The sequence below is a fragment of the Castanea sativa genome, chromosome 5 (genome assembly GCF_040712315.1).
Source record: "Castanea sativa cultivar Marrone di Chiusa Pesio chromosome 5, ASM4071231v1".
In the NCBI taxonomy this organism is placed as follows: domain Eukaryota; kingdom Viridiplantae; phylum Streptophyta; class Magnoliopsida; order Fagales; family Fagaceae; genus Castanea; species Castanea sativa.
The window spans coordinates 50,058,213-50,130,301 of NC_134017.1; the positions used below are offsets into that span (position 1 = coordinate 50,058,213).

At 35.8% G+C, this 72,089-nt stretch overlaps 2 protein-coding genes and 1 pseudogene across 2 annotated transcripts in view; 2 read left to right on the forward strand and 1 right to left on the reverse strand.

Annotated features, from left to right (window-relative positions):
- Positions 1–8,509: 8,509 nt before the first annotated feature.
- Positions 8,510–41,626, forward strand: LOC142633893 (putative leucine-rich repeat receptor-like serine/threonine-protein kinase At3g14840; annotated as a pseudogene).
- A 571-nt stretch (positions 41,627–42,197) lies between these two features.
- Positions 42,198–43,744, reverse strand: LOC142635355 (uncharacterized). Its single transcript, XM_075809529.1, has 3 exons — positions 43,643–43,744; positions 42,738–42,830; positions 42,198–42,548 (listed from the first exon to the last, which is right to left on the reverse strand). Exons 1-3 carry the CDS (start codon positions 43,742–43,744, stop codon positions 42,198–42,200), a joined length of 546 nt encoding a protein of 181 aa, XP_075665644.1.
- A 16,245-nt stretch (positions 43,745–59,989) lies between these two features.
- Positions 59,990–72,089, forward strand: part of LOC142633894 (putative leucine-rich repeat receptor-like serine/threonine-protein kinase At3g14840) — a 20,275-nt gene continuing 8,175 nt past the window's right edge. The window contains exons 1-15 of the mRNA XM_075808153.1: positions 59,990–60,115; positions 67,957–68,134; positions 68,599–68,670; positions 68,761–68,829; positions 69,081–69,152; positions 69,456–69,527; positions 69,655–69,726; positions 69,846–69,917; positions 70,009–70,080; positions 70,193–70,264; positions 70,357–70,428; positions 70,770–70,838; positions 71,183–71,248; positions 71,818–71,880; positions 71,971–72,009. Coding sequence (XP_075664268.1) covers positions 60,022–60,115; positions 67,957–68,134; positions 68,599–68,670; positions 68,761–68,829; positions 69,081–69,152; positions 69,456–69,527; positions 69,655–69,726; positions 69,846–69,917; positions 70,009–70,080; positions 70,193–70,264; positions 70,357–70,428; positions 70,770–70,838; positions 71,183–71,248; positions 71,818–71,880; positions 71,971–72,009 — 1,154 coding nt within the window. The 5' untranslated portion in view covers positions 59,990–60,021. The remainder of the gene's footprint in view (positions 60,116–67,956; positions 68,135–68,598; positions 68,671–68,760; positions 68,830–69,080; positions 69,153–69,455; positions 69,528–69,654; positions 69,727–69,845; positions 69,918–70,008; positions 70,081–70,192; positions 70,265–70,356; positions 70,429–70,769; positions 70,839–71,182; positions 71,249–71,817; positions 71,881–71,970; positions 72,010–72,089) is intronic.

Sequence of the window (72,089 nt, forward strand, 5' to 3'; positions counted from 1 at the left end):
TTGTGCTGCTACTATTGCTAACACTGAGAGTGTCCAACCAATGGCTCCCGTCTCTGCACAGTCTAAGTCTTCAAGTCGCACTTTCACCATGTTCACAGATGACCTTAAAAACATCATCGCCAATGTCATTCGTATGGTTGGTAATGCATCTTATTCCTCTTCTCTCTCAGCTTTATCTGGTATGTCTCATTCCTCTTGGCTTAAGGATTCTGCTTGTTGCAATCACATGACACCTCACTCGTCCTTATTTTCTGAACTTAAACCTACACCACACCCTCTTAATATTCACACAGCAAATGGTTCCATAATGTCTGGTCATAATATAGGTTCCGCTTCGACCTCCAACCTCTCAATTCCTAGGGTCTTTAATGTTCCTGAACTTTCTTACAATTTGTTTGCTGTGGGACAATTAGCTGAATTGAGTTATTGCATTATATTTGATTATTCTAGGTGTATTGTGTAGGATCCAAGGATGGGATAGGATCTTGGGACCGGTCCCAAAGTTGGGCATATGTTTCCCGTTGACAACCTTCGTCTTCCACTTGTTGCTGTTGTTTCTGTTGCTGCAGCTGCTGTAGTTTATTCTATTCCTTCCCTTGCACTTTGGCATGCTCGACTTGGTCATGCATCTTCTTCTCAGGTACAACAATTGGCTTCTAGAGGTTTGTTAGGTTCAGTGTCTACATAAAATTTTGATTGTGTTTCATGTCAGTTAGGAAAACAACCAGCTTTGCCTTTCAATACTAGTGAATCAATATCTACTGATATCTTTGACCTTATTCATTCTAATGTTTGGGGACTTTCCTCTGTCTCTAGTATTGGTGAATCTCGATATTTTGTTGTCTTTGTTGATAATTACTCTCGCTATAGCTGGATTTTTAATATGAAACATCATTCTAATTTTTGCAAGTATATTCTAATTTTGCAAAAATGGTTGAAACCCAATTTTTCAAATGTATCAAAATTTTTCAATCTGATAAGGCTCTTAAGTACACTCAATATGCTTTCCAAGCTGTTTTGCATTCTTATGGCACTGTTCATCAACTAACTTGTCCAGGTACCTCTCAGCAAAATGGTAGAGCCGAACAAAAACTTTGTCATATTCTTGACACTGTTCATGGTCTCCTTTTTTCTGCCAAAGTTCCTGCTCCTTTTTGGGGCGAAGCTGCTCTTTATGTTGTTCATGCTATTAATCACATTTCCAATCCTATCATCCAAAATCAAACTCCATATGAACACCTTTTTGGGTCGCCTCTAGACTATCACCACCTTCGCTCATTCAGTTCTGCTTGTTTCGTTCTTCTTCAGCCACATGAGCATAACAAACTTGAGCCTAGGTCAAGGCTTTGTTGTTTTCTTGGCTATGGCAAAACTCAAAAGAGGTATCGGTGTTATGATCCTGTTTCTCATCATCTTCGTATTTCCCGTAATGTTGTCTTTTGGGAACATCATCTCTTTGTCGAGCTCTCTCACTTCCATGCTTCTCTATCTTCCTCCTCTGTCTTAAATCTATTTCTCGATGAGGCACATATTCCTTCTGTAGCTGCTCCTGACCCTCCTGTCGCTGCTCCTGATTCTCCTATAGACTTCTCTGTCCAACCACCAGATATCTTTGATCCCTTTCCTAGTTCCCCCTTTAATGAACAGGTGGAAGATGAACCGGTTGAAGACGAGCTACCCAACCCTGAGCTTGGGTCCCCTGCTCTTGTTCCGCCTGAAGATCTTACACAAGACATTCCACCTCGTCACTCAACTCGGGTAAAATCCATTTCTGCACATTTACTTGACTATCATTGTTACACTGCCCTTGCTACACTGCACGAGCCTCACACCTATCGTGAGGCTTCCACTGACCCTTTATGGCAAATTGCAATAAAAGAGAAACTTGATGCATTATCTAAAAACCATACTTGGGACTTGGTCACTCTCCCCCCTGGGAAATTTGTGGTTGGTTGTAAGTGAATCTACAAGATTAAGACTCGCTCTGATGAGTCCATTGAGCGCTACAAAGCTCGTCTTGTTGCAAAAAGTTTTACACAGGAGTATGAGATTGATTATGAAGAGACCTTTGCTCCGGTTGCTCGTATCTCATCTATCCGTGCCCTCTTAGCTGTTGCTGCTGCCAGTAAATGGGACATTTTCCAGATGGATGTCAAAAATACATTCCTTAATGGGAATTTAGGTGAAGAAGTTTATATGCAATCTCCTCCTACTCTCTCTGTTGAATCAAACAAGGTTTTTCACATTCGGTGTGCACTTTATGGCCTTAAACAAGCTCCACGAGCTTGGTTTGCTAAATTTAGCTCTACCATCTCTCGCTTGAGTTACATGGCAAGTCATTATGATTCTGCCTTATTTCTTCGTCGCATTGAAAAATGCATTATTTTACTTCTCCTGATGATATGATCATAACTGGTGATGACCTCAGTGGCATTCAAAAACTTAAGGATTTTCTCAGTCAGCAATTTGAGATGAAAGATCTTGGACATCTTAGCTACTTCTTGGGTCTTGAAATCACTCATTTTACAGATGGACTTTACATTACTCAAGCCAAGTATACCTCTGAACTCTTGTCTCGAGCGAGACTTACTGATAGCAATACTGTTGACACTTCAGTTGAGCTTAATGCACATCTGACTCCTTCAAGAGGGAAACCATTGTCTAATCCATCTCTTTACAGACGCTTAGTTGGCAGCCTAGTTTATCTCACCGTTACTCATCCAGACATTTCCTATGTTGTTCACTAGGTGAACCAGTATCTGTCTGTTCCACGATCGACTCACTATGCTGCTATTCTACGTATTCTTCGATACCTAAAGGGCACTCTCTTCCATGGTCTTTTCTACTCTGCTCAGTCTCCTCTTATTCTCCGTACATTTTCTAATGCTGATTGGGCAGAAGATCCTTCTGATCGCAGGTCCACCACTGGTTATTGCTTTCTTCTTGGTTCTTCTTTGATTTCTTGGCGAAACAAGAAACAAACTCATGTGGCCCGCTCTTGTACTGAAACAGAATATCGTGCCCTTACTGATATCACATATGAGTTTCTTTGGCTACAATGACTTCTCAAAGACTTAGGTGTGTCTACATTCTCTGCTACTCCTTTTTATTGTGACAACAAGAGTGTCATTCATATTGCTCACAATGATGTCTTCCATGAACAGATTAAACACATCGAGATCGATTGTCATTTTATCCGTTATCATCTTGTCCATGGTGCTCTCAAGCTAATCTCAGTCTCCTCTACAAATCAACTTGCAGATATCTTCACCAAGTCACATCCTAAGGGACGCCTTCATACTTTAGTTGACAACCTGAAGTTGGTCTCACATCCATCTTGAGTTTGAGGGGGGCTGTTAACGTGTATAGTGTTATGGGCTTTAGTCCCAACTAGATTACTTGTATAGCACACATTCTTGTACTACACATTTCTTGTACTGCACTCCTATGCCTCCTATATAAAGGCACACATGTATATTCCTCAGTTGAGAAATACAATACTATTGAATTCAGTATTTCTAACAAGTTGTTTGTATTGAATTTGTTTGTTTTCTTTTTTCTTTTTTTTATAGAAAAATTAGACATACTGCCTTTGTAATTTATATGATCATTTGTAAGCTTTAGATTTTTATTATTATTTTTATCTTTGTTTATAATAGAAAATCTCTATGTCGCGCTACTTAAATTAAAAGAAAAATGAGACGAGCAAAATTTATCAGAAGGTTTGAAAGTTGACACCAACAAGGTTGTAATACACAAAACACACATATAAACTCCACAAAACACAAATATAAATTCACAAAATAAAAGAGATATACTAATTGGTTAATTTAGTAAACTTACCTTAAGATGAAACCTGTTAGTTAAGGCTAAATTGGGAACTACACCTCTAAAGTTTGAGAATGTTTGGATTTCACATTGAAGTTTCAGAATTTGGATATCACCCTTTGAAATTTGGGGGTATTTGAATTTTACACCATTAGGTTTCAGAATTTGAATTTTATCTCCTAAAGTTTGGAGGTATTTGGATTTTACACCATTAGGTTTCAGAATTTAAATTTTACCTCCTAAAGTTTGAAGGTGTTTGGATTCTACTTCTTGAAGTTTCATAATTAAAATTTTACCCCTGAAGTTCTATTCTATTCTATTTGGATAAACTAAATACACTTGGCAAGTTTATGTGGTATTTAACGGAAAATATGGACGGAGGAAATGATGCTACATCATTTTTATTATGTCATGTCATGCCATTTTAATTTAATTATTTAATTATTTTAGGCTACAAAAATGATATGATATTATTTTATTGGATAAACTAAACATGTGTGGCAAGTTTATGTGACACTTAATGGAAAAGATGGACGGAGCGGTTGCTAATGCAAAAAAAAAAAAAAAAAAAAGAACTCTAGGGGGTGAAATCTAAATTTTAAAATTTCAAGGTATAAAATCCAAATACTTTCAAACTTTAGGGGATAAAATCTAAATACTTTCAAACTTTAATGTGTAAAATCCAAGCGCTCCCAATTTTAGAGGTGTAATTTACAATTTAGTTGTCAATTGATAAAATTACGACAGTGGTACATTAGTAATGGCCTCTAAAGAGAGGGCTCCTCAAATTTGCAAAAATTATTGACTCTAAGTGTGTTAATAATTTAATTTTTTGAGGGGATTAGTAAGTAATTAACCCTAAAACCTAATCTTAACATTAGAAAGTTCGTAAATTAATTGCATATTTGGACTTTACTTGAAAAAGTCAAGTGAAAACATGAAATAGTTTGTAAAATGAGTCGTTGAAAAAAATGAAAAGAAGTGTTGGAAAAATGAGAAAATTTAGGAAAATCATGATTCCTTATGAAGCCTATTTGCAGGCCACATGGTAGTGGGAGAGTGTCACTAACCCCTTGGCTCAATTAGGTCATGTGAAGGTCCATTATATGACACACTCACCCAAATAACCACAAGCAAACTATAACATCTTGTTTAGAGCTGTCCACGGGTCGGTCCGGGTCGGGTTTGTGCCCAACCCGGAACCGACCCGCCGGAATCGAGTGGCAAAAAAATGCACCCGTCGCCGACCGCCGGAATGAACGGATCGGGCGGATCAGACCATCAGATGACGGCGGATGGGTCGGTCGGGGTCGAAAATCCAGAAAACGGCGAGAACGGCATGAAAACGGTGAAAAAAGGCGTGAAAACGGTGAAAATCCGGCATGAAAATGGCGAAAATCCGGCGAAAATTTTTGAAGTTTCTCCAGATCCGGCCTAATTTAGGCCATTTTCGGCAAGATCTTGGCCAAATCCGGTGAAATCTTGCCGAGATCTTGACGAAAATGGTTTAAATCTCACCAGATCTACCAAATATCGCCGGTAATCTCACAGATCGGTCGGATCGGTTTTGATCGGATTCTGGAGAAGGAAAACCGACGTCCGACCCGCCAAACTCGGGTTTTGAAGGAACAAACCCGTTTCCGACCGCCGGAGAAGTCAGTTCGGTCGGCGGCGGGTCGGGTTCGGTCGGCGGCGGCGGATGAGTCGGGTTGGCCGAGTCTCTGGACATCCCTAATCTTGTTCCTAAAACTAAAGTGTTGAACTTTTAAGAAGCAGCTTTTGTGTATCATTCTCGAAAGTATTAGATGAAACTTTTAAGGTATTCTTACTATGGTTCCAAAAATAACATTATTGTTATACTTGGTTGTTTGTTTTGAGCGGAAAATTTTAAATTAGATAGACTATGCATAAATTAGGTTAATTTCTAAAGTTTGTGGGATAATAATTTTGAAATTTTGGTTGGAAACATTTTCTCTTATTAGTCAGGGATATTTTGTTTGAAACATAATTAATGTTTTATTAAATGAAGTTGTCATTATGATTGTTCAGTCTATGCGATCTAAAGAATTTCTAACATGGATTTTGTTTTGATTTTTGATTTTTCATCATTAGATGTTTGTGAAAATGTCCAAATGAATTTTTTTTTTATTTAAATCTATTCATCTAGATCTTCCAAAATTTTGCTAGTAAAATAAATAATATATATATATATATATATTTAAAAAATTACATAATATCAATCACAATTTTGATTTTAAAAATAGCAAAAAACAGTAGACGAACTTCATTATTGAACCCTAACATTGTACCTATACATTCGTACTGTGTCTTAGTCTGATATACTAGTCAACGAATTCAAAATTGAAAATGTTAGCAAAGGAAAGGATAAGGGAAGAACTTAAAAGGGGATTTCGGTCATGTTGTAAAATGTGCGATTTTTTATGCTTTAATGACACTTTATTTTAATTTAAATGTATATATGTTAAGCTCCTTAGCCAAAAAGGCAAAATACGCCATTGTCACAAAATTTTTAGCAAAATATCTCATGTCTGAAACTATTTAGGGATATGCTCTTATTTTGAAACTTGATTTTTAAAAAATCGAGTTATAACAAAATTAAACTTTAAAAAAAAATTGTGGAACTCAAGTTCAGTTCCATTCAAGAAAGAACTTAAGTTTCTAGTGTGAAACTTGAGTTCCATGAACTCGAATTTCTTGAAAATATTCAAGTGGAACTTGAGTTCCACAATTTTTTTTTTAAGTTTAATTTTGCTATAACTCGATTTTTACATTAAAACTTGATTTTCTAAAAATCGAATTTCAAAACAGGGACACATCTCTAAATAGTTTCAAACAAAAGACATTTTGCTGAAAAATTTGTGAGAAAAGAGTAAAACCCCATTTTGGCCTAAGCCCCTTCCTGAAACTTGAAACTAGACATGGCAAAACGGGCGGGTCGGGTCAATCGGGTTGCGGGTCAAACGGGTCACGGGTCATCTTAAGCGGGTTAAAAACGGGTTCAGGTCAATTGTGTTGCGGGTCGGGTCAGGTTAGGTCGGGTTGATCCGTATTTTTCACATGAATTTTTTTTTTTAATAAATAAAACAACATGTATTTATCATTTGGAAAGTTATGCAACAAATTATTTGATGTAAAACGCATTATTTTGACTTCACCACTTATATCAAGAATGAATTCAGTTAAACTTATTAAAACTTAGAGTCCGTTTGGATAGAACTTATTGCTGAAAACTGAAAACTGAAAACACTGTAGCAAAATAATTTTTAAATGGGTAAAAAACACTGTTCATTCCAGAAGTTACTGTTCATTGGCCTAAAATCACTGTTCATGGCCAATGAACAGTAACAAACACGCGTTGAAAAAAAAAAAAAAAAAAAACGTGGACGCAGCTGGAAAACGCTGAATCCAAACGTATTCTTATTTAATAATTTTAAAATTATACAAATCCTAACATTGCTATCTAAAACAAAATAACACAAACATAAGTAAAACAAATACACATGTTTTATTTCTACACAATATCAACATTCCAAAATATAAAACAAAATTACAAATGACTTATTGGATAACTCATTTGATAAAGAATAAAAACATATAAGAAATTTACAATCTTGAAAATTAATTTTATAATCTATTATCAATTGTGGTTGGTACTCTATTTCAATTTGAGATATACATTAAAATTTGATTTCTTACTTATTTATACATGGTCTTTTTTATGAATATCATATCATTGTTAAGCAACACACACTCTAGGAAATATCATAATTTATTTTGAAAAGCCGTTTATTTTGGACATAAATTGTTAAAAAATAAGTCTAAGCATTTATAATTTATGCTAATTTGATACTTTGGCTTCATTATTTTTACACTTGTAAATATTTCTCACACATGTCTACAATTATAAATCTATATTTTTAACTCTACTGTAACCATATTATCTTGACATGTACTTTGTTATTTGATATCTAAAAATCTTTACTCATTACAGAATGCTCAACTTTTTATTTTTCAATTAATTTGCATATGTAAATGTATCAATTGTTTTCTTAAAGCTCACAATAAACAATTAAACTATTATTATCTTAATTTTACTCTTTTTTTTTATCAAAAAAAAAAGTTTTAAAAAGTGATTCGGGGTTCGGGTTGATCCGCAAAAAACTCGAGTCGGGTCATGAGTCAACCCGTTTTGTTTCGGGTCAAAAAAATCAAATTCGAGTCGAGTATTTTTCGAGTCGGGTCAAAAAATTTTGACGCGTTTTACCATGTTTACCTGAAACACGACCTTTATTTCACTCCCCCACAGATACTATTTGTGTGGAGTAGTCACTGTACTAAAATTGCGCCTGATTCTACCGTGTACGCCAGAAAAGCAACAATACTTTATTAATAAAAAATTATAATAAAAAAAAAAATCAATTTTAACGGGTGCTGAACCAAACCGGATAACAAAAGCCAAAAAAAAAAAAAAAAACAAAAAAGGAACTTCATTATTGAACTTTATCGATGTACCTATACATTCGTCTGATAATGTACTTGTTAGTCAACGAAGTCAAGCTAAGCAAGGCCCACTTCATAAAATTAAATTCATCTGGGACCCTTGAACGTATTTTTTGTGATGTGACGTTATGTTTTTTGTTGAAGCATTATGTGATGATAGTATCATACTTTCTGTGATTCAAAAGCAAGCAGAGATCGTGACTCAGCGGAGGAGCAGACACGATGAAAGGGGTTCTTCCTTACACTAGCTTTACTGTTGCTGTGCTCTTGTTAGTTTTGTGCATGGCAGCACAAGCAGCAACTCCTGATAATGAAGGTAAGGAAGTATTCCCACTTCTTTCTATTTGTATAATTCTGTATATTTCATCATATCACTTCAATTCATTCTATTTCAAACTGGTGGAAAAATGGACATCTATGCATTTAGCAGAATTTTAATATGGGCGACATCAGGAGCAGGCGAAAACAATATTTAAGATGATATCCAAGATATTTATTTAATTATTTTACCATATTTTCTTTCCACTTCTTTCTATTTGTAATTCTCTATATTTCTTCTTCACTTCAATTTTCATTTCAAACTGGTGAAAATTGACATCTATACATTCTGCAGCATTTAGAATTTAATAAATATTCCTCTCTCTCGTCATTAGCTCATTTTATAAAAGCAAAATTCCAGTTTGATTAGTAAGTTTGATTTATTATGCAGTGAAAGCCCTCCGTGAAATAGCTGAACAATTGAAAAAGAAAGACTGGAATTTTGATGTGGACCCGTGCACTAACGAGACTAGTTGGTTTACGCCAAAATTGGATTCGAGGCCTCTGTACAACAATTCTCTCATCTGCAATTGTTCCAACTCTGATGGTGTATGCCACGTAGTTGAATTGTAAGTAAAGCTTTTATTTTACTAATACCATCCTTGCTTATATATATATATATTTTTTGGATGAATCGAAATCTGTTAATCAACCAAAAGAGAACTGTGGGAAGTAAAAGTACCCAAGTGGGCCTATGGACCTTTGGGCTGTAACATGGAAGGCCGACCTGTTCCAGGATTAAACTCTATGAGTTGGCCCATACGCCGAGGGTCCGAGGATACAGCCGAGGGAAAGTTTCACCTCGGACAGATCCAAGAGAACTCAAGATTTTATTATAAAGGTCAAGACACAACTCTGGAAAGACTAATGGATAAAAAGGGACATTCTGAATCTTCTAGATGCACCAATATTAAAGAAAATATCAAGAGTAAAGGCTGCCACCTTCGCATTAAAGGCTCTGCACCTACCTCCCTGACCGCATTAATGGGGATGTGACCCCTGAACAGTGAGGTGGAAACTTCTAGTCACTGTTCAAAAAGTATCAGGGAAGGAAGTATAAAAGGGGGGTAAAGGCCAAAGAAAGAGGGACGGTAGCTAAGAAAGAAATTGAGAAATTGTAATCTTTAAGGAAGAAAGAGAAATACTAAAGAAGTAGTCCTCGGCTCGAGTCCGAGGAGACCCATTGCAATTATTGTTCGTTATTTACCTGTATTTGTTTATAAAAGCCTGTTATCGAGCTCCCAGTACTTTTAACCTAGGTTTCAAGCCCACACTCTATAAATTTTATTATTTAAGGCTCATTGGGCCTGAGCCCGAGATTGTCTTTGAGTCCAGGTGCAATTGTGCACTTACAAGAACTCTATTGTTGTGCGTACACGAGATTCAAAAATCAAACGTAATTAATCAATTGATATATTGCAAGTCTCTTTGATGTCAAGGCATATCATTGTATTTCATTCCAACAGAAAACCATATCATTTTATCTGTTTGTGAAGGCTTTGAGTGTTGTTGACAAGAGTCTATAACTTAGGTTTATGAGAATTAGCATTCTGTTTGTAATCCACATCGCTAATTATAGATATTGGTTGGCATTTTCCATGGAAGTAGGTATTGAATTACATTAACCACATTAAATATTACTGTATGCTTCCACCGCTCACAAATCGAGACTCAAGCCTGTGTGCTAGACCCTTTAAGTAGTCTAATCTATGCTATGTGACCCTCGCATCAAGTACATATTTTCAAAAGTTGGACATTTGGTTGGTTGGATCATGGCTTGCTTTTGATCAAGTAAAATTTTGATCTCTTGTCATCTCTTAATGGAATTAGGTTTGCAAAATTATGTTTCAAGTCTGAATATTCAGATTGCACTTAATTTTTCAATTGTAAATATCCTTGTCATACAGATTTCTTGGAGGGCAGGATCTTGCTGGTGTGCTTCCACCAGCTCTGGTGAAGTTACCCTACCTGAAGACAATGTAAGAGGTGCAACCATTTTTTGTTTCACTAATTAGCACTTAGAAAATTGATTTAGGCATTTAATTGCACAGTTTCCACTTGAATGTAGTGATCTCACTCGTAACTACCTCAGTGGTAATATACCCAGCGAATGGGGTTCTATGCAATTGGAGTATCTGTAAGTGACTTGTCAGCTCATGTCCAGGATTTGCTAATAAATGCTAGATCTTATTGAATTAAATGAATTTGTTGCAGGTCCATCTGTGTAAACAACTTATCAGGACCAATTCCAAGCTTCCTGGGAAGCATTACCACACTTGGATATTTGTATGCTCTTATTGTATCTTTTTTTCTCGCCTATCATATAGACAGTAAAATTATGTTATGCTTTCATCTGGTCTAGCCGGCTTTAATATACAAGAACATTTTGTGTTCAGGAGCATCGACAACAATATGTTCTCTGGAACTATTCCCCATGAGCTTGGAAAGTTGGTTAACTTGAAGAATCTGTGAGCATTTTTTTTTTATTAATGTTTAAATCACAATTGATTAGTCATTTATAAATTCTCATTCATTTGCTTAATCCCTTAACACACGAACTGGTATGAACTTTCCTTTTGGTGACTGCAGCAGTCTTAGTGCTAACAATCTCACAGGAGAGTTGCCGGTTGCTCTTACTAAACTGATCAAATTAACAGAATTGTAAGTGGTTGTAACCTTTTTTGTAGTTGATATTATTTTTAGATTTTATTTCTTGAAAAATAATCTAATTGTTTGTATTTCATTCAATGTTGTTTCTGTTTTGGGACATATACAGTAGAATTAGCAGTAACAACTTCGCTGGAAGAATGACCAACTTGTTTCAAAGTTGGAATCAACTTCGAATATTGTATGTGCTTTTTTCTTACACTTTTATCTAAATCTATTTAAGATAAAGGTTTCAGATGTGATCTTAATCCATTTAAATTGTGTTGTTAACAGAGAGATCCAAGCTAGTGGTTTTGAGGGACCCATTCCTTCTAGCATTTCTACCTTGAGTACTTTAACTGAGCTGTGAGTTCTGTCTTCTAAGTTAGAGTTCTTGTGTTGTATAATTACTGGGATATAGTCATTTAATTTTTAACTTTAAGATAAATTTTTTTTTTGTTTTTTTTTGGTTTTTTTTTTTGGTTTTTTTGTTTTTTTGTTTTTTCCTGAAGAACTTATATTTGTTGATGATGTAACTCCATGTAGAAGGATCAGTGACTTAGTTGGAGAGGGTTCAAATTTTCCAAACTTAAGTAGCATGACAGGCATGACAAAATTGTAAGCCTTTCTTTCATTGTAAAGTGCAATGAATTGGAATGATACAAAATTTATAGCAGGTTCACCTTACCTGATGTTTGTTTACGTTGCAGGATGTTGAGGAGCTGTAATATCTCTGGACAAATTCCTACATATATATCAAACATGAGACAACTCCAAATTTTGTAGTTCTTCTATACTCTCTCTTTTTTCCCTCCTTTACTGGAAAATAAGTGAACTACAGCCCCATACGATTGGACAAAACACGCTCAACTATCGCATTACTTATTATACATGCATATGAAAGTTCAAATCGAAATTAGAAATTAAGAAGTTTACAGACTTCAACTTTCAATAATTCTTTATTTTCTAGAACTTAAGAGGACATAATTCTTTCAATAAAAGTTGTGGCAAAAATCAATATTAGAAAAGAAAAAATAAAAATTTTGGCAATACTTTATAAAGTTAATAAAGAAACGAGGCTAAATTGGATACTATTTGACAGAGATGTCGTATCCAAGCTAAAATTTATCTCCTCTGATTAAATGAAAATTTTTGGTGTTTCTCTATCATTTTGTTTTCACCAAATATTATGTTTTCAACTTTGACTTACATGCTTTTAGTAGTGGGCATTTTTGTTTTATAAGTTTTTCTATATTCAGCTGTACAGTTATATAAACCATCATCTTTTCTGTTATTATCACATCTGTATTGTTATATTCTTGCAGAGATCTCAGCTTCAATAGATTGGAGGGACGTATTCCAGATTTGAGTGATCTAACAACGTTGAAGTTCATGTAAGCTTCACTACCAAATCCTTAATCAGATTCAATTGTAGAGTAAATTCAAACAAACAATTAAGCAGCTAGAGCACACAATGATATGTGACCTAAAAGGACCTTATATAACTGGGTTTGGATTTTGAGTTGTGGTCAACATCCATGGGTCAATCTGCGAGGAACTTCACTCCACATACACCTAAAACTAGAATCATCTCCATCTGCTGTCTTTCAGACTAATCTAAACGGACCTAATTGGGCCTTTTAAGAAAATTTGGTATTCAAATACTACCAAAATTACAAAAGAAAATAGAGTAAGACCCCTAAATATAGTCACGCTATTAAATGTTTATTGATGATATTGTGTTCTCTTACTAAATAGGTATCTGACAAGCAACTTTCTCAATGGAACTATTCCAGACTGGATCAAGAGCAGAGACAATCGCTTGTATGGTTTTATCCTAAATTCTACATCAATTTCGCAATTATGTGTGAATCTAAACAAACAATAAGTTTAGAGTCACAAAAAAAAATTCACAACTCTCAGGGTGGCAAGTTATTGGTAGGTAAAAAAGTGACGTCAATGATGGGCCTAATGAGAACCAATGAAACTTGCCGTTTCAATTGTTGTGAAAATTGCTAGGATGCATGGACACTTCATTTGGGGTGCCATAGCCCTGTTGTGTCCGTGTCGTACCCGTGTCGTAACGGTGTCCAATTTGTTATGATTTTTCAAAAATTGCTCATGTCGCTGTATCGTACCTGTACCCATACTTGTATTGTGTCCATATCCGTGCATCCTAGGAAAATTGTTGTGTTTGTAGAATTACTCTTGCACAAACATAGTTTTAATGTTACTAACTTGATGATATTAGAACAGTGTTATATGTAAGATTTATTACTCTACAAGTTATCATACTATATTACTCTACAACTTATTATACTGGTACCTTAGGGACTTTATACATTACCCAAAATCTTTCTTTTTGTTAAGATGACAGATCAATAGGATCAAGTTGAATCCTATTGATGCTAGTTTTGAGAAAGATAAAGATAAGCACCAAGTTCAAATATCAATAGGATCAAGTTAATCCTATTGATGCTAGTTTTGAGAAAGATAAAGATAAGCACCAAGTTCAAATCTCATCATCTCAAGATCAAGATAAGACCAAATATCTAGAGCTGCTGCAGAATATTGAGATAGAAATGGATACAACTGAAATTTAATCTTCTTGTATTTGAATTGTTGCTATATCTTTTTAGGTGTAACAGATTTACATGTATAGCTATATAAATATTAATGTAAATACACTGGTTTTGGTCATTGAAGCCAAAACCAATTCCCCAACTTTATTTTCATGGTATCAGAGCCTTCTTAGGCTAACGCCAATAATCTTTTGATCCTGTGACAATGTTTGCCACTGCTTCCAACCTTAACTTATCTACTAATATCTCATCACCTTCCTTTCTTCTTCCCAATTTTCCTTAAGGGATCCCTGCCAAGTTAGATGGCAGCAACTACCTTAATTGGCTCTCAAGATTTCTTCCTACCTTATGCAACAATGGACCGATGATCATTGATGGTTCTGATCCGTGCCCACCAGAATTTTTAGTTGATGCTGAAGGGAAAAAGACTCTTAATTCCGAATTCACTCTTTGGACTAAGAATGATCAATATCTTCATAGTTGGATCAATTTTACTCTCTTGGAGGACGTACTGTCTACTGTTTATGGACTAGACACTTTGATACAAGTGTGGACTGCACTGGCCAATCACTTTGCCTCACAGTCTCGCTCTCGAATTGCTCATTTGAAGAGACAATTGCAAAATTTAACTCAAGGCTCTAAGACCTGTTCAGAGCACTTGCAGACAGCCAAATCTTTGGCTGACCAACTAGCTGCAGTTGGTAAACCTCTCCCTGAAAATGATCTCATCTCATATGCACTCAATGGTCTCAATCCTTCATTGAACAACTTCATCACATCTTTCTCTCTTGCTACTCGAGACAACCCATTGAGTTTCGTTGACTTCAGAGATGAACTCTTGAATCATGAAATGTTACTCAACCAACAAAATGCTGTTGTATTTGATGCAACAAACTTCGCTTTGTTCACCAACAAGCCTAGATCTCATCAGATTACTCCCAACAATAAGATGTAGTACACACCCAAATTTCAACCAAGAAACTTCACTCCCAAACATGCTCATGGAACATTTGATTCTCGTCCTAAACCTTCTCAAGTCAATAGTGGTGCCCCTTTCAACAATGGTGCACGTGTTCCATGCCAAATTTGTGGCAAGACCAATCATCAAGCCCTTGACTATTATCATCGCATGGATTACTCCTACCAAGGAAGACATCCTCCAACGCAACTTGTAGCTATGGTGGCCCATACAAATGCTGCCTTTGAAGATCAAAAATGGTTTGTTGATAGTGGTGCAAATGCTCATATCACCAATGAACTTGAAAATTTGACAATTCAACAACCTTTCCAAGGCATTGACACAGTAGAAGTGGGAAATGGAGCAGGACTTGCTATAGAAAACTCTGGTTCAATAACTCAAACCTTTTTTTCCTCAACCTTGCATCTTAAAAATGTCTTACATTGCCCAAATGCTTCTGCCAACTTACTTTCTATTCAAAGATTCTGTTTAGATAATGCATGTTTCTTCGTACTCACCTCATCTCATTATTTTGTGAAGGACTTTCGAACACATGCAATATCCACTACGGCTTCAAAGAAACTCTCTTCATGGCAACCGAGCTTTTACTGCTTTGTTAGGAATAAGAACATTTTCGTTGGTGTGGCATTTTAGATTAGGTCATTTGTCTTTTGATGTTGTTTCTCGTGTTGTTAACACAATCATTTACCCCTTTCTTGTAATGACTTTAATAAAAATGTTGTTTGTACTTCATGCCAATTGGGAAAAAGTAAACGACAACCATTTCATTCATCTACTCGTCTCTCTACTACTCCTCTCCAACTTGTTCATACTGATATTTGGACTTCACCTGTCCAATCTGTGAGTGGATGCAAATATTATGTGGTTTTCATTGATGACTTTTCACGCTATACTTGGCTTTATCCTTTTTATAATAAATCTGAAGTGTTAACATGCTTTGTCAAATTTGAATTGATGGCAGAAAATCAATTCTCTACAACTATGAAACAATTGCAATCTGATGGAGGCGGTGAGTACACCTCACTTATCTTCCAATCATTTCTCACCAAGCATGGCATTGTCCATCAGAAGTCTTGCCCATACACTTCACAACAAAATGGTCTTGCTAAAAGAAAGTTGTGGCATATTCTTGAAACTGGATTAACACTATTGGCTCGTTCTCATCTTTCAAATCGTTATTGGGTTAATGCTTTTCTTACGGCTGTTTATATTATTAATCGTTTGCCTACCCTATTCTTGATCATATGTCACCCTTTTCTCAAGTTATACAATAAAGAGCCAAATTATAACAATTTGAGAGTCTTTGGTTGTTCGTGTTATCCACTTTTGCGTCCTCAAGGCCTTCATAAGCTGGAATATAGATCTAAGCCTTGTATTTTTATTGGATATGGCTATGCAGGTTACAGGTGTCTTGATTCTATTACTAACAAAGTGTACTTAGCTCGGCATGTGATTTTTTATGGGAGTTCCTTACCAGCCAAGGATAAAGCTACTTTACATTTGCCTTCTAAGATTCATGCATCAGGTGATGTTCCTTTCCCCTTTCCCTTTCCTCCTTACAATACTTTCTCAAATCTTCCTTCTTCAATTCCTTCTACAACACTTCCAAACTCTCCATCTACAACACCTACACCTGATTTCGCACTAGCAAGGAACCACTTGTACATGGCCCACCTACATCTCCTACCCCTCTACCACCCTTACCTTCCATATCATTATCGCCACAATTACCACTTTCATCTTCAAGTCTATCAACCTCTACAAGGTCTGATGCACCACTTACTGAACCCATTGTTCCTCATCCAATGCTCACTCGTTCTAAAACAGGTTCTCTTAAGCTCAAAACCTTTCCTGACTATAAATTATTCCAAACTACCAAATACCCCTTCCAAGGCCTCCACACTATTGTCCAAGATTTTGAACCATCATGCTATAGCAAGGCTACTGCAGACTCACGATGGAAAGCAGCCATGAAGCTAGAATTTGATGCCTTAATGTCCAATGGCACTTGGACCTTGTGTCCTTGCCCTCCAAATCATAATATCATTCGCAACAAATGGGTGTATACAATTAAACGCAAATCTGATGGCTCGATAGAAAGGTTCAAGGCTTGATTAGTTACTAAGGGGTTTGATCAACGAAGTGGAGTGGACTACACTGAAACTTTTAGCCCTGTAATCAAACATTCTACCATTCGGATTATATTGGCTTTAGCAGTCCATTTTGATTGGGAAATTTGGCAATTGGATGTATCTAATGCTTTTCTTCATGGGAACTTAAGAGAAGAAGTGTTCATGGAACAACCTCAAGGGTTCATTGATAATGCTCATCCTGATTTTGTTTGTAAGTTGCATAAAGCTCTCTATGGCTTAAAACAAGCACCAAGAGCTTGGTTTACATGACTCTCCACCTTCTTATTAGAGCTTAGATTTAAAGCTTCATTAGTTGATTCATCATTATTTATCTATGCTTGTAGAGCTGTCCAGGTTTACATGCTAATTGATGTTGATGACATAATCATCACCGAGACTCATGTTCCCATAATAAGCTCTCTCATTTGCAGCATGCAGCAGGAGTTTCCTTTAAAAGATTTGGGTTCTTTAAGCTTCTTCCTTGGCATTCAGGTTTCTTGCACTCTAAAGGGCCTGCATATCTGTCAAACAAGGAATATTTCCGATTTACTTACTTGCACTCACATAGCTGATGCAAAACCTTCCAAGTCACCATGTTCTTCTACCTCTAAACTCTCTAAATATGATGGTGACTTACTAAAGGATCCTACTGTCTATCGGCATATTGTTGGCTCCTTACAATATTGTACTCTCACTTGTCCAGAAATTGCTTTCTCAATTAATCAACTCTGTCAGCACCTACATGCTCCAACATCAACTCACATGTCAACTGCAAAGCATGTATTACGCTATCATAAGGGTACACCTAATCATGGGTTGTTCTACTCTAAAGGTTCTCTCCAACTTAATGCCTTTTGTGATTCAGATTGGGTTGGTAGCCTTGATGATAGACGCTCTACTTCCGGATTTTCAGTTTTCCTTGGAGAGTGTCTTATATCTTGGAGTGCTAAGAAACAAGTTGTTGTTTCCCGGTCTAGTACTGAAGCTGAGTATCGTTCCTTAGCCATCACCATAGCTGAACTTTACTGGTTGCGAATGTTGTTTCAAGAAACTCATATTCCTCTTAAGGCAGCTCCTGTGCTATGGTGTGACAATGTCAGTGCACTTGCCTTGGCCTCTAATCTGGTGTTTCATGCCCATACTAAACATATTGAAGTTGACTACCACTTTGTTCGCGAGAAGGTAGTCAATCGCAACATCATAGTCAAGTTCATCTCTACCCTTGATCAGGTTGCTGATATTTTTACCAAAAGATTGTCTTCGTCACGTTTTGTTTATCTCAAATCCAAGCTGATGGTTGTTCAACCCCCATCACCTTGCGAGGGGCTATTAAGATAACAGATCAATAGGATCAAGTTAATCCTATTGATGCTAGTTTTGAGAAAGATAAAGATAAGCACCAAGTTCAAATCTCATCATCTCAAGATTAAGATAAGACCAAATATCTAGATCTGTTGCAGAATATTGAGATAGAAATGGATACAACTGAAATTTAATTTCTTGTATTTGAATTGTTGCTATATCTTTTCAAGTGTAACAGATTTACATGTATAGCTATATGAATATTAGTGCAAATACACTGGTTTTGGTCATTGAAGTCGTATGGTTGAGGGACCCAGATATAGATATTGGGCCATGGGTTGCGCCTGAGGACATCAAATAGCCCGAGGATAGATAAGGACTAGCAAAGGCAGATAGATTATTGGGACAGGGAAGAGGTCTGGTCACAATGAGCAGGAGATGTTGTCCAAGAAGCAATCCCTCCTTGGCTGACTGAGTGGAGGCCTAATGTCCAACCACCCATCAAGAACTGGGCGGCAGACAACTGTGCTGGGAAGGATAAGCTTTAGAGGGGGATGAGTCAAGAGAGAATTAATAAATATCTGGGTAGAAAGCTGATACTTGAACGGTAAGCCTTACAACTACCTACAAAGACTCAGGATGGTGCTGATGGGACAAGTATCAAGACTACCAATCTAATCTACACGTGGAGGGCTGAGATGACAGAGAGAAGGGAAATACAAAGGGGATGAACTCCCTTACAGTAGGGATCATTAGAAAAACTAGAGAAAAATCACTGTGTAACCAGGAACTGTAATTTTTGTATAAGTTTAAGAGAAATATATAAGAACACACCTTCCTCGGACTTAACCGAGGAGAACTTTTCTTGTTCAAACTGTTTATCTTGTTCATTCCAGTGTTAACTAGCCTATTATGATTAGTATCATTCTAAGTCATTGAACGTTCAATATCATGCCCACTCTCTAACAAATTTATTGTTTTGGACTCATTGGGCCATTGTCCATCCATTTGGGCTGTAGAGCAAAATACGTCTGTGGGAAGTTTGAACATTCTTGAGCTTGTTCAATCATGGTGGGTTCAAAACCAAACTGTGAAGAATTTGTAGAATCCCAACGCCAAGATCATTTTCTTAATCTTAAATGAAGGAGAGACCATGAAGTTATTGTGCACACCACTCATACCAGTAGAAGTCATTCCAGAAGTGGAAGTCGTGTCTCATGGTGAAGATACAAGAAACATGCAGCTGGAGATAGATCACTTACGGAGGAAGCTACGCCGTAGGCAAAGGAGAGGGACTCCTTCAAGCTCGTAGTCTTAGTTTGATGGTGATATCAGTTATAGGCCCTGATTAAGGACTCCTCCTAGTGAATCTTTCTCTTATGATGAGGAGCACCATTATAGGCGAAGGAGCAGAAGTCCGACCTATGGGGGTTTGGGGAACGATGCTATGAGTAGGGCCTTGCGCCAAATTTCTAAGTCACCATTTACACGGAGGATAGAAAGAGGAAAACTTCCTCAACGGTTCACCCAGTCAACATATACCATGTATAATGGAAGGACGGACCCGGTGGAGCTTGTCAGCCATTTTAACCAGAGAATGGTTGTTCACTCGATAAATGATGCCTTGATGTGCAAGGTATTCCCATCTAGTTTGGGGCTAGTGGCGATGAGATGGTTTGATAGGCTGGAGGAAGGATCAATTAGCTCTTTTCAAGAGCCTACTAAGGCCTTTGGGGTCCGATTTGTCACTTGCAGTAGGGTTCTTCGTCCCCTGGATTCCTTGCTGTCCATGGCTATGCAAGAGGGGGAGACTTTGAAGAGATACTCAGATAGGTACTGAGAGATATTTATGAGATAGATAGAAATTTTGATGATGTAGCAATAAGGACATTTAAGGTCAGTTTGCCCACTAAGCATGATTTGAGGAAGTTCTTGACTAGGAAGCTTGCCAGAAGTATGTGTCCGCTAATGGACTGGATTGATGAATATAAGCAGGTTGAGGAGGATCAGCAACAAGGAAAGGGAAAGGGGAAGGCGAAGGTGATTCCCCAAGACCGAAGGGATTTTAGGTCAAAGAGGTATAACAACAATCAACCTAGGAGAGCTTTTGCTGGACACATTGGGCTTGTTACTACCCAGGTAGTCAACACGGTGTTCAGGGAGCCTGTACACCAAATTCTGGATAAGATAAAGAATGAGCCATATTTTAAGTGGCCGAATAAGATGGGAGGAGACCCCATGAAGCGTAATCAAAGTCTTCACTGCCAATACCATCAGGACTGAGGGCACACTACAGAAGATTGCAGGACTTTACATGATTACCAAGAGCAATTAATTAAAATTGGGAAGTTGAAGCAATTCCTACATCAGCTCACTGGGCAAGGGAGTCAAGAATGCTAGATCTACTTATCAGAGGATGATGACTAGAATGTTTGAACCTCAGCTTGGCAAGAATATTGAAGTCTACATAGATGACATGGTGGTGAAAGTAAGGCAAAGTCCGAGCATGTGAGTGACCTCGGAAGTGTTTTTGAGGTGTTGAGAGAGCATAAGTTACGCCTTAATGCTTCTAAATGTTCCTTTGGCGTTAGTTCGGGCAAATTTTTGGGTTACATGGTCACCCATCGTGGAATTGAAGTTAACCCTGATCAGATTAAGACAATCAATAATTTACAAGCTCCTCGGAATCCCAGAAGTCCAAAAGTTTACGGAAATGACTGCAGCCTTGAACCGATTTATCTCTCGGTCCGCAGACAGATATAGGCCTTTCTTCCAACTTTTGCACAAGTGGAAAAGGTTTGAGTGGAATGAAGAATATGTCCTACCCTTTCAGCAATTGAAGGATTACCTTTCTCAACCACCCATTATGTCCAGACCCGAGGAGGAAGTTCTTTTCGCCTATATTGTTGTGGCTTCCCATGCATTTAGTTTGGTATTGGTAAGGGTAGAGAATGGAGTATAGCGGCCAATCTATTATGTGAGTAATAGACTGGACGCTATACTACACGGAAACTCCCCCATTATTTTCAAGCTCATACAGTTGTGGTATTAACTCAAATCTCTATACAGGGAGAATTGCTAAGTGGGGGAAAATTTTAGGGGCATTTGACATCAAGTATATGCCTCGAACCTCCATTAAAAGGCAAGTTCTTGCAAATTTGGTGGCAGAGTTTATTGAGTCTCCAGCAGAGGCAGAGGACGAGGAGCATAACTCAAAAGGAAAGCAAGTTAAGACAATTTCTCTACAAGGGCCTTCATCTTGGAAGTTATATGTTGATGGTGTAGCAAATCAAAGGGGATTTAGAGTGGGGCTAGTTGTAGTGTCCCCGAACAAGATCACCATTGAGAAATATTTAAGGTTAGGCTTCTCGGCCACGAACAATGAAGCCGAGTATGAGCCTTTGCTAATAGGAAATGCTATGGTTCAGAAGATGGGAGAAAAGGTTGTGGAAATGTTCTCGGACTCAAGGCTGGTTGTAGGCCAAGTAAAGGGAGAGTTAGAAGCTAGGGATTTGAGAATGCAAGGGTATTTGAATCAAGCTCGGCGTTTGCAGTCAGGCTTTGAATTTTTCACTATACAACAAATCCCAAGAAACAGGAATATACATGCTGATTCCCTGGAAACTCTAGCAACCTCTTCTAGATAAGACCTACCTCGAGTTATAATGGTTGAGGACCTGCATAAGCCCGTTGAGGAGAAGAAGGATAAAGTCCAAGTTCACCAGATCATGGTTAGACCTAGCTGGATGGACTTTTTGGTCCTATTTCTCAAGGAAGGTGTTTTGCCTATTGAGAAGGGAGAGGCAGAAAAGAAACGGAGGAAAGCTCCTCGGTTTTGGTTGTCCGAGGAGCAAAAGCTGTACAAGCGATCCTTCTCGGGACCATATTTGCTTTGTGTTCATCCTGAGACAGTGGAGCCACTTTTAGAAGAGTTTTATGAGAGGATATATGGAAGTCATACAGGGGGCAGGTCATTATCACATAGAGCCCTTATTCAAGGGTATTGGTGGCTAAGTATGCAGAAAGAGGCACAAGAATATGTAAAAAAGTGTGATCAATGTCAAAGATTTGCTCCGAACATTCATCAGCCTGGGGGTGTGCTTAATCCTCTGTCTAGTCCATAGTCATTTGCTCAGTGGGGCCTGGATATTGTAGAACCATTTCCTAAAGTTGTGGGAAACCGAAGATGGTTTCTGGTCAGAACTTATTTCTTCACAAAGTGGGTGGAAGCTGAGCCATTATCTAATATTAGGGACCTGGATGCAAAATAAAAATTGTGGAAAAACATTATTACTCGGTTTGGGATTCCTCACACCCTCATTTCGGATAATGGGCTCTAGTTTGACAATAAAGCCTTTAGGAGGTACTGCTGTGAATTGGGCATTAGGAACAGATATTCAACTCCAGCTTATCCGCAAGGAAATGATCAAGCTGAAGCAGTCAACAAAGTTATAGTGAATGGGTTTAAGATGAGGTTGGACGAGGCAAAGGGTAGATGGGTGAAAGAGCTACCACATGTTCTTTGGATGCATCGTACTAGTCCTTGTCGGTCAACTAGAGAAACACCATTTTCCATGACTTATGGGTCTGAGGCTATGATCCCTTTAGAAACTGAGTTTCCAACATTGAGGACAAGCTTGTTCATCCCAGACAACAATGATAAATTATTGGAGAGAAGCCTAGATTTGGTTGATGAATGAAGAGAAGCTGTCATGGTTTAATTGACATATTATCAACAAAAACTTAAGCAGGGGTATGATACAGGTGTGAGAGCGAGCCCATTAGCACTAGGTGACTTGGTTTTGAGAAAGGTTATGGGTACTACAAAGAACCCATCATGGGGAAAATTGGGTCCCAACTGGGAGGGGCCATGCCGTATCAACTCAGTGGTTGGTATAGGTGCTTACTTTTTGGAAGATTTAGATGAAAATGTTATGTTGCGCCCGTGAAATGTAAATAACCTACGAAGATATTACTATTAATGAAAGGCAATCCCTCCATTTTTTGTTTCTACTATTATATGTTGTGCATCCTGTTCATTCAAGTGTTAAATAGAACCTCGGTCATGCTTGGTTCTTCGAAGCACATACCTTGGTAAATTCATACTTCTTGTTCATTTAAGTGTTAAACAGAACTTCAGCCATGCCTGGTTCTTCGAACCACATACTTTAGGTAAATTAATGCTTTCAGCTATTTATCTAAGTATTAAACAGAACCTTGATCATGTCTGGTTTCTCAAACCACATACATTGGGTAAATTAATATTTCTTGTTCATTTACGTGTTAAATAGAACCTCGGTCATGCTTAGTTTCTCGGACCACATACCTTAGGTAAATTAATACTTTCAACTGTATATCTAAGTGTTAAACAGAATATTGGTTATGTTTGAGTTCCTCGGACCTCATACTTCGGGTAAATTAACACCTCATCTTCCTTTGAGTGTTAAGTGAAACCCTAGTCATATTTGGTTCCTTGGACTGCACGCCTTGGATAAATTGATACTTCGCATTTATTTGAAGTTATGAATGGAGCCTTAAGTCACACATAATCTTTTGAGCTAAACGTCTCAGGTACACAAATTCTATTTCTAAGTTAAGTTGTAAATTATCAGTGACTTGGGAGTTAACTTATTAGATTACCAATCACATGGGAGCTGAACTATCAGATTAATAGTTGCATAGGTATTTGTCAAGGTTAAGGGCAATGCTACACTTTAATTGGAAGAGGTTATAGATTGAGCTTACGTCAATTAAACTAGGTTCAATAATGAGATAACATTTTGTTTAATATAAACACGCTGAAAATATAAAGAAACTCGGTACTATTCATTAAATAAAGCCTTGAAAAGGCAAAGAAAGTACATGTTTAAAAATAAAAATATAAAAAATATAAAAAAAAAGAGCAGGGTACAAGTAGAGTCCTGGATGGTCTTGAAAGGAGGAGGGTTGGCCTTCGCTGCAGTATAGGCAGGCACCTCGTGCACTGTTGCTTGAGCTACACCCTTGCCCTTAGGGTCCTCCTTGGTGGTGAAGGGGAGTGTGGCAAGTTCCAGTACCTGGCCCTGGGATGCCCCCTTCTCCTTGGTGGAGTCCTTGGGTGTAGGTGGAGGCTTGGCTGGCTCAGAAGCTGTCTCCTTAGCTGGCTCCTTATCCTTCTCCACAGCACCTACTCGGTCAACCTCTTTGGAAGGGACAGTTGGAGCTGGAAGAGCACTAGCAGAAGCAGTCTTGCTGGGCTTAGGAGCTTTGGGGGCAGTGTCAGCTCGGGAGCTGGAGGGGCCTACTACACAAAGGGCTGGGGGAGCATCCACCCCAGCTTGATTTAATGTTTCACTCCACACTTGGAGGCAGTAGCCTTTGCAGACTCTAGTGACCTGGGCCCTGAGGTTCTCCTCAGTCTCCTTCACCCCAGTATCGTAGCCCTCCTATACAGTCAGGGCTATAGTTTCCTCTGTCTTCTCAAATTTCTTCTTTAGAGCACACTTATCTGCTCTTTGGCAATAGTCAGCTGATCCTCAACTTTGCGCAACTGTTTGCGTTGATCCTCTACCTCCCTCTCAATCCCATCCAGAGCTGCTTTAGCACTCTTCCTGTCCCTGTCAGTCTCGGTCAGCTTGACGTTGAGGTCTTTAATCCTTTGCTTGACCAAAGTGAACGCCTTGACGGCAGTGATACGCCGCCCCTCCTCCTCCTTCATTTGCTTGTGGGCATTATCTACCCACTCGTCGGCGATATGTGTTGTTTGGATCGCCTTCAAAAAAATGAAAAATAAAGAAGTTAAAATAAAATAACATGAACACTTAGTAAAAGAAATTAATTTAAAAAAAAAAAAAAACTTACCATAGCCAAATCCCTTTTCAAGGTTAGAAACACTTCATGTTTCTTTACCGTTCTCAAGTCAGTCATGTCTTAAAGAAATAGTAGTGGCTACTCCAAGGCATTAGCCACATAGCCTGCCTTCCCCTTCTAGAAGTCTCTGATGGAGGAGTTTAGGGAAAGAGGAGCTCCATCCAATACCAAGAGGGGGTCCCAATTTTGGACCCTAGGGCGACAATTAGGCCCCCTTTCTATGATTGCCCCCTCGCTCGAGGACTTCTTTTATGCCCATTTAGTTATTTTAGCCCCTTTTTGGGGCTCGAGCTTTTTGGAGGGGACTACTCCTCCCTCCTCAACCACGTCTTTTCCCTTCCTGTCCCGTTTTCTTTTCTTGTTTGCAGGCTCAGATGGGGAAGTATGGGTAGGTAGAGGAGTCAGAGGTCGGGTCTAGATAGCCACCTCAGGCACAGACCCTCCTGTGTAGGACTCGAGGAGTTCAAGCAGGCTCGTCTTTGGCTTCCTTTGTAGCACCATTGCATCGGGGATGTCAAAAGGTTCTTGGACGCTGTTGACTTGAGCAGAGGGAAGGTGGCTGAAAGTAGCACCTAGAGATTCTAGGGATTGAGGCTGGTTAAAGGCTTCGAAGTCCTCCTCGGAATCCGAAACCTCCACTACCTTGACTGCTTCTTCAAGAACCAAGTGGGAGGAGGTTTCCTCTTCCTCAACACTGTGCTGAAAAGGTAGCTCTACTGGTTGAGTGCCTGCAAGAGGAGGACTGGTGAGGAAGCCGATTACTGCAACGTTAATTTGTTGCAACCGAGGGTCCTTCGGCTTTATCACGTACTCGGGGGCTTGGAAACTGGTGGAGATGGGCTTGTATCCAACGATGAGATGAGCTGCTCAAAGTTGCCCGTCGGTGTGGACGAAGATCTTGGATTGGAATATTCTCGTCAGGTCAGGCTTGTTGACAAGATTGAGGTTGGGAACGTTAAAGTGCTTATCTGCAAAAATTTCAGAAATGAAAGTATTGTTAGAGTGGGAAATCGTTGAATAAAGAAAAGTAAACTCACAAACTACAAAGAGGGGAATAGGAGAGTGTTAGTGACAAATGGGCAGCGTTAGAATAATAAGCCTAAACCTAAGTACCCCACATGGTTTCCCATCTCGTGTCAAGCAATGAAGTCCATCGTGCCAATCCCCTGAGACAATCAGGAAGTCTTGGTGTATACCCTTGTTGGTATCGAGGAGACACGATATGAGCCTAACTTCAAGGACCCTAGTTTTGAGGTAATACCCCTGGCTCTTGAGGTGCTGACAATTATATACCCAGTTAACATCATGATGGGTGAGGTTCAAACCCATCTTCTCGTTAAGGGCGTCTATGCTACCTAGTATCCTAAACATATTTGGGGCACACTGGGTCGGATAGAGTCCATGGGCAATTAAAAACTCCCTAGTTAGTCTACCCATGGGATTCCTCATCCCCCCCCCCCCCCTCCTCTATGAAAGCAATCATGGGGATTATTACCTCCCCTTCTGATCTCATAGCATGCCATTCTTCTTGAAGGAAATGCTGGATCGAAACCCCAGCAAATATGTGGTAACGGACTTTAAAGTTCTTTATGCCCTCTGGGGTGTCTACTAAGTTAGCGAATCTACCCATTTGAGACACGGGTAAAGGGTGTTAGGAGAATAGGGTGTTAGGAGAATAGGGTGTAAATTAGAGGGCCGAGGAAGAAAGGGTACTAAAAATAAGAAGGAAGGCTAAGGGTAACTTACAAAAATTTAAGAGGGCACCTTGGACTGATTCTTGAGAGTTGAAGATTCAAAAAGTGGAACATCCAGAGTCTTCGAGCAATTTATATAGGGGTGGGAAAAGTAAGTGGGGGAGTTCCCGCTCAAATCCCCACAAAATTTCTCCACCATAGGATCTTCATCACACTGTAGAACGAAGGGAACACGGCGCCGTATGGAGTAAATGCCGAGGTGTCCCAGATGCCAAAGTGTCCGGAGCATGCTCCTTTGCAGTTCAAAAGACACCTACACGAGAGAAAGTAACATAAGCGTGGGAAGTATGGTTACCAAGAATCGAAATCCCACTTTTCCCCAGGAAAGAAAGAGTAGAATTTCGAGGGGCTATTGTAGGGATGAGGGGCCCAGATATAGATATTGGGTCGTGGGTCACGCTTGAGGACGTCAAATAGCCCGAAGACAGATAAGTACTAGCAAAGGCAGATAAATTATTAGGCCAAGGAAGAGGTCTGGTCACGATGAGCAGGAGATGTCCGAGGAGCAATCCCTCCTCAGCTGACAGAGTGGAGGCTTAATGTCCGACCACCCATCAAGAACTGGGCAGCATGCAACTATGTTGGGAAGGATAAGCTTTAAAGGGGGATGAATCAACAGAGAATTGATAAATATCTTGGTAGAAAGCTACTACCACCACCGCATTGAATGCTCTGCATCTAACCTCCTAGCTGCATTAATGTTAAAGTGATACCTAAATAGTAACTTTCAGCCTTTTAGCTACTCACAAAGACTTCAGGAAGGTGCTGATGAGACAAGTATCGAGACTAGCAATCTAATCTACACGTGGAGGGTTGAGATGACAGAGAGAAGGGAAATATAAAGGGGATGAAATCCCTTACAGTGGAGATCATCAAAAAAACCAGAGAAGAATCATTGTGTAACCAGGAATTGTAATTTTTGTATAAGTCTAAGAGAAATATATAACACACCTTCCTCGAACTTGACCGAGGAGAACTTTTCTTGTTCAAACTGTTTATCTTGTTCATTCCAGTGGTAACTAGCTTATTGTGATTAGTACCATCCTAAGTTATTGAACGTTCAATATCAGACCCACTCTCTAACAAATTCATTGTTTTGGGCTCATTGGGCCATTATCCATCCATTTGGGCTATGGAGCAAAATACGTCCTTACAGAAGCCGAAACCAATTCCCCAACTTTATTTTCACTTTTCGTAGATAATTTCAAGAAGAAAGCATACAATGATAGCATTGACTGATAATTAATTCAAACTTCAAAAGGACATATTTTCTGTGATGTTGTTTTTGAATTATTGAAATGGTTTCTTTTTACCAATTTTATTTCCATTTTGAATCATTTAAGGTATTAATAATTTTAGCAAAATACTCTTATAAAGTACCCTTTTCTTTTGTTGCAAGTTGTAGTGACTAATGTTAAGTACATGTTTTTGTTGGCTTAATTCCTTGATAAATTTGCTTATAATTAATTCTCTCATTTTTATGCATTTTTTTCTGGGCATTATTGTTTTTGGGTAGAATGTACTTGAGCCAGGTCAAATCTTGGTCAAAGCTACGTTCTGCAACCCGCATGCGACCTGCTTAGCCTACAAGTTGACTTGTGGAAGCTAAAGATGGAGTCTTTTATTTATACATGTCGCAACCAGCGGTCGTGAGTTGCATGCATACAGAATGTCTTGCACAGGCCTGATCTGATTTTTCCGACTTTGACATATAATCCAAGAAACACACTGCACGTTGGATGTGTGAAAAGAGTGTGAGCTAAGCTCATAAACCAAGAGAGAGCATTGTTAATCCCAACCTTTGTATGAGAGAGAGAACCTATGACGTTAGAGTGAAATTCTTTCATTCTTTCTTCTCCTTTCCCTCTCACCATTGATATATCTTAGAGAGGATATTTTAACCATCACATTCTTCACCATATTTTAGTGTTAGAGAATTGATTAGTTTGGAAACCATTGGATTTTTTTCAAATCCAAATCAAGTTTGGTAGATTTCCATTGGCGGCTCAGTGGTGGTGACTCCAAGAAGCTAGATGAAGAAAGTTCTCAGTGAATTTTTTGCTAGCTGAAGCTTGAAAGGCTCAGGTACTTGGCGGGATATAGATTTGGAGGGTTTGTAATCATCCTTGTACTACAACTATTCGTACTAGTTGAGTTATTCGACAGAGGTGTTGGTGGAGGGGTTTTTTTTCCACCCAGGTGCTTGGGTTTTCCTCTTTGTAAGCACGTCTTCATGTTTACATGTGGTTTGATTTATTTTCCACTTTGTCATATTGTTATTTATATGCTATAGTTCATTCTTGAATATGCTTGCAAAATGAAATTTTGGCTAAACACATTTATTGGACTAATTGGTTGATTTTATCTAATTTTGTATAAGCTATAAAATTTAATCAAGGGGTCTAAATATTATGCTAAGGTGATAGTAGCATTTCTCAAGTTCTAATATAATAATTGCACATTTGTGCAGCCAAATAGATCTTTCTTACAATAATTTGTCAGAGCACTCTGCACCATCCTGTCGAGAAAATTTGTAAGTTTCTGCCTACTGGAGCTTTACACACTTTTCTCTCTTCATAACCTCTCCAGTTTTCTGAAACTAACTGATTTTTCCATTGCACCAGAAATTTGTTCAAAAGCTTTTCTGGAAGGGACAACTCGTAAGCTTCAAACTTGTACTGTTAAGAAGAACCAAAGCTTTTTTTCTTCCTTCATCTCTTTTTTGTTGAATAACTGACACTCTTTATCTACTACACTGATTAAGAATACTTAGTGAATGCCTGAAGTACTTTCCATGTTCAAAAGGTAATCATACATTCATTCAAATCGAGTTATGAGGTATATGCTTCAGCTATTTAGTCATTCCCTCCTCTTTTGTAATTTCCTTCCAAAATGAATAAAAATTTTTGGTTAAATATTTAATCTTGTACATAATAAGTACATAAATTAATTAACAATACAATGGATACTTCGTTGTTGTTCTATCATGTCCGTTTGTATTTGATCAATGATAGGGTGCATCATCTATGTAGATCGGTATTTTTTGCATATAAATTGTGGTGGGAAAGCAACCACTGTTGGAAACATAATTTATGAAGAGGATGAGGAGACAGCTGGTGCTGCGGTATTTGTTCCTGTGAGGGAGAGGGAGAATTGGGGATTCAGTAGCACTGGAAATTTTCGGGATGTCACTACCCGAAATGACTATGTAGCAAAGAATGTATCTGCACTTACAATGAAAGAGTCTGAACTGTATACAAGTGCACGCCTATCTCCTCTTTCAATCACATATTATGCTCGCTGCTTAGCAAACGGACGTTATAAAGTGAAACTTCACTTTGCGGAGATAGTATTCAGAGACAACAGATCTTTTTACAGTCTTGGAAGGCGGATATTTGATGTTTATATCCAGGTATTCCATCAAATTTATTTTTATCTATATGTTATAGTGGAGGAGTTGAATGAATTGATTTGCTGCAGGAGGAACGGGTGATGAAAGATTTTGATATTGAAAACACTGCACGAGGGGTTGATAAAGCAGTTGTTAAAAATTTTAATGCAGTTGTTAATAATAGCGTTTTGATGATTCGCTTTTATTGGGCTGGGAAAGGGACAACAGCTGCCTCAGAGACAGGAGCATATGGTCCTCTCATTTCAGCTATCTCTGTGGAATCTGGTAACTGTATTGGAGATTAAGAATCTTGTCATTGTCCAACTTCTTCCACATTCAGATTAAATTGATGAAAAATAGCAATTTATTGGAAGTAGAACTCCTTAATTATCTGCATTTAAAAAAAAGACTCAGAACCAGGTTAACGTGCATTTAGATGGAAGACAACCAAAACTTTATAATAACTATGCCCTGCCAAGTTTTCTTTGAACTAATCAATCTTGCTTTGGATTTTCTCTTTGGTGTGATGTATATTTCTGAATGCAATCTCATAATCACTGTTTTTCGCTATTTTTCTTTCTATAGGTTTCATTCACCTTAATGATAAGATGCAGATGACCATTGTGGTTGGAGCTGTAGTTTTGGTGCTACTTCTCATTTTTATGATTTTGGGCATTCTTCGGTGGAAAGGCTATTTGGGAGGGAGGATATCAAGGGAAAAAGGTAACCTGGGAAAATATTGATGTAAAGATTAGAAATGACAGTATTCATTTTCTCCATCTATGGCAGAAAGTTAGAACAATGTATAGAAAAAGTATACAATGCCTCGTATGTTATTACAGTTCAATATTTTATTTTTCCATATCTTTCCACAGACGATCAGCTTTCCAAAATACACTTTGAAAAGAAACTGCATGATTGCGGGATCACAGAGTGTTAAGCATATGAACTTATCCTGAGATTTGCATGATGATTGGAGTGATTTAATTCTACCTATGATTATAAATGGAATTATGCAAAATCCTAGTATCATTGCTTTTTTGTAAAATCTGCATCAAGTAATTTTTAAAATGAATATTGCATGGATGGTGTAGGCTCGCTGTAGTTGAGCAATTGTCTGATGAAGTGCGTAAATTAAGTTTCTGGGAGGAAAGGTTATCAATTTTGAAAAGAATTCAGTTTTGACATGTCCTCAAAGTCGCATGAAATTTGGTTTGTTTGTTTAATATTCTTGTTTTAGTTGCGAAATGATCTAGTGTTAAGGGTTATGCACATCTCATTCTATAATAAACTAATGGAATATGACCTCTTTCATTTAGTTTTTTGAACTTCTTGTTATTGCTGTACAGAAGCAAGAAAGAGGCAAAAGGAAAAATCTATCAAATTTGGGTTTTCAGCACCTGTTCATATATCTTCTTTTGCTTCTTACGGCTTCTGTTTGATCAACTACAATAGAGTGCCTTCTAAAAGCAATTATTTTTTTTCTCATTCTTTAAGAAGTCTGTAACAAGTCGAGAGGCACACAAATATTTGGTCAAAAATTGGATATGTTTTACTGTAAGATGTAGTGTGAAATCTTAGCCTAATGCCTTTTACAGAGTTAAGAAGATTAGATCTCCAAACTGGCTTTTTTACATATAGACAAATAAAAGCTGCCACTGATAACTTCAATGTTGCAAACAAGATTGGAGAAGGTGGTTTTGGATCAGTTTACAAGGTATTTGAGAACTTTTTCTCTATTCTAGAATGAATTTATTTTCCATCATTTTCCTTGTTCTACTTATTGATCATTGACATTTGGAGAAATACATACAAGAAAATGTTTATTTTTCAATTCTTGACGCAGGGTATACTATTAGATGGTACTGTAATTGCGGTTAAACAACTTTCATCAAAATCAAAGCAAGGAAGTCGTGAATTTGTGAATGAAATAGGCATTATGTCTGGTTTACAACATCCAAATCTGGTTAGATTGTATGGATGTTGTATTGCAGGAAAACAGTTATTGTTGGTATATGAGTACATGGAAAACAATAGCCTTGCACATACTTTGTTTGGTAAGACAATGTTTGCACCTTACCATTGATTTTATGATGATAACAGAATAATGAGGACAAAACACTAATGATGAAATTCGTTGATTGGGTTTGAACATAAATTTCAGGTTCTGCAGATGGTCAGTTAAAATTGGATTGGCCTGCAAGGCAGAAAATATGTGTTGGCATAGCAAGAGGTCTAGCTTTCTTGCATGAGGAATCAACACTGAAAATTGTTCATAGAGACATCAAATCTACTAATGTGTTGCTTGACAGGGACCTTAACCCTAAGATTTCTGACTTTGGTTTGGCCAAGCTCAATGAAGATGAGAACACACGCATTAAAACCAAAATTGCAGGAACAATGTGAGCTACCTCCTTTTCTTTTGGCCCCTCTTAACATCCTTTGGAGTCTATTTTCCCCCGATTCATTTCTATTTTATCACCTCTGCTAATGCAATCAATTAGCCATAAGAAGTAGAACACGTCAAACTCAAGAAATGCACCTAAGTACCAAGGGAAAACCTTAAACTCACAAGGCAAAGGTAAAAGAAGAAAACTATCTCTGAAATTATATTACTAAATAACTTGATGCTTAGTGGGCTATAGCCACTAACTTATATAGGAAAACATTGGGGCAACCATAGGTGGTTGGGAAACCCCAAATAACCCTTAATTTGTGTCAGGCACGAAATTAGGCTAAAAAAATGGAAATATTCTTAAGAACTGCAAAATTGAGAATATTAGAAAGGATGACATTAAAAATTTTAGGCAATGTCCCAGAATTAACAAGAAAGCTAGAGCTCTTACAAATTTTAGGAAAGTAGTAAGTTTTACTCCCCACCTCACTTCCTTTCAAGTCACCAAATTTTACGTGATTCTACTACCAGTTCCATGAATTTCTAGGAAAATTCTTAGGTACTCCCGGAGTATAGTGAAATGGTGTTCCCTCCTCTCACATTCATAGTGGACCCCACCATGAATTTAATGAGCGGACCCCACCATGAATGTGAGAGGAGGGAACACCATTTTCCGTGCTCCGAGAGTATCTAAGAATTACTCGAATTTCTATTAAGTGTATTTTCACTTGGTGAGCTTTTTGTGTTGCAACTTATGATGATCCCTCTACTAGAGGAAAGGTAAGGTTGTCTATTCTATCATCTTCTATAGATATGTATTATGAGTTATTAAACTGAATCAAACACAAAATATTGAATCAAATATAAACTAAAGGGCCAAAAATGGAAATTTTAAATCAAACATGAAGGGGCAAAATGAAAATTTTAAAATATAAAGGGTCAATATGAAAATGAAACAAACACAGGGTCAAAATGAAAATTTTGAAACGTAAAGAGCCAAAATGCAAACAACTCTAAAACAATCAATATTCGCAATGCAAGAATTTTTGTATGTGAAGAAACCAATCACCCTGGCGAAGGTGGCACTTAAACCTCCTAATGTGGTTTTCAAATCAAAAAAACATGTTTCATTTTTCTTGAAAATTTAAGGCTAAAGGTGTACTTTTGTCAAATATGTTCCTATTTTGAGTCAAGAATTGAGTTTCTTCCTTTGATTCATCGATTGCCCATAAGCTTCTAAAACAGCTTCCACCAAGTGATTTCTATTTATGGACTTCACATAGAAATCCAACCCTTATCCAAGCTTTTAGAATATTCACATGTGAGTGATGAGATTAATTAAGAAGTGATGTCTCATATTGGATATAACCAACAATTGTTGGTTAATATAACAGAATTGAGTTCAAATTCATATTTTTAATAAATATTTTGAGTTAAGTGGTGTCATTATATATTATATTAACTTCTTAATTTGAAGTCTCCCTAAGGTCTCTATGGTGGTGTGTAGTAAGGTGGTAAGGTTATCACAGTCCCTTTTGCAATTGGAGCTAGGACAGAGTGCGTGTACTTGGAGCCCACACAAGTGTGCATCATACTAAGCAAGCCCATAAAGCCCCCACAAATGATCTTGGAAAGAGGCCCAACAAAATATTATCGCCAATGATGCTAGATCAAAGTAGGACGACGCAACAAGAGGTTCCTAGGGAAGTGGGCATGTGGGGTGCTCATGAATGAGTGTATGGGGATAACATGTGGCTCTTATGGATGGCATATGAGAGGAACATGGATGACGCATAAGAGAAGAAGAGCTCATAGGAAAGAAGCAAGTAAGACTTGTTCGTGGCCTACAAAGAGGTCTTGAAACCTACAAAGAGGCAATGGCTCACCCGTGAGGGATAGACCCATTTATGAAACTTCTTATCTAGACGGCAATCAAGAAAATTCGAAGTTAGAAATATTTAAAGAAATAAAAGATAAAGAAATATTCTTGTTTGAAAAACTTATCTTATAAATTTTAAAAATAAAATTAAAATTAATAAAAAGATTAATATATAAGATAAATACAATAAAAGATAAGAAGAAATTCGGCCACCTCCTATATATTTGATACCCTCTCCTACAAAAAAACTTGTAATACCAACCCCATTTGTAATTCCATCAATTATTCGTCTATCAAAAAAATGAGTAAATTCGGCCAATGCTCTCATAGCATCAGTTAAGGATATTACATAAAGAACATCCATGTAGCCACGATTATCTGACCAATCATATATGACATTTTTTATTTTTTCAAAAACAATTTTATTTTTATTAGGAACACTTTTAACAAATGAAGTAAATGTGTTTGAATGTCCCACATGGAGAAAATTTAAATGAGTAAGGAAATTAATATAACAGAACTAGGTCCAAACCCTTAGGCTTAAGCTTTTGGGTTAAATGGTGTTTTTATATGTTATATTAACTTATCAATTAGAGTTTCCACAAAGTTCTATCTCCCCAAAAAGTGATGAGCGTTCATTAGTGAGTCCCACCAAGTAGAATGAGGAAAACTCTCATGTCCATTATGTAAAAGGTTCAACTTAGTGGTGAGTCTAAGGCAATTGTGCTTGTTAGTGACTCACATTGTTGTGCAAGGAAGACTCCTATGTTTGCTCTACTCATGGTTGAGTAAAGGGCACTCTATCGGTGATGGTAATGCATGACACCATGAATTGTTAAGAAAAAGACTATTATTTAAGAGGGAGACTAACTGAAGTGTAGTCAAAAGTGACTTAGTAGAAGGCTCACATGTGAAGGGGAGATTTGTTACAATATTCACAAGTGAGTGATGTGGTTAATTAAGAGGTGAAGTCCTACATAGGATAATAACCACAAGAGTGAGTGGTTAATACAACATAATTGGGTTCAAACCCATTGGCTTAAACTTTTGGGTTAAATAGTATCCCTATATGTTATATTAACTTCTCAATTGAAATCTCCCAAGATGTTACCTCCTAACACAAGCCTATCATACAAACCACCAAGGGATAAAGTTGAGCATGAATAGTGATAATAACAATAAGAAGAATTTTTTTTATTGATGTTAAAAAATGAGTCACCCAAAGTATACGGGGAGTATACAATTGGGGGCATGCAATCAATCACTTAAATTACATAGTATCAAATCACTAACTGAAAGTATAGTACAACTACACAAAACTATCATCCATTCCAACAAATTCTAAAGAAAAATAGTTTAAGGTCAAGCAAACTTCTCTTTGAATCCTCAAAACATTGATTATTCCTCTCCCTCCAAACACACCACATCAAATAGTGAGGAGTAGCCAACCAAATCCAACCATTTCAATGATGACCAAAACACCATTGCCAGCAAGCTTGTAACTCAACAACCATTCTCGACATCTCCCAACAAACTCTAAACAAGCCATACACCATAGACCATATATTAGTAGCAATAGTTCGATGGAGTAATAGGTGTTCGACTATTCCCTGTTTCATTTACACATATAGCACTAACCCAAAATCCAAACACTGTTTCTGTAAATTGTTAGTTATCAAAATTTTCCCAAGGCAATAGTCCATCCAAAAAAAGCAAATCTAAATGGGAACTTTGACTACCATATGCTTCTTCAAGGGAGTGACTAATCATTAGCATTAAGCAAGGCTTGATTGTACCCATTAATCCCAAAACCCTTTTTCTTAGCTAGAATCCAACAAATCTTGTCCTCCCTACTTCCCTTCACTGAAGTGCCATAGATGGAGTCCATAAAATTTGATAGGCACTCTAATTCCCAATCTTGAATAGCTCTTATAAAATTCACATCCTAATGAAGGACCCCAATGGTGAATTTCATAAGATCAGCCGCCCTAGCCTCCTTATTGCGGGTAATCCAGAATACTCAAAGAAAGCACATCATTGGAGAGCTCCCCACACACCACAAATCCTACCAAATCTTCACTCTATATCCATCCCTTACTTCATACTGGATAAAATTGGGTCAACCTCATCTTATTGTCTTCCACAAACTACCTCCATAAGGAGCAAAAACTTAATTGGAACACCAATTGCCCCCCTCACAACCATACTTTTCCTCAATTAACCCTCCTCCAAAGCACATTCCTCTTAATCCCAAATCTCCACAACCACTTCCCTTATAAACCTTCATTGAAATGCCTCAAACTCCTAATGGCCAACCCTCTTGCTGGAAAGGATTACAAACCTTAGTCCAATTCACCGGATGAAATTTGGACTCATTCTCAAAACCACTCCATAAAAAGTTTGCTGAAATTGTTCAAGTCAATTAGCCACATCAACTGGAATAAGAAATAAAGAGAAGAAATATAGGAAAATTAGACAGAGTACTTTTAATTAAAGTGACTCTATGTCCCTTAAATAAGTACAACCATTTTCACCTTGTGAACCGCCCTTCCACCTCTAAAATAGCATTCCAAATCATCTTCTCCTTAAATTTATCACCCAAAGGAAGGCCTATATATTTCATTGGAAGCAAGCCCCACTTACAACCTAAAGACATCCACCAACTCCTCAATGTTAGGAACCACCCCCACATGAACCAATTTAGACTTACCCAAGTTTATTTTTAGACCCAACACAGCCTTTGAACCAAATAAACACCAAACAAAATATCAGAAGCTGATCCATATCAGTACCACTAAAAATCAAATTATTATTTGCAAAGAGATTGAGACACCATCAAAGTGTTTTCTACTAAATTACCCACACCGAAACCTAACAAGTGACCTTCATTCATAACCTTAACCAACTTTCTGATAATTGCATCTATAACTATGACAGACAGCAAAGGAGAAAAGGGGTCTCATTGTCTTAACCCCTATAATTCTCAAAAAATCCACAAGGAGACCAGTTAATATGGATAGAGAACCGAACCATGTATAGGCATAAGTGGAATAAAATAAAATGGGTAGGGCCTAGGATTTGTTTGGAATTAGCACCAAGTAGTGAAAATAGAAAAAAATACATCCAACAAGTCATAACCAAGCATGGGAGAATGATAAGAACCCAAGAATCAGTACATAGACTTTCTTGGAATTAGCACCAAAGTACAAGAAGAATTCAACCCAAATTACATTAAGGAAATACTGTTTCACACTAGTTCACACGCATATTCACAATTGATGTGAGAATGTCCACATTTTAAAAATGTAAGACATTTTAACACAAAAGTGGATGTATGAGAATAAAAAATAAAAAATCCTTACATTAATCCATGACCAACTGGCTACAATAAGGAATCCATGTGCTTCACAATAGGCTCTCCAAATTGGGAGTGGCTCACCTCCAGTTTTTATTTCTCCTGTTTCCTCCTGTTTTCAGATAGATGAATGACACCTAGAAACAAATTGATCCAATGATTAAAAAGAAAGAGGCCAACTAGGAAAAATACAGTAGTGACCTAATTGCCTCTTCCTTTTCGCTCTGGCTCTCCTGTCACTCTGCAATTGTGCAGCATCACCACGCCAATCACTTTGCAACTATGCAGCACCACAACGCCAAACCGAAAATATAGAGCACAAACGAAAAGCCCAAAATTGACCATATTAGTCAAACTGAAATCCCAAACCATCTGTGAAAAGTTAAATCTCACCATTGACGACCCTATCGCGTGCTTGCAAGAAAATCAATTGTTTTCCATTTTCGATTTTCAAATCAAGTTCAAAACCAGTGAGCTTTTTCGTCGTTGAGGTTTCAAATCTCAGATGCTTTTCATTAAAAGCTTACCCACAATTTTTCACATTTCGCATCTCCCTCTCTGTTGAAATCTATCACCATTGAAGTTTTTCGGATTTGCATGCGTTTTTTCTTTTCTTTTCTTGCTTTTCAGATAGTGAAAATCGAATGGTTTTTACTCTTCTTGTTGTGTTTATTTTTCTAATTTTAAAATGATGTTCAACTTGAGGAATTGAGAGATTTGTGAATTTTGAAAACCCCTTCAATCTTTAAATCTTCAACCCTGTAGGAGCATAAATAAAAATCTGAATAAAGATTTTTATGAGAGAGAGAGAGAGAGAGAGAGAGGGGCGAAACAAGAGAAAGAGAAAGGGAAAATGAGAGAAGGGAGATTGAGGTGGGCGATGGCCCAGAAAGCTCCATAGAAGGATGGGTAGCTGTAGAAAGAGATAGAAAAAGAAAAGAGAAAGCAACGCACAAATTGAGAGAGAGATGTGGGCTTTTTTTTTACCTTTGAATGGTTGGTGTGCCAGATGTCATTCATCTATCTAAAAACGGGAGAAAACAGGAGAAATAAAAACTGGAGGTGAGCCGCTCCCCTCCAAATTTTACATCTAAGATAGAAAGAAAATAAAATCATAGTAAGATTACAAAAGATATGAAGGTAAAAATCAAATCCCTCTAATAGCATCAATTAGAGTTAATCAACATACCACCGGCAAAGGTGATGCAGCAATAGGAAGCCCTCAAAAGGATCCATCATTTTGAACCACTTGCCAAGAGGTCGTGACTTCAAGTACTAGTACTGACCCATACTTTCTAATATGCAGAAATTGTAATAATGGAGTCAAGTGGTAGTACGCTCTACTATAGTGGTTCCCATTGGCTTACCAAAATACCTAAGTGACAATGTACCATGGGATGTGAAGCAATGATTACACACGCGAGTCCCTTTTTTTCTTCTACAAAAAAGAGTTGAATCAACATCAATCAGGTTCAACAAAATGAATCAGTACTAAATTTCTAATAGGCCTAATTTAGGATTCGCACCTTAATATCTACCACTCCACACACCCACCACACCTCCCCCCCCAAAAGAAGGAGAAAAAAAAAACAATTGTCTTTAACGGAAATTACTCAAGCACTTTTATCCATTTTGCCACTTTCATAAAACGTAATCTCTCCAATTTAATATACATATTGGTTGTTACTCATGCTTTATTTTTCTTTTTCTTTTTTATGTTACGATTATTACAAATTTTCTTCTAAAAACAAACTTTTACTAATTTTATTACGTAGACCTTACAAACCGATGAGTCAACTTTTAAAACATAAACCAAGAAAGTAATTAAGAAATTTAATTATAATGTTGCTAATTTGGCACCAATTACATTTATTTATATTTTTGTAAGTTTTTTGTAATAAAATTTGTAGTAGGTCTAATATTTTCCTTTATTTTTTTGTTATCACTTCTAGTTCATTGAAGCTAAACTCTCTCATATGGTGGCTGTCTTAATTACATTATTGCATTCTTAATACAAGTTGAGAGTTAACAGCTGTTGGTCCTGTTGGATTTAGAAATTTATACTATCATACTAGTGAACCAAATATCATAGCTGAATGTGTATGTTGCAGGGGCTATATGGCACCAGAATATGTATTATGGGGTATTTTAACTTACAAGGCAGATGTTTATAGTTTTGGAGTCGTTTTATTGGAAATTGTTGCTGGGAAGAACAACAGGAAACATGGACCAAACGAGAACCCTGCATGTCTTCTAGATTGGGTAAGATACATCCTTCCAATGTTCTTTTGAAACTTCGCAGCTAAAAGCCCCATATGAAGCATGAACCCAAGCTGCTTCGTTTGGAGCTACTCCATTTGACTAGGTCAACCTGCTTTATGCTTCGCTGGGCTCAAGGTGGAAAATCATCATACATAATTTAGTTGAAATTGTCTGACCCCCAGTTATATGAGGAGAGAATTTAGCCAATTGAACAATATTTTTTGTTTGCATCTTCAAGGCTCAAGTTGCATGATTAATTTTTCATTGAAAATCTAAGTGATGTGCTGATGATGTCTTAACGTTTTGTTAAAATTCTTCAAAACACTGGAAAATTTAATTATATTTTGCAAAAAAAAATGAAAAGGATGAATTTCCCAACTAAAAAGAAGTTGTTATTAATTGCTTTATATTTAAATTTAAAAAAAAAAAACTATTCTTTTATTAATTTACTCACTTATTTTTTTCATCATTTGAATAGGAAGCCTATAGCTTTGCTCATTAATAGAAAATTGCAACATTAAATCAGTTTTTTTTTTTTTCATTGGTTTCCTTCTCACTCCCAAACTCTCTTCTTTGTCACTTCAGGCCATCATTTTACATCAGAAGGGGAATATGATGGAGCTTGTAGATCCAGAATTGGGGACTGAGTTCAGTAAGGAAGAGGCACTAAGAATGATTAAGGTAGCTTTATTATGCATTAATCCATCACCAGCACTTAGGCCCACCATGAGTGCCGTAGTGAGCATGCTTGAAGGACAAACAGTCATTGATGAATTGAATATGGATCTAAGAGTTTATAGTAATGAATGGACGTTTGATTCCTTGAGTGACCAATTTGGTCAGAGCCAACGTGAAAGCTCAATGAAAAGTGAGAGCCCCACTCAGTCCTTAAAGGCTAGATGGATTGGGTCTTCTTCTACATCTGCCCCAGGATCTCTATCCCACTAATCTTGACTCTCGGTAACATATATAATCAACTAATATGTGCTTGTTTAATGATAAGAAACTATATACTATTTGTTTCACTAGCTCCAAAAGATAAATGGATTAGCTATGTGATTTAAGTCTCAAGATCTTGAGTTTGACTCCCTCTATTAGTATACAGCCAACTCCTTGGCTCCTTGCAGACTTGCAGTTACCTAAGAAATTTACCCATGAATGTGCCACAGGAGGATTGCCTATGCCTATTGCTCCAAACAGCCTAGGGATTAGTTAGGTTTCAAAAAGATTTGGATATCTCGTAAAAATAGAAAAAGATCAGCTATGTGGTTTCAACTTTCAATTCCAACATTTGTAAGAGGAAACTCAATATATTTTTTACAAACTGAAGAATTGTTCCTTCTCAATATGACTACATGTGACCCTAGATATCTATAGTGTTGAGCATGTAGTTATTATTAATTATAGAGATGTATATACTCTTATTGTACATCTGCCCAGGATCTTTATCCTATAAATCTTATTTCTTGGTAATGTAAGCATGCTACTGCCCTCTAAGCTTATAAGACAGGTAAATGTTTGTTTGATGATAAGAAACTATATTCACTTCACTTACTCCAGGAGTGAAAAGCTCAGTCCTACGGTTTTAATTCCAACATGATACTTTGGATGGGATTTTTTTGGGAGTGAGGCACATCTATGTCAAGGGCGCACTCATTTATTTAGCCCTTTGGCCATTGTCGGCTTGTGGACAAAAATATGCTCTAGGCCAATTGCCAAGGGTAATTGGGCTTCGTTTGGGGGTTAACACTTGACTTGATTCCTTCCGGTAGAAAGTTGCAATCCAATAAATTGGATGAGTTTAAGTTATACTTGGTGTATCTTCACAAGAGTTACACTATTTTTGAACCATTGGATTTTATTAGATCTAATGTTAGAAAAAGAACTAATGTCATGACATTAATGATCTTTATTTTGCGAAATTCTAGGCTCTCTCTCATAACCTGAAATTTGTCACTTACTCTCTCTTTTTTTTTTTAGAGGGAAACACGTCAACGTATTTTATTAAGAAAAACCCGCTAAATCGGTTTGGAATACAGAATAAAGTTGTGATGGAACATCATCCATCCAAACTAGAAAATCTGGAATGCCTATTGCATATCTAGCCAGACTATGCGCTAAATTGTTGCCTTCCCTCTTTGTATGAGAGTAAAGCAGCTCATCGAAATGTTCAGATAAAAACTTCGCATCCTCCAATAGTAAACCGTATGGCACCAATACCTTCTCATCCTCCCTTAAGCCTATAATGACTGCCATTGAGTCTCCTTCTAACACAGCCCTCCTCACACCCACATCTGATGCGAAATTTAGAGCCCACACCGCAGCCATAGCTTCAATATCAGAACAACCTAGCATCTAGTGCACCACCTTCGAACATGATGCAATTACTAGACCTCTATCATCTCTAATGACTACACCTATACCAAATTTCTTCTGCTGTGGGAAAATTGCCCCATCGAAGTTAATTTTGAAACAACCTGATGGGGGTAGCTTCCACTTACATCTCGTTGGTTGGGTGTGAATCGGTATTGAGACTTGGCTGACCTGTGTTGCTTGGAATTCAACTAACCAAGTTTTGGAGAGGTGAGCAATCTGATGGATGGCATCTGCGAGTTGATTAAGCGGAGCCCGGTTTTGCTAGTTCCATATGGACCACACCATAACAGCAAATAATTCCAGCTGCTGAGTGTGGTTGATTATCCATGATAAAAGTTCTTTAAAACTTACAAACTGAACTTCTCCACGAAAACTCCACAGCTCCGGTTCTGCCCACACCAAGTCAAGCTCAGAGCATGACCACAATGCATGTAGGGAGTCTTCTGTTGCAGCTCGGCATCTCAAGCATAAGTCCTCCTCTGTTATTTTGCGCCGAAACCGAGATTTTTTTTGTTGGCATGGCTTCTCGGCAAGCCCTCCACAGCAGTGTCTTCACCTTTTGTGGTACACATGGACCAAATTTTCTTCCAGATCTGTGTATCTTCCATTGTGACCGATTCCTGAGTTCTGTCCAACATCTCTTCCTCCATTTTTAAGAATTTATAGCCTGACTTGCAACTGTACTGTCCGTTACTTGAATTGGGCCAATACAAAGTGTCTTCCGTAGCAGCTCAGCTTAGAGGGGTTTGCTTGATTAACTCTGCCTCTTCCTCATTAAATAACCCCTCTACCATCTCTACATTCCACTGTCTAGTTTGTGGATCAATAAGAATATCCACAGTAGAATCTTCATAATCCACTATTGGACATACGGATAGAAGTGGGGGATGTTTCTTTGGCAGCCAGTGGTCTTGCCAAATTCTAATTTTTTTTCCCATTGCCACCCCTCCACCTCGCTCCCCTTTGAATGACATGCCTCCCAATGAGTATACTCCTCCATGCATAAGAACCCAGCCTTGAATCCTTAGCTTCCATGATTGTTGTGTTTGGAAAAAAAAACGTGCCTTGAATACCTTGTAGAAGAGAGTATTACGATCATGCAAGAGCCGCCAAGCTTGTTTTGCTAAAAGTGAGTCATTGAACAAAGCAAGATCTCTAAAACCCATACCACCCATTGCTTTAGATTTTGTCAAATCTTTCCATTTCACCCAATGGATTTTCCTCCGATCACCTCATTGTTCCCACCAAAACTTCTTTATCATTGCTTCAATCTCATTGCATAGGGTCAAAGGAATTTTGAAACATCCCATTGTGTAAGTTGGAATGGCTTGGATGACTGATTTTATCAACACTTCCCTACCCGCTTGTGAAAGTAGCTTCCCTTCCCAACCTTGGATTTTCCTCCACACCCTCTCCTTGATATAGTTGAAGCTTGTTTTCTTCCCTTTTCCAACAAATGAAGGCCCAAATATTTCTCGTATCGCATAATTTCAGGAACTCCCCAAGCTTCTTTGATATTATGGGTCTCCTTGCCTAATATCCCTTGTTGGATGAATTAAACCACTAGGTTCTACATTTACCAAAACTGAGTAGGTAACTGTTCTCACACACACCATAATAAGATTAATCCACCCTTCATTAAAACCCATCCTCCTCATAATTCCTTCAAGAAAAGACCATTCTATCCAGTCATACGCCTTGCTCATATCTAGTTTTATGGCCATATAGCCATGGCTGCTAGACCACTTACTCTCTCTTAAGTCTCTATAACAACTCATTTGGAGGAGGGAAATGAATGAAATGAAAATAATAATTTTAAAATATTTTTCAGATAAAGTTTAGCTACAAAATTGGTTGTGACCTAAGATTACAATCTTACTCAATAAAATAAACATTACTGCATATTTTGAAAATCTAACCGTTGAATTGCATGTTCATTACGCTCTTAATACACATCAAATTTTCTATCAATCGTATGTTATTTACTATATGATCAATAAATTTATATTTTATGCATAATTTTAAACTATCAAAACTTGTAATTTAAAAATTTTATTGATAACATAGCTATTGGTCTTTAATTTTCTAAAAATTTTGCAAGTATAGATGATATAAGAAGAAGATATAATCCAATAGTGCAATTGTCAAAATTCACCTCCATTAAAAAGATATTGAATATTGAATAAGGTTGTAGGCTACAACCAATTTCGTAACTAAACTTTGTCTATATTCTACCCTTTCCTTATTTGGAATTTTTAATTGAGAAAATGAAAAGTTCATTCCATTGTTTGGAAGTTTAAGTATAAGAGAATGAAATGGATAGGAAGGAACATACATTCCTCTTTATTCCCTCAAATTTTGATTCTGCCCCACCCCAAAAAAATTGCAAGGAATTAAAGGGAATAAAATTATATTTAATGAAATTTTTACTAAAATTTTCAAAATACCCTTATATATCCATCTATGTATTTTAAAATATGGATCTAATAATAATATTGTCATAAAATGATTCTATTCATTTTTTTCTATTTTAAAACATCCAAATAATATTACTTAATTTTGTTCTATTCATTTCTTTTTCATTTATTTCTCTTACTTAAATACATTTCATTATATTCTTTTCCATTTCTTTATAATTATTTTATTCCTTTATGAACTTCCAAACGAAGGCTTATGTACCATCCATACAGATCCTTTCTCCTATATGCATCTTCTTACTATTTTTGTCCCACCAGTTTCAAATATTTCAAATAAGTTAAATCCCATCATAATTTCTTCCCTGTCTTCTTAATGTTTACTCATTTAACTTTGATTTATCTCATCATAATTTCTCAAATAAGTTAAATCCATCAACCACTCTAATTTGGTTTCACTTCTTTTCCAAATTCTCTCTCTCTCTCTCTCTCTCTCTCTCTCTCCATTTTTGTTAGAGCAACTCTTCCTCAACATTGTCAATCATCTCCCCCATCATTTCCTATCCCTTGTTTTTGTTTTCTTTTTGGTTTTTTTTTTTTTGATTTTTTTTTTTTAGCTTTGGTTGATTTGAAATCTACCAACAAGGCACCCATGGTGGCCAACTACACATGAAAAATGAACATGAAGAGTTTATTTGGAATATCAAATTGAAATTGAACAAGTATTTTGAAAGAGAATGTAAAAAAAATAAAAAATAAAAATTGAGAAGAGTAGGGAGTCATTTAGGGAGAGAGAAGATTAAAATGAGGAGAAATATGAAGTGCAGATAAAAAAAGTTGTTCCATTATTAGGATTTTTTTGGCATTTAGCATGATAGTCATAACATTTTTGTTATGTAGCATTAGAACTAAACATATTAGTTAAGTAGCATTTCGAGTGTCTAAAACACTTCATTGAACTCATATCTTAAAGGCTCGAGTAAGGCAGGCTAAAACTCGAGTCTCTAAGACTCTCGAGTTCCTTCAAGCTTTGATCAGGTTTGTTTCTCTCTTCTCTTCTCCAAATCTGTTTCTTTCTTCTCTTCTTTGTGCTTTGCTTTGGTTCGTTTCTCTCTTCTCTTCTCCAGATTTGTTTCTCTCTTCTCTTCTCTTATCCACTTTCTTCTTTGTTTCTCCAGACATGGAAGAGACTTGAGTTCCATGATCAAAATTGAGTGTTTGAAGCTCAAGATGCTCCATAATTATTATGTTTGGTTTTCCTACTACATAATGAAATTATTAGCAAAATCATGCTAATTTGGAAAGAAAAAAAAAACTCATTAATATTTGGAGGAAGGGAGGGAGGGAAAGTAAAGAGGACAATGAATTCTATGTTATTTCCATGGCAGCAGCCTAAATGTGCATCATCACCATCTGGGAGAAAAGAAAAATGAGGAGATAATTTGGATGTGAAAGAGAGAAAGAGGAGATAATAAAGGTATTAATGATGTCTCTCGTTAGAAAAGAGAAAAGAGGAACAATATTCTCAACCATTAGATTTATTACAAATCAACAGTCTTAAAAATGTGTAACTTTTTAAGAGTTATATCAGGTGTAAGTTGAATTGAATTTAATGGCTCTATTTAATAGTTTCCTTTTGAGTCTCTATTGGATATTGTGATTTTTATTTTTATACAAGATATAAATTATACTCTAGCCTAATCTAAGTGTATATGTGTGTGAAACTCCTTCTTGAAAACTTGAACTCTGACCCTTGCCCTCCCTCCTTCTCACCCCACAAGAATTTTGTATTTATGGAGTGACCATCACGTCAAGAGTGTGCAGTTGTGATACTACGACTTAATAGGCCTTGAAGATAGTGGAAATTGAGCAAAATCGGGGTTAATGATATTGTACACCATATAATATTTTTTGGGTTTTTACTCGTAATTGACATGTTGAAAATGGTGGTTACTCAGAGAATAGAGAAATGCTAAGTTAGTTTCCAGTTGGTTCTAAAAAAAATCTCCAACTAAATTTAGTAATTTACTACGATGATGGACGAATTATTGAAGTGAGGCTAATTATTAAAATTTTAGACTACTGTCATCATGGACAAAGGTCCAGACAGATGAGAGAGAGTGAGAGAAGTAGAAGAATAAGAAGAAAATGATGGGCTAGAGGTGGAGGGTGAAGAGACTTTTAATGATTAACTTAATGCTCCATTATTGATTTTTAGAATGGTTGATGACATGGCCACTAGTATTTACATATAATAGAAATCAATGTTCTACAATAACTTGAATCTCTATATATATATATATGAGATGGGTTTAAGTTACACCTAGTGTAACTCTAAAGATCTACACATTTTTTAAACTATTGGATTTAAGTAGATCCAACGGTAAAAAAAAAAACTTCATTAATACTAATATTTTGATTAGGATCTCATTAATTATCCCTCATTTATTATATTTTATACCTATCTTTAAACCCCAAAAAAGTGTTCTCTCTCTACGTTTCTCTCATTGTCTATCATAGCAAACCTTGAAGCCTATTCATCCACAGATTCTTCAATACCCTGTGAAATTTCAGATAGAGATGTAGAGTTCTTTTCACTCACAGGACCACTGACAATCAGTGTTATATCTCAGACTAAAACAAGTCATCAGAATTTCATTAATAACTCAGACTAAGACAATCAGTGTTATATCATAGAAATAGTTCTGGCTGACCGTAAAATGTTAGTAGATACAGCAAGAAGTAATTAGGCGAAAGATCAAATTAGCTCTAACTTCCTCATTTATAGCCAAAAAGATCGATGGAAACACATCCCTACAATAGCAATAATTCATTCAAAAGAGAATCAGCTAGGCAATAGAGACAAAAATGACAAAATCTATAGTTTTCAAGTAGCAAAACACATGTACAATGTTCAAAAAACATCAAATAATTATTACAACTATAACTCACAAATCAGCAAACTCTTTGTTGTTGTTGATGTTTTTTTTTTTTTTTTTTTTAACTGATTGGATAGCCAAATCAACAAACTCTTATTCAAAAGTGCACATGCCCCAGATAAGAATAAAAATCATCTGCCCTGGACTACATACGGACTGACTTAACAATTCAAGGAATACAGGCAGCAACAACCAACTTTAGCATCCATGGAGAGTGTATCAAAACAAAAAAGGTCAGTAGCATAGCCATAATAAAATAGGTTCCATTATGTTATTTTTTTTTAATTATTTTTTTTCCTTCTTCTGCCGGCAATCTATCCATGGAGGTGGAACAAAGGTGGAGGAGAAAGAGAGAGAAATGTAGAAAGAGAGTCAAATATAACACTTCTTTTGGGTTTAGAGATAGATATACTAAAATATAATAAATTAGAGATAATTAATGAAATCCTAATCAAAATATTAGCATTAATGAGGGTTTTGTTTTACCGTTGGATCTACTTAAATCCAATGGTCTAAAAAAGATGTAACTCTTTAGAGTTACACCAGGTATAAGTTGAACCCATCTCTCTCTCTCTCTCTCTCTCTCTCTCTCTCTCTCTCTCTCTCTCTCTCTCTCTCTCTCTCTCTCTATATATATATATATATATATATGTATATATATACATATATCCAATCTCATATTTTATTACCCAAAAATCAAATCAATCTCATTACCTAGTGTCCACTGCAAACCATTCAGCAATCTCTTGGCTTTTTTTTTAAAATAACTATAAAAGCAAAACTATTTTGTTAGTTAACACAGTTTTGAAACTATTTAGATATCTAACAACTCGAGTTTGTTAGACTTGATTTCAATCTCATTACCTAGTGGCCATTGCAAACCATTCAGCAATCTCTTGGCTTTTTTTTAAAAATAACTATAAAAGCAAAACTATTTTGTTAGTTAACACAGTTTTGAAACTATTTAGATATCTAACAACTCGAGTTTGTTAGACTTGATTTCACTGTAGCAAATCAAGTTTTAAAGACTTGAATTCCATAAGGTGTGTAGTTGAGATGGATGAAAAAATCCACGTGAAAATCGAGTCTTTAAAACTCGATTTCCGTCATCTTCTTCCTTCGTTCTTTTTCTTTTCTTTCTCCATCTGCCCATCATTCTTTTTCTTTTCTTTCTCAATCTGCCATCCCACTCCCTTTTTCCAAGCCCCAAAAACCCAAGACAGTTCTTCCTTCTTCATCTAAATCCATTTCTCAAAATCTCAAACCCATTTCTCAAAATCCCAAACCAAAAATCACGATCTCAATCGGAGCAAAAATTTGTTGTGGGTTTGTGTTGTTTTCTAGGATTTGGAATTTTTTCTATTGTGGGTTTGTGTTTTTTTTGGGATTTTTTGTTGCAGGTCTGTGTTTTCAGTTCTGTTGCAGGTCTGTGAAATGTTGTGGGTTTGTGTTGTTTTCTGGGATTTTCTGTTGCGGGGCTGTGTTTTCAGAGGAGGGAACTCGAGTCTTAGAGACTTGAGTTCCATGTGGATTTTTTGATCCACCTCAGCTACACATCTCATGAAAATTGAGTCTTTAAAACTTGATTTGCTACAATGAAATCAAGTCTGAAAGACTCGAGTTGTTAGATACCTAAATAGTTTCAAAACTATGCTAACTAATAAAATAGTTTGACTTTTACAGTTATTTAAAAAAAAAAAAAAAAAAAAACCCAATCTCTCACCCAAATTGTGTCTACAAAATGTGTATACAAAAGTTACCGTACTATTTTCTATATGTATCTGATCAAGAAAGATAAAAGGGAAAGAAGAAATACATTGGGTGGCATTCATTATGTTAGAATTATGGCTAAATGATTAAATTTACGATTTGTTAATTATTTAAGTTTTTTTTTAAAACGCTAATTATTTAAGTTTTTAGAACAATCAATAATTTAACATAATATTAGAGCAAAACATCCTAAGTTTGATCTTTGGCTCCAGTCTACCTTCCATTGTCCATTTGGATACAGCTGAAAACTGAAGACACTGTAGCAAAATAATTTTTAAATGTATGAATAGTGCCGTGAGACTTATTTTTAATGAAAAAGTTGCTAAAAAGTGAGGTTTGTAGGTCCCGTGAATAGTGCATGGGACCCACTGGTGTGCAGAGAAGTCAAAAATCACGGCATAAAAAAAAAAGGTGTGAAACGCCAGCTTGGCACTGTTCATAAGCCTAATGCACTGTTCATGGACAATGAATAGTGCAAGAGGCGCTGTCCAGGAAAAAAAAAAAAAGCTAAAACGCGTTTTCAGCAAAATGTGGACGCAATAATCTGAATACAAATAGATACTTAAAATGATAAAAACTCCACTTATTAAAGGGGGGGTTTAGGCCCATACATGAAGGGGAATATTAGAATTATGGTTAAATGATTAAATTTATCATTTCCTAATAATTTAAGTTTTTAGGACAATTGACAATTTAACACATTTCAACCAATTTCCTACCAAATTTTGCTTCAATCGGCTCAAAGAGGTTTTTTCATGTTCATGTCTAATTGAGTAGCCCTACATTAGACAATATAGTTTTGAGCTCTCAACTTTGTTAGGACATATGTGGTTTACTTGTTAAGAACATATGTCATTCTGTTATGTAATTGGCTAATCATTTGACAAAACGCACTCTACTTGTAATTGGGTAGATCTAGGATGTTTTTGATACTTCAACAAATAAGGTTTCAAGATCAAGTGTTAAAAACCATGCAAGTTTTTCCAAGAAATAAGCTGAGAAGTGCTCTTCATTAAAGCTCGACAGCTGTATCTATCGAGCTTTAAGAAGCTGTTCTAGCCCCGTGGCTCGACAGCTGCTCGATAGCACCTCAACACTTCTAGCTGTCGAGATTTAAGAAAAACAGTTTTTCAATACTGTTTTGATTCTAATTCGTGGATATGTCTTTGGCCCTTCTTTTCTCATAACCCTAGACATATAAAAGGATTATTTTAAGGGCCGTAAAAGTAAGCACAAGTTGCACAAGCATTGAGCAAAGTCTGTTCAAGCAATTTGTGACCGGAGACCAAGTTTGCCCTAGTTAATCTCTTTGTGAAGAAGCTGTTGTGTCTTTGCACCATAGGGTTTTGTAACCAAGCATCTTCTTGTTCTTCATTGTGAGGATGAACTGAAGAATTTTACAGCCAACATCTTTCTTAAGTTGGTGATTGAAGTCGCGTACTAGGATCCACGCAATTGGTTAGTCACGTACTGGGAGCCGTGCATTGAAAAGGAGAGATTGTCACTACAGAACAAGTCCAATTGGGTATTGGGGTAAGGGGTTCAACTGTAGGTTGGTATAAGATATTGGAATTCCTTTATTTGTAACCGCTTGTTGTGATAATAGTGGATTCTCGGAAGTGGTGATCTTAAAATCACCCGGTGGGGTATTTGCCTTGGAGGTTTTCCCCATTCGTAAACAAATCACCGTGTCAATTTATTTTTCCACTGCATTTTATTTTATTAGTGATTTGTTTGTGCTACCTCGCATTTGCATGTTAAATTGGTTAATTAATTAAACTTGGCTAATTAATCAACTTAATCCATCACAAGGGGTCAATACGTTTTTGGCCTATCAAGTGGTATCAAAGCAGGCACACTCTGATTAGGGTTTAATCTCTGTGTGTGATCCATTGACCCCTGTTGTCATGGTTGTCACCGGCTTGAAGAGATCTATGTTTTCAAATACATCTTGTTTTTCTAATCTCTGTCTATTTGAGCATTTCAGAAAATACAAGTCTAAAAGTTATTTGAAATCTCTTATAATGATCATTGGAAAGGATCTCTGCATGACCAAGAGAAAACTAGACTGTCTCAGAATGAGAATGTGCACAGGAGTTCAGCTGAGAAGAGTAAAAATCAAAGGCTTAACTCGTAAGAGGCAGATGCGAGAAAGCACAATTCCCACTGATCTGTCATCTAAGCATGAAGTGTGCTTTATGATGAAGTCCGCATTTAAAGTTATGGACACTCGCTTGTGGTACCTTGACAGCGGTTGCCCAAGACACATGACTGGAGACCGATCCCCCTTCAAGGTTTTTGAGTTTAAGAAAGGTGGCAATGTCACTTTTGGTGATGGGAGCAAATCTCAGATCAAAGGGAAGGGAATTATCTCTCTACCTGGATTGCTAGACATTGCAAATGTTCTGTATGTAGAAGGTCTAAGGGTGAACCTTTTGAGTATAAGTCAAATATGTGATCAAGTCTTTATGGTAATGTTCTCCAAGGGAAAATGTCTTGTCATGGATGAGTCAGGAAAGAAACTCATAAGTGGTGTTCGCACTCTAGACAACTGCTATGGATTGGTTCCTGATGCTGATATTGTGTACAACAGCATTCGTTTGCCAAATGAAGATCTATGGCATCAATGGATGGGACATGCTAGTTACAAACATCTCTCTATTGTATCTAAGCATGAATTAGTTTTAGGGATACCGAAGCTTAGTAGAATGAGCAATGTGGTGTGTGGACCATGTTAGTTTAGGAAACAAACAAAAGCTAAGCATCCAAGCACTCAGACATCAGCTACATCTAGACCATTGGAGCTGTTACATTTGGACCTTATGGGTCCAACTAGAACCGAGTCTCTTGGTGGTAAGAGATACATCATGGTTGTGGTGGACGACTTTACCCTGTACACTTGGGTCATCCTCCTATGATCCAAGTCTGATGCTCCTGAGCACATTGAAGCTTTGTGCACAAGACTGCCAAATGAAAAGAACCTGAAAATTGATCGAATTCGAAGCGACCATGGTAAAGAATTCGAGAACTCATATATGGAGTCCTTTTGTACAAGATCAGGTATATCTCAATAATTCTCTGCCCCTATTACTTCTCAGCAGAATGGTGTAGTAGAAAGGAAGAATAAGGTTATTCAGGAGATGGCTAGAGCTATGTTGCACAATAAGGATGTGGCCAGAAATTTGTGGGGAGAAGCTGTTAACATTGCATGTCATACTGTTAATAGGGTGTATTTCAGACCTGGCACCAAGAAGACCCCATATGAATTATGGAAAGGAAGGAAGCCAAATGTGAAGTATTTTAGAATATTTGGAAGTACTTGTTTCATCCTTAAAGATAGAGAGAATGTGGGAAAGTTTGACTCCAGAAGTGATGAAGGAATATTTCTGGGATACTCCTCTACAAGTGAGGCTTATTGGGTATACAACAAAAGAACCATGAAGGTAATAGAGACAATGAATGTTGTCATTGATGAGTCTGCAAATTCCAGTACTGAGAAAAGCTTTGAGGAACTTCCCAAAGAAATTCTTCCTCCTGAATCAAAAGAAGTTCAAGAAATCATTGAACAAAATCCAATATCTCCAAGTACTCCATGTACTCCCAGTGTCTTGGAAGAGTCTTTGAATATACCAACTTCACCAGATTCTGAACCCCATGAGGAGAAAAGTCCTTCCTCTAGGATTAAGATAAATCATCCTCTAGAAGATATTGTGGGAAATATGAATGAACTCACATTAAGGAAACGAAGAGTTGATAAATGTGTTGCTAACTTTGTGTCTGATTCTTGTTATTTGTCACAGGTTGAACCAACTAAAGTTGAGGAAGCTCTTCAAGATGAAAGTTGGGTTGAAGCAATGCACGATGAACTACTTCAGATTCAGAGGAATGATGTCTGCACTACAAAAAACTGGACCTATAATGGCGTTTGTGAAACGCCACTATAGGTCCAAAAAACGCCACTATAGGCCCATTTGGGCTATAGTGGCGTTTGGGAACGCCACTATAGGTCAAACCTATAGTGGCACTTGTTAAACGCCACTATAGACTCACCCTATAGTGGCATTCTGAAAACGCCACTATAGGCCAAAAACCAATAATAAAAAAAAAAAATCTGATTACCGATAATTAATTTCCGGTAATCAAAAGTTTTTTTATGGAAAAAGTTTTTTTTATTGAATTAAAATTGTAATTAAATCAAAAGATAAAAAAAAAAAAAAAAAAACAGAAAAAAAACATAAATAAAACAAAATACAAACAACACTATAGCCCAGCAAATTCAAAATGAAACACAAACCCACCTACAAAAAATTCAAAATCAAACATGTACAACATGCTCACATCTAAAAATTAAAAAAAAAAATAGCAACTCCACCCCCAACACATTCAGCCACCATAGACAAACCTGCAAAAAGAAATCATCAAATAGATTTTGAATTTTTCACTACTTGCTTGGTTTATTAACATAGATATTATCACACTTGAGATTTCTAAACCTATCAATAATAAAAACCCAAAGAATTCAGAAAAATTAATCAAAAATCTCAAAGATCACCTACGAAGCAAAGTTAACAGCAGACAAGGAATAGACCAAAACTATTATCAAAAAAGGAATAGACCAAAACAATTATTAAATTTTTTTTAAAAAAAATACTTACTTGCAACTATACAACCAATGGCATCAAACACAATAGCACTCTTTCTTCAATTACAAATCCCATAACAGTAGCATCATTTACCAATTTGAACAAAATTAACTAGTTACAACACCATCTTCAAATCCAAAACCCACTAATATAAACACCACCACAAATAAAATAGGGGAAATAAAATCAAATAGCAGAGAAAGAGAAAAGAATAAATCCATGCGCGTAGTGAAAGAAGAGTGAAAGAAGGAAAAAAAAAAAGAAACAGAAAAGAAGAAAGATGGAGAATTGGAGATAAGGGAGAAAAGGAAAGAAAAAAAGAAAAGGAAAAAGAAGTCCGAAGATAGAAGCTACGTGGAGAAGAGATTGATAAGGTGAGTGGGGGTAGGTGGGGTTAGGTGGGTTTTGAATTTTAAATTTTAAATTAATTTTTTTTTTAGTTCTTTTATATATATAAATGATATGTTTACAACATTTTTACAATATTTTTACAACAAATTTTAAATGGCAGGTTGTTACTTGTTGTTATTGTTAGGACAAAAATGTTATAAAAATGTTGTGGATGTAGCATCTCTCACCACTTATGATTTGTTGTGAAAATGTTGTAAAAATGTTGTGAACGTAGTTTATCTCATATATATATACATACATATATATATATATATATATTTAAATAGAGAAATGATATGTTCACAATATTTTTACAACAAATCTTATGTGGCAAGTTGTTATAAGTTGTTATTGTTGAAGCAAAAAAGTAATATTAGTGTTAAGTTCAAATTTAAACCAATAACAATTAGCCATTTATGATTTGTTGTGAAAATATGATAAAAATATTGTAAACGTAACATCTTCCATTTAAATATAAATATATAATAATATATACGTTTAAATATATGTTATTCTTAATTTTCTGAACGTATATATCAATTCCAATTTTTTTTAAGGAATAGTTTGGAATATGTCATAGAATATTCTAGAAATATTCCACAAATATGCTATTCTTAATTGGCTGAATGTATAATTCGGTTTTTTTTTTTTTTTAGGAATAGTTTGGAATATGCCATAGAATATTCTATGACATATTCCAAAAATATGCCATAGCTTTGTTTGCAAATTGGATATATATATATATATATATATATATATATATATATATTATTAATATCTTTAAGAACTTATAGTGGCGTTTGAGAAACACCACTATAGGACGAACCTATAGTGGCGTTTGTCAAATGCCACTAAGTCCTACTCTTACAAGGGCCTATAGTGGCATTTGACGAACACCACTATAGGCACTTTTTTTTTTCTTTTTTCTTTTTTTTTTTCTTTTTTTGTTGGACTTTTTTTAATAAGGGTCAGAGGAAAAAAGACCTATAGTGGCGCTTGACAAACGCCACTATAGGCCCTTGTAAGAGTAGGACCTATAGGTCAAACGCCACTATAGTAGGACCTATAGTGGCGTTTGCCCAGCGCCACTATAGGTCTTTTTTCCTCTAACCCTTATTAAAAAAGATCTAATCGGAAAAAACAATAAATAAAAAGTGCCTATAGTGGTGTTTGTAAACGTTTGTAAAACGCCACTATAAGTCCTTGTAAGACCAGGACCTATAGTGGCGTTTGACAAACGCCACTATAGGCCCTTGGAAACGCCACTATAGACCCATTGTTTTAAAACGCCACTGTAAGACTCCTGAACGCCACTATAGGTATGCCTATAGCAACGTTTATAGAAAACGCCACTATAGGATACCTATAGTGGTGTTTTTTTACAAACGCCACTATAGGTCCAGTTTTTTGTAGTGCTGGACTTTAATACCCAGACTGAAGGGTGAGCACATCATTGGTACAAAGTGGATATTCCGCAATAAGACTGATGAGGAGGGTAATGTGATTCGCAACAAGGCTCGGCTTGTAGCTCAAGGATACTCACAAATGGAAGGAGTAGACTATGATGAAACATTTGCCCCAGTTGCTCATATGAAGTCCATAAGAATTCTCCTTGCCTTAGCTTGTCAGTTAAAATTCAAGCTTTATCGATAGCTGGCTCGACAACTGTATCTATCGAGATTTAAGAAGCTGTTCTAGCTCCGTGGCTTGACAGCTGCTCGACAGCACCTCGATACCTTTAGCTGTCGAGATTTAAGAAAAACAGTTTTTCAGTACTGTTTTGATTCTAATCCGTGGATATGTCTTTGGGCTTTCTTTTCTCATAACCCTAGAGATATAAAATGATTATTTTAAGAGCCGTAAAAGTAAGCACAAGTTACACAAGTATTGAGCAAAGTCTGTTCAAGTAATTTGTGACTGGAGACTAAGTTTGCCCTAGTTCATCTCTTTGTGAAGAAGCTGCTGTGTCTTTGCACCATAGAGTTTTGTAACCAAGCATCTTCTTGTTCTTTGTTGTGAGAATGAATTGAAGAACTTTGCAGCCAACATCTTTTTCAAGTTGGTGATTGAAGTCGCGTACTAGGATCCGCGCAATTGGTCAGTCACGTACTGGGAGCTGTGCATTGAAAATGAGAGATTGTCACTACAGAACAAGTCCAATTGGGTATTTGGGTAAGGGTTCAACTGTAGGTTGGTATAAGGTACTGTGATTCCTTTACTTGTAACCGCTTGTTGTGATAATAGTGGATTCTCGGGAGTAGCGACCTTAAAATCATCTGGTGAGGTTTTTGCCTTGGAGGTTTTCCTCATTCGTAAACAAATTACCATATCAATTTATTTTTCCGCTGCACTTTAGTTTATTAGTGATTTGTTTGTGCTACCACGCGTTTGCATGTTAAATTGGTTAATTAATTAAACTTGGCTAATTAATTAACTTAATCCATCACAAGGGGTCAATACGTTTTTGGCCTATCAAACTTGTCTAAGATTTCGCATGATAATGTCCAACTAGATGTTGTACCTATGGGATATGGCTATATTAGAAAAGTTCATTGTCAATGCTTAATGGTTGGAGGGCTCCAAAGCTATATCTATGTTGTATTCTAAAATGACTAGTCAAGTTGTAATGAAAGCTTTTATTACTCCATTCGTCCCAGTTTGTTTGTCTTCTATTCCATTTTAGGATGTCCCAAAATATTGTCCTATTTTTAAAAATAAAATTAATTAATTTACTAATGTACCTATTATACCCTTATTTTATTTTCAAAACTATTTGAAAAGAAAACTAACAAATATTTAAAAAATCAATCTAATTGGGCCCCCTTTTTACCCATTAAAAATAACTCTTTTAAAAAAAAATTGATAAATTTATTAAAGGGTATTTTTGTAAACTTATACATTTTTATAAGATAAACAAGATAATAAATGATGTTCCCTTAAAAAGTTTGACTTTTCAAATAGAACAAACAAATTGGGACGGAGGGAGTAATTACTTATAGAATTAATTACATTAAACCCACCTGTGATTTTCACAGAAGACCTTTGTTGTTTTTCCTTTTTGTTTTTTATCTTTTTATTTTTTATTTTTTTTCTTACGATTTAAATGAAGGTCCCTAGACTTCTTCGGCTTTTCCCAACTCTTTATACAATAAGGATGGGCTCTAGTGGGTTTTTTTTACAAGCCATCCCCCTATGCAATAGGGCTTGGACCACAACCGTCATTAACTCAACAGGCTCTAGTGGGTTTTTTTTTTTACAAGCCATCCCATTGTATAGAATCCGCTTATTTTACTGAAACTGAAATTTTTTTGCTAAAAGTATTGTAGATAAAAGTAAAATTTAGTTGAAATAGTACAATGAGATCCATGAATAGTATTAAAAAGTATAGTAAGACTCATGAATAGTAGCAAAAATAAGCTGAATAGTAAAATAAACTGGCTTTGTAATTTTTGTCAAACACACACTAAGCTGTTCCCAAACGGACACTAAAAAGCAGTTTTTGTGTAATCAATCTTGAAATTATTATGGAAATTTTTAAGGTAGTTTTACTATATATATTTCCAAAAATAACTGTTGGAGTATTTTAATATTAATTAATTAAAATGAACTTATAATACAACATAATTATAAAGATGTGGAAGCAAATATAAAAAATGAAGAGTTAGTGACAATATTTAATCTCACATTGAAAATGAGAGAAAATATTTTGTTCTTTTTAATTATGGTAATTAATAGGCTAATATGTATTAATTAGTGTTGTGTATTTTTTTCTCTACATATTAATAATATTTAAAAATATTATTCAATTTCTCATTATGCAATCAAACAAAATTAAATAATTAAATTGAATTCATCTTTATCTCTCAGTACCTCAATATAATAGTTACAAATATTACAATTATCAAAACTAAATATAAAATAAAATTACAGAACATGAAGAGATTCTGTTGTAAAAGTAAAGCACAGATGGTTACAAAACATGCATACACAGTTAAAAAGTTAACAAAACACTTTACACATAAAATAAAATAATAGAAAAATATATATATATCATCAAAACAAGTGCAAGCAAGCAAGCTGTGAAGCACAAAGTACAAACCAATTACACAGTTATCAAAGTCTATAGTGGACTCACACTTTCACTTTCGCTCTCTAGTGGAGTCACACTGGAGAGTTTCCTGCTGAGCGCGAGAGAGGAGGCTTAGCAAAAATTTTAAATTAAAAAAAAAAAGAAAAAGAAGAAAAAGAGAGTCAGAGACAGAGAGAGAGAGAGAGAGAGAGAGAGAGAGACCAAACTGCTATTACAGATTTGGACGGAGGCGGGCGCTGTAACTCAAAATGGTGACTAATGTGTAAGGATTTTCTCTCTATTAGAAGTATTTCTAATTCACATGGAAGAGGAGTCCTTGAAACAAAGGGGTTTTTTTTTTTTTTTTTTTTTTTTATACATACCCACACTAGTTGATTTTAAAAATAGCAAAAAACAAAAAAGGGACTTCATTATTGAACTTTAAAGTTTCTTTTCTTTTTTTTTTTTTTTTTTTTGTGAAACCAGACCCGAAGGTACAATAGGAGCTATGCCGTCAGGTACGGAGTGAACGAAGTCAAGCTAAGCAAGGCCCACTTCATAAAATAAAATTCATTTCGGACTCGCGTGTCCACGTCCACGTCTAATTTTTTTTTTTTTTCAAATGTGTCTATTACTGTTTATTGGTTATGAACAGTGATTTTAGGTCAATGAATAGTAATTTTTAGCATGAACAGTATTTTTTACACATTTAAAAATTATTTTGCTATAATATTTTCAATTTTCAGTTTTCAGCAATAAGTTCTATCCAAACAGACCCTTAGAGTCCGTTTAGATAGAACTTATTTTTGCTGAAACTAAAAACTGAAAAAAATGTAATAAAATAATTTTTAAATATGTAAATAGTGCCATGAGACCCGATTTTAATAAAAAAATTATTAAAAAATAAAATTTGTGAGTCCATAAACAGTATACGGTACACTGTCTACAGTTGAATTGGCCAAAAATTGCCGTTAATGTTTATGTACAGTACATAAACAGTAACCTTTGTCCTTTAAAAGGTGAGAGGCTGCGCAGGAAAAAAAGAAAGCGGTGAAACGTGAATGCAATAAAGGTAAACGCAATAATTTGTATCAAAGGGATACTTAAACTTACTTTCTGTGATGTTATTATGTTATGTTTTTTGTGAAGCATTGTGTGATGATAGTATCATACTTTCTGTGATTCAAAAGCAAGCAGAGATCGTGACTCAGCGGAGGAGCAGACACGATGAAAAGGGTTCTTCCTTACACTAGCTTTACTGTTGCTGTGTTCTTGTTAGTTTTGTGCATGGCAGCACAAGCAGCAACTCCTGATAATGAAGGTAAGGCAGTCTTAATTTGTACTTCTTTCTATTTGTAATTCTCTCTCTCTCTCTCTTTCTCTCTCTCTCTCTCTCTCTCTCTCTCTCTCTATATATATATATATATATATATATATATATATATATTTCTTCATATCACTTCAATTCATTCTATTTCAAACTGGTGGAAAAATGGACATCTATGCATTTAGCAGAAACAATAACCCCTAAGGACAACCACAAACAATAACCCCTAATACAATCTCCAGAAAATCAAATCCTCCCCAGCTGAGAATCCTCCTGCGACAGTGTCGGACTTGAGGAGTCATCTCCTTCCTATAATATTCTTCCTTCATAAAAACCCATTTCAAAAGACTGTTCAATTTTAACAAATCAACATTTTGTTTTTAGATTTGCTTGAAGTTCCTCTTTTCTAGGTTTTTGGTTTTTGTTTTTTTGGGTGGATGAAGCAGAAGCACTCTTCAGTTTACAATTATTGCAATTTGCAACTGCAACTAGAGAAAAATTTGTTGAAGTTGTTACAACTCTTTGAAGAGTTATGGAGGGTGTAAATGGGTTTTGCTATATAAGAATTTTCAACGGATTTCTTCGATTCCGACAGCGTTGTCGGAGGCGTTGACAGCTTCTTGAACGACGATGGGGGCTTCTGAGGATTTTGGAGGGGAGAGAGAGATGGGCTTGTGGTGAGTTTAGCATGGTGTATTGAGCTTTCTTTAAATTGTTGATGTGGCACCCCCTCATTGGCTGCTGTAAAACCCACCTTTTGCGCCAGAACTGGACCAAATTAACACTTTTTCTTTATTGCTATTAGGGTCTGTTTCGTTGGAGGAGTGGAAAAGTGAAAGGATGAAAAATTGGGAGAATAGAAAAGATTTGGTTTTTCCTTATGTCTGTTTGGCTGGAGAGTTAGAAAAATGGGATGGTGAAAAACATTTTTGTTTGATTGGAGAAAAAAAGGGGAGGATGAAAAATGTAGTTTATATAAATTGACTATTATGTCCTTGTTATATAATATATATGAGAAATAGTGGGAAAGTGAGAGGGGTAGGTGAGTGCAATAAAGAGGGTATTTGTATAAATTACATTATTCAGCATCTTTTCCTTTCCATTTTTCTCTCAAATTGGGAGGATAAAAAAATGTGGGTTCGGAGGGATTATTTCCTCTCTATTTTTTGTCTCTCTTGTTTTCTCTCCTGAACCAAACAGTAGAAAATGTCATTTTTCACCCTATTTTCTTCTCCCTATTTTCCACCATCTTTGTTTTCACCCAACCAAACATAACCTTAAAGCATTCCTATCCGAAAAATGCTATCCTATCCTATTTTACTATTTCAAAAAGCTACTTTATTAATTATACCATACTATTTTACAACACACCTAACATCCCAACTTTTATTTTCCTATTCTACTTATTAAAATAATATATCTACACAATAAAATATATTTTTTCATTTTTTGTTTTTTCCCAATTTTTTCCTCCACACGCGTATGTACCTTCCAAACTCCTCCATTCCTTTATTTTTCACCTTCTTCCAAACTCCTCCATTCCTTTATCTTCCATCTGCATTTTTGTTTTTTCTTTCTTCGTGTTTTCCCATCCCTTTATCTTCCATCTTCATTTGTTTTGTCTAACCATATCATTTCAACACCGAGATCAACACAGGTCAACACCTAGATCTGGTCACGCCCAGATCAACCCAAATCCAAAACCCATAACCCATAACCCACGGCCCACCACGCCTAGAAAAGGTCATCGCCACCACGATCTCTGATCTTCGCCGATCCACGTCGAGATCAACCTAGATCAACAACTAACTTCGATCACGCCTAGATCAACCCAAATCCAAAACCCATAACCCACGGCCTACCACGCCGATACACCACAATCCTCAGCCCCAGACCCACCAAAATCCGATTAACAATCCTCAGCCCCTTGACCATGATGATCTCGTCTAAAAAAGGTCATCGGCAGTTTCATCGGAGAGAAAGGGTCATCGGCAGTGAGAGGCACGGGAAGAGAGGCTCAACGGAGAGAGGGGAGATGAGCTCTGTGACTGTGAGAGAGAGAAAGAGAGAGGAGTTGAAAGAGAAAGGACTGAAAGGAGAGAGAAATTGATTTAAATAATATATTTTGGTTTACAATTGTGCTACAGTACCATCCTAAATGTAGGATGGTACTGTAGCACAATTGCAAATTTTTTTTTTTTTTACAATTGTAAGATTTTGCAAGTCCAAATGTTGGGAGGTTTTTGGGCTTTAATGCTAAATCAGCCCTACATATCCCATTTGGCAATCCCAATGAGAATGCTCTTATGTATTATAACTATGTCTCGCATTTTCTAACATAGTACCAAAGTTATGTTTTATCTTTTATAATATGGAATCAAGTATCGGAGAGAGCTAACCACCAAGTGTGGCATAGTGGCTTGTCCACCATTGGGTAAGGCTCTGGGGTTCGACTGGGTTTGCTCCCTCGTTCGAGTCCCAATAGCCACAACACCTTGTGGCCAGCAGCAGGTTCCCATTGCGAGCGGGGATTGGTTGAGGTGCGCGAAAACTAGCTCGGACACAAAAAAAAAAAAGTATCAAAGAGAGCCGAGGCTTCCAACAATATCCCAAAAAGGGAAAAAAATAATAATAAAAAATAAGAAGACAAAAAACAGGCTTTATTGTTTTAAGTTTTAACAAAAATATGTTGTTTAAAGGGAAAAAAAAAACCCTTACAACACCACGAGCTGCTTCCAGCCTCCACTCGGTGACTTGCTTCAACTCTGTCCATTGATCAATTAGCACTAGTATCTCTTTCTCTCGCTCTCTTTCTTTCTTGCACTTTGTAGAACTCTCTTTGTCCGTATTGTATTTGTGTTTCTCTTTTATGGTTGTGACTATTTGTATATCAGTATATCTACTCTATGTGAAAACCTAAATAATAGGTAAAGTTTAGAGAAAATTCAATTAGAATTTGAAATTAGAATCCAATTTTGCGCCATGTGTCTAAATTTATGTGGAGACCACACCATAATTATACACTTGAGTTTTTTAGTTTTCGTGCGAAGTGAGTTAATGAGTGTAAAATACTAAGAATCTAACATTAATGAACTATAAGATTTAAAAAAAAAAAAAAATCAATTACATATACTCAATAAAAATCACTGCACAACAAAAATCACCACACATTTTATTTTATTAAAAATTAAAAAAAAAAATGATCATAAGTAGTATTAAATTTAGATAAGAATTTTAATATGTAACTTATTACGTTTACTTAAAAAAAATAGTTTTACTAATTATTTATATTTTTATGATAAAAATTATGTTTAATTTTGATTGTATCTGTATGTATGCATGTGTTACATGCTAATTTAAGATAAAAAGTGCTCAAAGGTCAAGAGTTATTGTTTAATATATCAAATGTTGAAACTTTAGATGTTAAAGCTCCTAAAAAGGCTCAAAGATGAGAATTGAAGAAATAATACATTGCTTCCTAGAATGTTATTCTAGATTAAGACGATCTAAGAGCATTTGCATTGGTGGAGCTTAAAATTTTAGCTTTTAGCTCATCAAAAACTTACTTTATCTATTTTACAACCTCATTTTACAAAACAGAAAACACCCAACATCAATAGTTTTAATTTAGCATTCAACACATTAAAATAATATAAATAACATGTAGTGTTTTAGACCCCTTAACACAATATGTTTAACCTAGTTATTTAGCCAAGTGATTAATTAGATAAATTATTCAATTCTAGGTTAACACATATAAATCATATCATGTAAGTAATGCGGAAATATAAAGAACACAACGATATGATAACCTAAGAAAACCTAATCGGTAAAAAACCTGGGGAGGATTTAACATAGCTATACTCAAGGTAAAAACAGATTCACTATGAAAGAATTGAAATTTTTACAATAAGACTTAGACGACTAACATCTTATTGCTACCTCGTGTAAAAAACTTACTACCAAGACCACGTGATAGCTCCGAGTCCACGGATTATTTCTTTCCTTGATCTACGACAACCACGAGTCTCCTACTTGTGACTTTGAGATTCCACTTAAAGGTTTCAGATATTCTTTAAGTTCTTTAAGCAGCAACTAAATCAATTATCAAGCTCTTGATACGAATCTTGATCTTGATAACCCTATGTGTGTGTATGAAGGTAAACATCTTAAGATCTCACAAAAGATTCACCACACAACACTCAAAGACCTCTAAAACATAGCTAGAGTTTTTCCTTTTATATGTGAAGTAAAACACTTAACCCTACACGTCAAACAGGCTTTGGCTGAATTGGAAATTCTACAGAAAATTAAATTTGCACGAGTTTCGATCGATCGAATCTAATTTTCGATTGATCGAGCCTTGCAGATTTTGTCCAACAATTTCTGCAATCACTCGATTCTAATTTTACAATTAAACATACTTTGAGCAAACCTAAACCTAGACTCTATGTTTTGATCATGGCTTGCCAACATATTACATATTGAAGTTTTAATACATTAGTTTTTAAGATCTTAGAATCTAACATAACATAATAAAATAATATATCCACTACAATAAACAACAACCACAACTACCACCAGAGTCATGGAAACCACCACATAGTCACAATTACAGCCTTGAAAAACCCAACAACCCCATATTGCAAACCGATCAGTAACCCACCATAACAACCCAATCAACAAACCACCAACTCAACCATTGCCATTGCCATAGCCAAAACCCACACCACACCACACAATCAACAAAACCCAACCACACAAACTCACATCACCACTAAAACCACTGAAATCCTGAAATCTACCACGAACTCAATGGTGTGGTAATCGTGCTTGGTTCGGCTTGGGGCTTAGGTTGGCGACGAGTGGAGGAAGAAAGATGGGTCGAAGTTGGGCAAGGGAGATGGAGGAATGGGGCTTGGGTCAGCGAAAGTGGAGGAAGAGAGAAAAAATTGAAGGGGAGAGGGTGAGATTGTTCGTGAACTGAAGAGAGTGGGTGGAACAGGAAGAGGGAAAAAAAAAAAAAAGAGAATAAAAAGGAAAGAAACAAAAACATTATTTTAATGAGAGGACAAATAAAATAGATGATTTTGCTTTAACATTTGTGTTATAGTGCACAACTATAATATTTGCATTTGATTTTCGAGTTTTGCTTTTGTTCATGTGGTCGATAATATAACATATGCTATGTTGCCATATAAAAAAAATATTTACATCAATAAGAAAAATTAAAAAACAATTTATTTTGTGGGTTCCAGTTAGCTCAACTGGTAAAATCTCTAATAGTTGAATAAGAGATTTAGGGTTCAATCTCCATTTGTACCAAAAATCGATTAATGTTTTGGTCTGATGATTAAGAGCTATTGTCAGGAGCAGACGCCATGAGTTGAAACTCTCTCTCTCTCAAAAAAAAAAAAAGAAAAAAAAAGAAGAAGTTATTTTCATATATGCAAAAAAAAAAAAAAAAAAAAAATTCCTTTACACGAAATCGACAATTGTACTTTCTTTAAAAAATTAAAATAAAATATAGTGTCTAAATATCTAATTCTCCAAACATAAATATTTATTATTAAGAAAGCTTTGGTTTTTGGAAAATAAAGAAGGTTTTCTATTTTTTTTGGGGATAACTAAGAAGGTTTTTTTATTTTTATTTTTTTTTATACAAGATAGAAATTTTACTCTAACATAATCAAAGTGTATATGTGTGTAAAATTTCCTCCTGGAGACTTGAACTCTAATCTTTGCCCCCCACACTCCACAAGCACTTATGCTTGTGTAGTGTCCATCGCACCAAGGGTTTGCGGTGGTAACTAAGAAGGTTTTAATCGAAGAGATTTATGTATCTATTCTTAGAAGCATATATGTTGAATATAATATGGTTTAATAAAAAGGAAGAGAAAAAAAAAAGAGAGAATAAAAACGAAAGAAACATAAACATTATTTTAATGAGAGGATAAATAAAATAGATGATTTTGTTTTAACATTTGTGTTATAGTGCACCACTATAATATCTGCATTTGATTTTTGAGTTTTGCTTCTGTTCGTTTGGTCCATAATATAATATATGCTATTTTCTCTTATAAAAAAAATATTTACACCAATAAGAAAAACTAAAGAAAAAATTATTTTGTGGGTTCTAGTTAGCTCAATCGGTAAAGTCTTTAATGGTTGAATAAGAGATCTAAGGTTCAATCTCTATCTGTACCAGAAATCGATTGATGTCTTGGTCTGATGATAAATAGCTATTATTAAGATCGAATGCCATGAGTTGAAACTCTCTCTCAAAAAAAAAAAAGAAGTTATTTTCATATATGCAAAAAAAAAAAAAAAAAAACTCCTTTACTCGAAATCCATAATTGTACTTTCTTTGAAAAATAAAAATAAAATGTATTGTCTATATATCTAATTCTCCAAACACAAATATTTATTATTAAAATAAAAGCTTTGGTTTTTGGAAAATAAAGAAGGTTTTATTTTTATTTTTTTTACAAGATAGGAATTCTACTCTACCAATCAAAGTGTATATGTGTGTGAAGCTCCATCCTAGAGACTTGAATCCCGGCTTTTGCTCCCCACACTTCACAAGTACTTATGTTTATGGAGTAACCATCGTACCAAGGGTGTGCGGTGGTAATTAAAAAGGTTTTAATCAAAGAGATTTATGTATCTATTCTTAGAAACATATATCTTGAATATGATATGGTTTAATAAGCTACTTATGCTATAAGAGTAATATTAGAGCATTCACGTTAGTACGTGCAAAAATTTATGCCTATTTTAGAGGGAAACGATTAATTATTAAATCATTTCTATAAATGTAGTGGACTTTAAAAAAAAAAAAAAACTAGAGGAGACTATAAATTAAATTTTATTTAAAGGAGCCTTTAACTTTGTTTTTGTTTTTTTATTATTATTATTTTTATCTCTTCTAGTATTGTTTTGTAAACTTTTGAAAAACATATTCTTTATATTTATTCCGATATATATTTGTTTAATTTGGATAAATCAACCCAATATTAGATAAACTTTGATTAAATTAGATTTAATCTTCTATAAAAATTTAATTAAATTAGGTTTGTCCTTTTTGCTAATTAGCTAATTTAAAATTTTATTTTATTTGTACTTACTAATAAAACTCATATCATACATAAATACTTTTATCAAACTTTTTGGAACATTGAACGAAGACCAGTATGTATTAGCATTTTATCACCTATTTGTACTTTTTTTTTTTTAAGATATCTCATTATAAATCATATTTATTGATCAAGTTTACTATGATTGATATTTTAAGATATTAGAGCATTCGCATTAGCACGTGCAAAAATTTATGTCTTTTTTAGAATAAGAATCTATATTTTATTTTATCTTACACAACCATTTTTCAAAAATAGATACATTAGATTATTTATTCTACGATGCATTTTATTAAAATATTATTTCTTTATCAATTTTTTTAGTACTCTCTCTCTCTCTCTCTGTATACAAGTAAAGAAATATTAAAATATATACTTACATGTGCATAGTAACTAGTATATTTACCCTATTACTATACCTCACAAATTCTTTTTTCACAAGTTTACATGGACTGATGTGAGTGATTTTCAGTTGGCCTAAGCCCAACTGCTGATTCAACTTGTCATAGCTCAAAAGAAAACATGGGAGAAGAAAAGACCTTGAAAAACATTGAAGATTTTGATTTTTATGAGCATAATATTACATTATTTGAATCTATTACTTGGTTAAGGAATTTCAATGCTATGGACTATATTAGAAAATCTAAAGCCAACAAAAAAGGTAAAAAGGAAATTGATTAAATTTGATTTATCATGCAGTGAAAGCCCTTGGTGAAATAGGTGTACAATTGGGAAAGAAAGACTGGAATTTCAAGGTGGACCCATGCATAAATGAGTCAAGTTGGTTAACACCAAAATTGGATTCGAGGCCACTGTACAACAATTCTCTCTTCTGCAATTGCTCCTACCCTGATAGTGTATGCCACGTCATTGGATTGTACGTAAAACTTTCATTCTCTAATCAACCGAAAGAAAAAATTGCATAGTGTGTATATATTGGGTCTTCTTGTATAGCTCGTTGACTGAGTAGAATTTATATAATACATAGATATTTTATTTTAAAATTAAATATTCAAATTTTCTCAAATTTTTAGTTGGATGTAAAACACATGACATATATTTGATTTTTAAATTTCACCAATCTTACATCTAAATAGAAATTTGTGTATTCTAATAAGTATTACTGCTTCCTAAAAAAAAAAGAAAAACAATTTGGACTACATGAGACCCCGGGTGGGAGTTTAGTGGTGAAACACTTCATCGGTTCGTCCCCCTCACTTTAGCGCTTCGGTTTGAGTTGTGTGGAGTGCATTAGCAACCGCATTTGGTGGGGCTTTTTTATTCAGAAAAAAAAATTATTACATGTAAATATTCAACAGTATATATATCCTTGTCACACAGGTTTCTTCAAGGGCAGGATCTTGATGGTGTGCTTCCACGAGCTCTGGTGAAGCTACCATACCTGAAGTCCCTGTAAGAAGAGTAACCATTATTTGTTTTACTAATTAGCACTTCCAACAATTGATTTAACCACCTGATTGCACAATTTCCTCTTGATTGTAGTCATCTCACTCTTAACTACCTCAGTGGTAACATACCCCATGAATGGGCTTCTACACAGTTGGAATTTTTGTAAGTCACTCCTCAGTTCATGTTAATTGAATTGAATTAAAAAGGTGAACAAACTGTTAATGGTCTAAGTGGGTTCTAGTTAGCTCAACTAGTAAAGTCTCTGATGGTTGTATAAGAAATCTGGGATTCAATCCCCGCCGATACCAAAAACTGATTGATGTCTTGGTCTGATGATAAAAAGCTATCACCTTAATGGTCTAAGGTTAGCCATTAAATGCTCATTCTTATTTAATTAATTGAATTTGCTTCAGGTCTCTCTCTATGAACAACTTATCAGGACCACTTCCAAGCTTCTTGGGAAACATTACCACACTTACATTTTTGTATGCTCTTATTGTCTCTTTCTTTCTCACCAATCATATAGGGGAAAATGCTAGAGCTACTACCAATTTAACAACATAAAGCTTACAAAGTAATATGACAATGAAAGTTGATAAGTGGGCTTCAACCACTAATGAATGAATGTTTGAATTGGTTTTTGGTAATTGGTGACACATCGGTTTGTAAGCTCTATGTAGTAAAATTTGTAGTATTTCTATCATTACTTGTCATATAGAAAGTAAATTATGTCATACTTCCACTTGGTCTAACCGGCTTTAATATTTAAGAATATATTATATACTTAGGGGCATAGAGAACAATCTGTTTTCTGGAATGGTTCCCCTTGCGCTTGGAAAGTTGGTTAACTTGGAGAATCTGTGAGTGTTTCTTTGTTTCTTTTTCTTAATTTTTAAATAAAGTTTGATTTGTCATTTTTAAATTGTCATTGATTTTCTTAATTCTGAATGCATGAAATTACTTTAACTTTCCTTTTGGTGACTGTAGCATTCTTAGTGCTAACAATTTCTCAGGAGAGTTGCCAGTTGCGCTTACTAATTTGACCAAATTAACGGAACTGTAAGTGGTTGATAGTACTTTTAGATTTTCCTTGAAAAAATCTTAGTCATTTTGGTGACTATAGCAGTCTTCTTGTTTGTATTTTGTTCAATAATGTTTCTGTTTTGGGACATATGCAGTAGAATTAGCAGTAACAACTTCACTGGAAGAATGCCCGACTTTTTTCGAAGTTGGAAACAGCTTCAGAAATTGTGTGTGCCTTTTTCCTTGATTTTTCAAATATAAATCTTTAAATAAGGTTTCAGGTGTGATCGAAATCCAATTGAATTGAAATGTTAACAGAGAGATCCAAGCTAGTGGTTTTGAGGGGCCCATTCCTCCTAGCATTTCTATCTTGAGTAATTTAACCGAGTTGTGAGTACAGCCTTCTAAGATAACAGTTCTTGAGTTGCATAATCCCTATGATAGGTTCATGTGATAACTAATATGACAAACTAACACTTGTTGATGATGCAACTCTATGCAGAAGGATAAGTGACTTGGTTGGAGAGGGATCAAAATTTCCAAACTTAAGTAGCATGATGCTCATGCATAGATTGTAAGTCAGTCTTTTGTTGTAAAATGCAATGAATTTGAAATAATACAAAATTTATAGCAGTCTTGCTTACCTAAGGTATATTTACTTTTCAGGATGCTGAGGAGTTGTAACATCACTGGATCAATTCCTTCATACATATCAGACATGAAAAGGATTCAAATTTTGTAGTTCTCTTTTTCCCTCTATTTATTGTAGATACATACATATAAAATTCAAATCTTTTTGAAATATAACTAGATGTTCATATACAGAAGTTTATGGATTTCAACTCTAAAAAATAGGTACTAATTTTCTAGAACTTAGAGCAAGTAATCATATAAAAAAAATGACATTAATTTTTAAAATTAAATTAGAAACTCAATGATTAGATGAGCGTTTTAGGAGTTCTCTCTATGAATTAGTTGTTAAAATATATTAGGTTTTTAATTTTGACATACATCCTTTTTTATGCTTGAAATTTTGTTCTACATACAAAATTAGAATTATAAACCTTCTTTTCTTGCAGAGATCTCAGCTTCAACAGATTGGAAGGAAGTGTTCCAGATTTAAGCGGTCTTGAAAAGCTGCAATTCATGTAAGCTTCACCACCAAATTTTTAACCTAGCTATTTCAATTATGCAGCTAAAGTACACAATGATATGTAACTAGGTTTGGCTTTTGGCTTAGATCCATTGGTAAATCTGCAAGGAACTTCACTCTGCACACACCTAAACGAGAACCCTGTCCATCTGCTGTGTCTTTTAGAATAAACCTAAAAGGACCTTATATATAACTGTCTTACATTCTGTCAAAAAACAAAATAAAATAACTGTGTCATTACAACTTACATTAGAGAATAGAGCATTGCCCTTTAATATAGTCATGCTATTAAGTGTTTAACCGGTGACATTGTCTTTTTTTTTTTTAATAACTAAATAGGTATTTGACAAGAAACTTGCTCAATGGGCCTATTCCAGACTGGATCAAGGGCAGCGGCAATCAATTGTACTGATTCTCATCCTGAATTCTAGTTCAATTTTGCATGGATTTATGAGTTTGGAGAAACATATTTTTAAATTTTTTTTTAAGCGAATGAGGGGGATTCAAATTTCAAACCCTATTGTGTCAGAGAAAAGTTGAAAGGTAAAACCTTAAAAGGTTAAAAAAAAAAATTGATCCAAGGGTAGAGAATAAAAATGAAAATTTTAACTTTCACTCTCAATTCTTGAAAAGGAAATTGCACAGTGCAGCTCAATTTGGTCAAATTCAGATGTATCTCTTTCTGGATCAGCAGTTGATCTCAAACAAGCACATGTTAGGGAAGAAATAACAAAATTTGCTGGCAGCTTTGCTTTGCATCTTGCTCCATGTGGCTCTCTCTACTAAAAAGGAATTCATGAACAATTTTACTATCCATTTTTTAGTTGGCTGTCTGATACCTGGGAAGAGTTTACTGACGCTAAAAAATTTGAGCTGACTAGAGAAGCTTGATGGAATGAGCCTGAATTTATGTTGGATTAGCACTGACAAACCAGTTGAGTAGTTATAAGATAATAATTTTCCTTTTTGTGCAGGCAATTAGATCTTTCATACAATAGTTTTTCAGAAAGCTATGACCCAGCTTGTGGAGATGCATTGTAAAACTCTCTGCCTATTGGAACTTTACACACTTTTCTCTCTTCATATCCTTTCCAGTTTTCTGATACTAACTGCTTTTTCCGTTGCAGCAAAAATTTGTTCAAAAGCTCTTCTGGAAGGGACAACTTGTAAGCTTCAAACTAGTGAAATTTTACAAAGAACCAATGCTTTTTTATTTTATTTATATATATATATATATATATATATA

Coding starts and splice junctions, on each gene's coding strand:
- LOC142635355 (XM_075809529.1), bottom strand. CDS start 43,744: ATGGGTGGTATGGGTTTTAGAGATCTTGCTTTGTTCAATGACTCACTT. Junction 42,831..43,642: donor GTAATACTCTCTTCTACAAG/GTATTCAAGGCA, acceptor ATATGGAACTAG/CAAAACCGGGCTCCGCTTAA. Junction 42,549..42,737: donor TTGAATTCCAAGCAACACAG/GTCAGCCAAGTC, acceptor GTGGTGCACTAG/ATGCTAGGTTGTTCTGATAT.